Source organism: Cynocephalus volans, chromosome 10 (assembly GCF_027409185.1).
Source record: "Cynocephalus volans isolate mCynVol1 chromosome 10, mCynVol1.pri, whole genome shotgun sequence".
In the NCBI taxonomy this organism is placed as follows: domain Eukaryota; kingdom Metazoa; phylum Chordata; class Mammalia; order Dermoptera; family Cynocephalidae; genus Cynocephalus; species Cynocephalus volans.
In genome coordinates this window covers 101702122-101774210 of record NC_084469.1, presented here as the reverse complement: position 1 = coordinate 101774210, position 72089 = coordinate 101702122, and the positions used below count along the sequence as shown (strand labels likewise).

The 72089-nt window shown below is 38.8% G+C and overlaps 2 protein-coding genes and 2 pseudogenes across 2 annotated transcripts; 1 reads left to right on the top strand and 3 right to left on the bottom strand.

Moving 5' to 3' along the window:
• The first annotated feature begins 13289 nt into the window (after positions 1–13289).
• On the top strand, positions 13290–14267 carry LOC134388817 (olfactory receptor 7E178-like). Its single transcript, XM_063112126.1, has one exon. The coding sequence runs from the start codon at positions 13341–13343 to the stop codon at positions 14265–14267; it is 927 nt and encodes a 308-aa protein (XP_062968196.1). The 5' UTR covers positions 13290–13340.
• A 29762-nt stretch (positions 14268–44029) lies between these two features.
• Positions 44030–45093, bottom strand: LOC134387567 (olfactory receptor 7D4-like; annotated as a pseudogene).
• A 10540-nt stretch (positions 45094–55633) lies between these two features.
• Positions 55634–64341, bottom strand: LOC134387566 (olfactory receptor 7D4-like). The gene is made up of 2 exons (XM_063110006.1): positions 64286–64341; positions 55634–56585 (listed from the first exon to the last, which is right to left on the bottom strand). The coding sequence occupies exons 1-2, from the start codon at positions 64339–64341 to the stop codon at positions 55634–55636; spliced, it is 1008 nt and encodes a 335-aa protein (XP_062966076.1).
• A 3709-nt stretch (positions 64342–68050) lies between these two features.
• LOC134387565 (olfactory receptor 7D4-like) lies at positions 68051–70330 on the bottom strand (annotated as a pseudogene).
• Positions 70331–72089: the final 1759 nt, after the last annotated feature.

Below are 72089 nucleotides of genomic sequence, written 5' to 3'. Positions count from 1 at the left end.
TTATTTATTTATTTATTATTTAAACTTATCAATATACATTGTAGGTGATTTTCATGTCCCTTTACCCATTCGTCTTTCACCCCTCCCTCTCTCCACTCCCCCCACACCCGCTACATCATATCTGCTCACTTGTCTTAACAAGTTCAAGTAATTGTGAGTGTTGTGTATTCTTCACCCCCTACCCTTTATATGTTTGTATATTTATTTATTTTTGGCTCCCACAAATAATTGAGAACATGTGGTATTTCTCTTTTGGTGCCTGACTTGTTTCACTTAATACAATTTTCTCTAAGTCCATCCGTGTTGTCGCGAATGCTAGTATTTCATTCTTTTTTATAGCACAGTAGTATTCCATTGTGTGGATATACCAGTTTCCTTATCCATTTATCTGATAATGAACATTTGTGCTGGTTCCAACTCTTGGCTAATGTAATTAGTGCTGCAATACACACGGGAGTAGGGGTATCCCTTTGGCATGATGATTTCCTTTCCTCTGGGTATATTTCCAGTAGAGGAATCATTGGGTCTTATGGTAGATCTATCTGTAATTGTTTCATGAAATTCCATACCATTTTCCATAAAGGATGTGCCATTTTAAAGACCCTCCAACCGTGTATGAGAGTTCCTTTCTCTCTGCAACCTCACCAGCATTTATCATTCTCAGTCTTTTGGATATTAGCCATCCTAACTGGAATGAGATGGTGTCTCAAAGTGGTTTTGATCTGCATTTCCCAAATGCTGGGTGATCTTGAGCCTTTTTTCATTTGTCTTTTGGCCATTTGTATATCTTCACTTGAGAAATGCCTCTCCAGTTCCTTTGCCCATTGTTTAATTGGGTTATTTGTTTATTTGCTGTAAAGTTGTTTGAGTTCCTTGTATATTGTGGATATTAATACTTTGTCAGATGTATATTTTGCAAATATTTTCTCCCTCTTGGTTGTCTTTTCACTCTGTTGATTGTTTCTTTTGCTGTGAAGAAGGATTTTTAGTCTGATATAATCCCATTTGTTTATTTTTCCTTTAGTTGCCTGTGCTTTTGGGGTCATATTCATGAAGTCTGTAACTACTCCTACTTCCTGGAGTTTTTCCCCTATGTTTTCTTTAAGGGGTTTTAATGTTTCAGGATGTATATTTAATTCTTTAATCCATTTTGTGTTGATTTTGGGATATAGTGAGAGATACAGGTCTAGTTTCATTCTCCTACATATGAATATCCAGTTTCCCCAGCACCATTTGCTGAAGAGGAAGTCTCTTCCCCAGTGAGGAGACTTTGTGCCTTTGTCAAAAATCGAATGTCTGTAGGTGTATGAGTTGATTTCAGCGTTCTCCATTCCATTCCATTGATCTGTGTGTCTCTTTTTATGCCAGTATCATGTTGTTTTGGTTATTATAGCTTTGTAGTATAGTAAAAATCAGGTAGTGTTATGCCTCCAGCTTTATTTTTTTTGCTCAGGATTGCTTTGGGTATGCATGGTCTTTTGTTTTTCTATACAACTGTCTGGATAGTTTTTCCCATTTCTGATAAAAATGTCATTGGAAGTTTGATGGAGATTGCATTGAATCTGTAGATCACTTTGTGTAGTACGGACATTTTCACAATGTTAATTCTTCTGTTCCAAGAGCATGGGATATCTTTCCATCTTTTTGTATTCTCTTTAGTTTCTCTCAACAGTGGTTTGCAGTTCTCTTCATAGAGTTTATTCACATCCTTGGTTAACTTTATTCCTAAATATTTTATTTTTTTGGTGGCTATTGTAAATGGGCTAGATTTCTTGATTTGTTTTTCTGCATGTTCACTGTTGGAGTATAGAAATGCTGTTGATTTTTTGTGTTGATTTTGTAACCTGCAAGTTTGCTGAAGTCATTTATCAACTCTAAGAGTTTATTGGTAGAGGCTTTAGCCTGTTCAATACATAGGAACATACCATCTGCAAACATTGACAGTTTGAGTTTATCTTTTCCAATCTGGATGCCCTTTGTTTCCTTCTCTTCTCTGATTGCTCTGGCTAATACTTCCAACACTATGTTGAATAGGAGTGGTGAGAGTGAGTATTCTTGTCTAGTTCCTGTTCTTAAGGGAAACACTTACAGCTTTTCCCCATTCAGGATGATATTGGAAGTAGGCTTATCATTTATGGCTTAAATTGATTTGAGATACTTTTCATCCATACCTAAGTTGTAGAGAGTCTTTATCATGAAGGAATGTTGAATTTTGTCAGATGCTTTTTCAGTGTCTATAGAGATGATCATATGGTTTTTGTCTTTGCTTTTATTGATGTGCTTTACCACACTCATTGATTTGCATATGTTGAACCAAGCTTACATCACTGGGACGAATCCCACTTTATTTTGGTGTATAATTTTGTGTTTGTTGTTGTATTCTGTTAACTAGTATTTTATTGATTATTTTTGGGTCTATATTCATCAACGATATTGGCCTGTAGTTTTCTTTTAATATATCTTTGTCTGGTTTTGGTATCCGCGTGTTGTTTGCCTCATATAATGAGTTTGAGAGAGTGGCCTCTATTTCAATCTTTTGGAGTATTTTTTAGAGAATTGGTATCTATTCCTCTTTGAAGGTTTGGTGGAACTCTGCAGTGAATCCATCTGTTCCAGGGCTTTTCATTGTTGGGAGACTTCTGATAACAGCTTCAATTTATTTTACTGTTATTGGCCTGTTCAGATTTTTTACATCATCTTGATTCAGTTTTGGTAGTTTGTATGTTTCCAGAAATTTGTCCTCTTCCTCCAGATTTACAGATTTGTTGCCATATAGTTGTTTATAGTAGTTTCTAATGGCTCATTGTATTTCTGAGGTATCAGTTGTAATATCACCTTTTTCATTTCTAATTTTTGTTATTTGGGTCTTCTCTTCTTAGTTAGAGTTGCTAATGGTTTCTCAATTTTATTTATCTTTTCTAAAAACCAATTTTTTCTTTCATTGATCTTTTGCACCATTTTTTTGGTTTCTATTTCATTTAGTTCTGCTGTTATCTTAATTACTTCTTTTTGCCTACTAACTTTGTGTTAGGATTGTTCTTGCTTTTCTAAGTCTTTAAAATGAAATGTTAGGTTGTTTACTTGCCATCTTTCCATTCCTCTGAAGTAAGCATTTAATATGATAAATTTCCCCCTTAGTGCTGCTTTTGCAGTACCCCACATGGTTTGGTATGATGTGTCATTATTTTCATTAGTTTCAAGAAATTTTTTGATCTCCTGTTTAATTTCTTCTTGGGTTCATATGTAATTAAGTAGAAAGTTATTTTATTTCCATGTGTTTGCATAGTTTCCAGAGTTTCATTTGTTATTGATTTCTAAATTTAATCCATTGTGATCTGAAAAAATGTATGGAATAATTCCAATATTTTTGAATTTGTAGAGACTTGATTTGTGACCTAACATGTAGTCTATCCTGGAGAATGTTCCATGTGCTGATGAGAAGAATGAGTATTCTGAGGTTGTTGGATGGAATGTTCTGTAGATATCTGCTAAGTCTAATTGTTCTAAAGGGTTGTTAGGTCTTGTGTTTCTCTATTGACTTTTTGCCTAGATAATGTGTTCAATTTTGAGAGTGAAGTGTTCAGGTCCCCCACTATTATGGTGTTATGTTTATCTTATTCTTTAGATCTAATAGTGTTTGCTTTATAAATCTGGCTTCTCCAACTTTGGGTGCATATATGTTTATGATTGTTATGTCTTCTTGATGGATGGATCCTTTTATCATTATATAGTGGCCTTCTTTATCTCTTTTTATAGAATTTAGTTTAAAGCCTATTTTATCTGATATAAGAATAGCTAATCCAGCTCATTTTTCATTACTATTTGCATGGTATATCCTTTTCCATCCTTTCCCTCTTAGTCTATGTGTGTCCTGAAGGTGGCATATTGTTGTGTCCATGTTTTTAATCCAGTCAGTCACTCTGTGTCTTTTGATTGGGGAATTTAATCCCTCCCTTTACATTCAGAGTTATTATTGAAAGGTGTTGATTTACTCCTAGCATTTTATCAATTTTTGTTTAGATGTCTTAAGTAACTTTTGTTCCTTTCTTTTTGACTTTCCATTTGTCTTCTGTGTTTCTTTCTTTCTTGGGTAGGTAGATAAACTATTTTTTTCTCTTTATTGTTAGCATTTTTGTTTTACTGTTAGATTTTGTTCTTTCTTGAATATTCATGACAGCGATGGTTGTTTTTCAGGTATCCAACCTAGTACTTCCTTGAGAATTTCTTATAAGGTTGGTCGTTTGGTAGGAACTCCCACAGGTTTTGTTTGTCTGAGAAATATACTATTTGCCCTTCATTTCAGAAGGATAGCCTTGCTAGGTAAAGTTTTCTTGGCTGGCAATTTCTGTCCTTTAGTATTTTGAATATATCATCCCACCTTTTTCTGTCCTTTAGGGTATCTGATTAAAAGTGTGGTGTTAGTCTCATCAGTGCTCCTTTATAGGTCACTTTCCACTTCTCTCTTGCAGATTTTAAGATTCTCTCTTTGTCTTGGGTTTTGCCAGTTTGACTATGACATGTCTTGGAAAGGACCTTTTTGGGTTGAATATGTCTGGGGATCTTTGGGCTTCCTGAATCTGAAGATCTGTGACTTTCCTTATACCTTGGAAGTTTTCTGGTATTATTTCAAAGAATATGTTTTCAATGCCATTTCCTTTTCCTCCCCTTCTGGAATACCCAATATTCACATATTTGAGTGCTTAAGGTTGTGTGTTATCTCTTTTAGCTTTTCTTCAATTTTTAAAATTCTTTTTCTTTTTTCTGGTTTGCCTGTGTTAATTCAAAAAGCCTGTTTTCAAGGTCAGAAATTCTCTCTTCTGCTTCTTCTAGCCTCCTGGTTAGACTCTGTGTTGTGATCTTTATTTTGTTGTATGAATCCTTCAGCTCCATAATCACTGCTGCATTCTTTTTCAGGGCATTGATTTCTTTGTGCATTTCTTCTTTCAGAACCTGTATATTTTTTTCTCAATTCATGGGGTTGTCCAACTGTGTTTTCTTGTATCTCATTTAGTTTCCTTCGAACTGTTGTTAGAAATTCCTTGTCAGTCATTTCAAGGACTTTCTGTTCTATACGATCTAGAGCTTAAGATTTATTATTTTCCTTTGGTGGTGAGGTAATTTCTTGATTTTTCATATTTCTTGTATCTTTCCTTTGGTGTTTAGTCATTGTTGCAGGGGATATCATGGTTCAGTTGTTCCACCGAGATGTCTGGTGTGGATCCTGAAGGGACTACCAATTCTGGGCAACAGGGACCAGCCTGGGCTGGGGTTCCCACGGCACCTGCCTTTTCTGGCATGGCTGACTCAGGGTTTGTGTGGCCAGTGGTCCTAAAGACCTAAAGTTAAGAACCAAAACTGTGAAATTACTAGAAGAAAACATAGGGGAAATGCTATATGAAACTGGACTGGGCAATGTTTTTTTGAACAAGAGTACAAAGAAAGACAACAAAAGCAAAAAATAGATAAATAGGACTTCATCAAGCCAAAAAGGTTTTGCACAACAAAGGACACAATCAACAAAGTGAAGAAAGAACCAACAGCATGGGAGAAAGTATTTGCCCACTATGCATCTGACAAGGGACTAATGTTCAGAATATGTAGGAACTCAAACAACTCAACATCAAAGAAGCAAATAACCCAATTTAAAAATAAGCAAAGGAATTTAACAGACATTTCTCAAAAGAAGTCATACAAATGGCCAACAGGCACATGAGAAAATACTCACCATCATTAATCAGTAAGGAATATCAAATTAAAACTACAATTAAAAAATGGGCAAAAGAGCTAAATAGGCATTTCTCAAAGGAAGATACACGAATGGCTAACAGACACATGAAAAAATGCTCAACATCACTCAGCATTCGGGAAATGAAAATCAAAACTACACTGAGATACCATCTCACCCCAGATTGGATTGCTAATATCCAAAAGACTGTGAATGATAAATGCTGGTGAGATCGCAGAGAAAAAGGAACTCTCATACATTGCTGGTGGGACTGCAAAACAGTGCAGCCTCTATGGAAAATGGTATGGAGGTTCCTCAAACAATTGCAGATAGATCTACCATATGACCCAGATATCCCACTGCTGGGAATATACCCAGAGGAATGGAAATCATCAAATCAAAGGTATACCTGTTCTCCAATGTTCATAGCAGCACTATTTACAATAGCTAAGAGTTGGACCCAGCCCAAATGTCCATCATCAGATGGGTGGACATGGCAACTGTGGTATATCTATACAATGGAATACTACTCAGCTGTAAAAAAGAATGAAATACTGCCATTTGCAATGACATGGATGGACCTAGAGAGAATCATGTTAAGTGAAACAAGTCAGGCACAGAAAGAGAAATATCACTTTCTCACTTATTTGTGGGAGCTAAAAATAAATGTATAAATACACAAACAAACTGGGCGGTGAGGGAAGAAGACACAATAATTACAATTCCTTGAAATTGATATGATAAGCAAACAGATATGAGGTTATTGGGAGGGATGTTTCAGTAATGGGCCACAATAATCAACCACATTGTATATTGACAAAATAAAATAAAATTAAAAAAATAAAAAATTATAAACAAAAATAAATAAAAATAAAAAAGAAAACAAATATACATCAATTTGACAGAATTAGACTATCATTCAAAACAGCAGAAAACATACATCTACAACACATTAAAGTCCAAAACCCCCAACAGTACTATAGAGAGAAAAATGGAAGTTCTCCTTAGAGACATGAGCCTTAACTGAGATAATAGATATTGTCTCAGAGTCTTCATTTATAAGACCTAATTGTCCACAAATTAAATAATAATTCTATGGACTGGCAGATATAAAATTCCCACATTGCTTTGTTTAATTAAAAAATATGTATCTGAATTTTATAACATACCTGAAATATGGACGTCAGAAATGAGAAGTAAAAACAAAAAGTGGTTCTCATGAAACAGAGATTAGGATAATCGTTACCAGAGGGGAGAAGTGGTGGGAGGGGGCGAGAAATCGTGGACTAACAGGTACTATGCTGTCTACTCAAGTGAATCATTGTGCAGTATATGCGTGAATCATTGTGCAGTATATGCGTGTGTTGAAACAACACATTGTATCCCGCAAATATGTACAAGTAAATGTTAACAACAACAACTAAAAAGGTGAGCACAGGGAAGGCTTTTCCTGATGAGAGGAAAACCCCAGACCCTTTTCAGTACGTTTACTTTTCTTCTTTTCCTTCTCTATTAGTATTAACAAGTCTTCGGAGATTGGAATCACGTGGACCAATTTGATTAATGATGAGCTCTGTGCATTGAGCTCCCAAACTCATACAATTATAAATATCCACCCATGTCTTCCAGTCCTTCAGATACCTGTGTCTCCTCCTCCTAGATTCATCATCTGCGTCAGGAGGCTCATGTCTGACTCTGTCTTCTTGTCATTCCTGAGGACGGCGCCTGAGCCATCATCACACACCAAGCAGGGAAGGGGATGTTGATCCATGCTCCGTGGTTGTGTCCTGGCAGAGAGACAGTGCAGTCCAGTAAGTGCTGGGGAGACACTGCATGCAAAAGAGACTGGAGAAATTTGCCCAATTTTGCTTTCTTCCCACATTGATTCTTGCTTCTGTAGCCATCTGTCCCACAAGACTAGGAAATCGGTTTCTTTAAACCATTCCCTAATAATGGAAATAACAAAAGTAGCCTCAATATGAGGAACCTACACCTAGGGTTTCCAAGTGCCAGTCTATGAGATAAGATTTTTTTAACACTTAAAAAATTAATTTTAATTTTTATCAAGGTGACACAAACCCATGCTTAACCTAAAATTCAGCACCACAAATAATCTTATGATGACACACAGTGGTCTCTTTCCCTGGACCCCCTTTTCCACCCTTCACACTCCAAAAGCAGTATCTTTCTGTTCTTTTAACTATTTTTTCTGGCATGTATTTCTACATTTCTGCAAAACATTTTATATTGATATTTCTGGATTTACCAATTTTAGACCCTATTACTAACTTCCTGTGATGACAAATGAGACTTAGGTTTTTGTGTTGCTTATTGCCTTTCATCTGCATGACTACCATGACACCTCCAAAAAAAAAAGCAATGCAGATTGTGATCATTTTACATCTGAGGATAAGAGCACAGTATTTTAATGTAATTTTTACTAGATCCTAGGGTAGAAAGGGAGTGAAGTCAGGTCTGAATTCAGATGGTGAGACTCTATTCACCATGCACCTAGACCCAGTGCAGGATCAGCTACAGGGAGAACAGCTGTGGTCACAGGGGGGAATCACAGAAAGTGTTGGTACATCATAATTCAGGGCCAATCTCTCTCTTGCTTCTGCTCCTAGAGTTTGCCTCATCTGTTCACTTCCTCCTTCATTTTTGTAGTTTATCCCCTCTTGATCTCTAGGGAAGACATTAAGTAAGTGTCTTGAGTTCCATTCTTGGTTATCACACAGCTGAGTCTCACACATTTCTAATTCACCAGAGCCTGTACCTTGCTTGGCACAGAGCAGACTACAGAAACAACAATCTCTTTTGAATATTGAATAGACCCTTCCTTCATTCACAAAAACAGAGCATGGGCAACAGGGCTTCCACACACTGGGTGGACGCCTGTTTGTGTTATCATTACTTCCATTTCTGTCTCTAGACCAAAGACAAAACACTGCTTTTGTGTATGTGTGTCACGGATTTTATTTTTTTTGTGGGTGGCCAGTGCAAGGATCCGAACCTGTGACCTTCCTTAGCATTGCAAGGCTTTGCTCTAACCAACAGAGCTAACTGGCCAGCCTACGCCATGGATTTTCTATGGGACATACCATTTCCCATTTAATAGAATCTACAATAATCAATTATAAAATAAATTATGGAGTTTTACATAAAAATGAAGAGAAAATAGAAAGGGGGAGAGAGGAAAGGAAGTAAATCTTATTGTGTGGATCGAGACACATTTTGGGATTTTCATTCATTCCATGAACAAGTTCCCTTGGATGTGATAGGCTTCTATTTCTCTGCCTAATAATAGAACAAAAGCCCTTTAAACCACCCCTGGGATTGTATTTCCTCTAGAAACCTGCTGCTCCAAAAGTGGTTCTACTTCTAATTTAAAAAATATCAACTGAATATTAAGTGGAAAACTTCTATTAAGTGACACACAGATCCTAGAGATAGTTGTTACTCTCTCATTTTCAGGTAAGGGCTACCAGCCCAGACAGGTTGAGAGAATTACACACACTCTACGTCTAGTGAGTAAGGGATATGGACTCAGACAAAGGACTCCTGACTCTTATCCCAGGGCTATATCCCCTCTACAAACATAACGATTGTTTTGCTTCCAAACCTGTTTTAGTCCCAGATGAGCAAAAGGAGGTAGAAACATCCTTTTCTTTTTTTTTAACTTTAATTTATCAATATACAACGTAGTTGATTTTCATGTCTCTTACGGATTCCTTCCTCCCCCCTTCTTCCCACCCATCACCATCATATCTGTTTACTTGTCTTAACAAGTTCAAGGGATTGTGATTGTTGTGTATCCTTCCCCACCCCCACATTTGTTTGTATATTTATTTATTTATTTAGCGCTCCCACAAATAAGTGAGAACATGTGGAATTTCTCATTCTGTACAATGGAATTTTACTCTGTTATAAAAATGAATGAAATATTACCATTCACAGCAACATGGATGGACTTAGAAAAAAGTTATATTAATTGAAAGAAACATCCGTTTCTTCTCATGGGATTTGGTGAGTTTACCTGTGAATTAGGGGAATGAGTCAGGTGGTTTACAGGGACCTTATCAAGTGAGTATTGTGGATCATAGGGGTTTTTATTAATAGTGATGCATTTTTGAGCTCATTGTGAAAATCTGAGATATGTAAATAATATTCCCCATAGAAAATGGAATTTTTCATGTTCATCTCCTATGGAAAGACCATGGTAGGCAGAGTTCAGGGATTTTCCTGATTCTGTGTCTTAAAAATAAGAGCATTAAAAATTTTGCCCAACTTTCTATTGGGAAAACAAATGTAGGTAGTTAATATTAAAATGTAACATGTATTAATTTTTACAATGCAAACCTCTATCTTTTATGAATATAACTTATAGAAATTTTCAATTGTGTGACATGGAGAGAGGAACAAAAATTTTTTGAGCATTTTTGTAATAAAAAATTGAAAAATAATTTGAAGTTTATCCCCAGGTAATATTATGCATCATTTAAAGTGTTTGAAATGGATGTATGGATGTCACAGAGAGACTTAAAACACAGTTTTGTGGTAAACGAGAACTTCTAAGAAAACAATATGTGTAGTGTGATAGCATTTAGATAAGTTATAAAGACAACTGTTTATAGATAAACAAATCAATTTTAATAGTATGGAAACATTGAAAGGAAACTACATCCAATGAATTCACAACAGTATTTGCTTCTGGGCACCTGGAGTGCAAAGGAATGGGATCAGGAAAGGATAGCAAAAAGCCATTTTTTTATTGGTAAAAAATATAAGTTCTGAAACAAGTTTTATTAAATATTGATATTCCAATATGAGAGTGGGAAATAATGGTAGTAATAATAATAGGTAACATAAACGGAACATTTACAGAGTGCTTGTCAATTGTTCTCTACTCTAGCTGGTATGTTAGTATTACCAAAGGACTTACATGCGGTGATTCTGGTTTAAATCTTTCTAGATTGTGGTCAAAGCATCAGTAAATTTTGTAACATTGACAGGTAGTTATAATGATCAATCAGCATTGAGAACCACTGTCTAAGCCCTTTTAAATTATTACTTAATTTAATTTCAAAAAGCAATCTTATACAATAGGTCCGTTTAATATACCCATTTTAAAGATGAGCATATTACACCAAGGTCAAGAATTTTGATTCCCATACTGGCCAGTCACTAAAAACAAACAAACAAACAAACCAAAACCCCAACAAACAAACAAAACCAAAAACCAAAAACCAACCAAACAACAACAAAAAACCCCACCAATCTACCTGGGTATTTGTAATACTATTTTCTGTCCTTTTTCCTTTTGAGCTTTCCTGAGATTATATCATGTTTTGACCTGCTGTGAGAATTGAAGACCTGCGTTACCTTCACTTAGTAGGTAAATTAAGGAGAAATGCAATCCCTTTATAAGAACGAATTGACTTGCAAAGCTCTTAAGCTGGGATAAAAAGGCCAGTTTAAGGTTTTGACCTTGCCTTGGTCCTACATTTCTCAATCGTACATGGGAAGTTTGGATTGGAAGAGAGAACACTTCACAAATGTTTAGGATTAGAAATATTTTTGAGAAATTTTACCAAACCACCACAAACAAAAATCAAACCGAGCTTCTGATATTTCCCTGAGATTATGTAGAATTAACAGAAAATAACCCTGCAAAAAATAAAAAATAGGTACACAGTATTCATTAATCACTAACTATTGTTTAATCATTGGTGCATTATAAATTAATACCATCTTCAGAATCACTGTTGCCATTATGATTTTGTGCATTTAAGAAAAACAAATTCATCACAATGTGAAGTCTATATACATCCACTTTGGAAATGCTGGTCCACCAAGAACAAATATTTAGATATTTGAATTATGTATGAAAAGACTTTTACCAGATAGCCCACACGTTTGAGTGAGCACTTATCTCCATGGAAGGGGGGTGGCATAAAATTGAATAATGGTAAAACTCATAAAGATAACTGGCATAAAAAGTGCTATGTAAACATCTGAATTTGGTTTAGAATCTAGTTCATGTGGTTTTAGTTCTTCTAGGAATACATTCCAAATCAAGGGAATTTCTTCCTTTTTTAAACCTTTTTGTTCTTTTTTTCTTTCTTTTTATAGCAATTTTAGTTTTACATAGAACAGAAAGTACAGATAATTCCCATACCCTTGGTCAACCCACATAGACAGTTTCTCCTATTATTGGTGTGTTACATTAGTGTGGTCCATTTGTTATAATTATGAATCAATTTTGATATATTATAAATTTAATTTTACACTAGGATTTACTCTTTGTCTTGTACAGTGCTATGGGTTTTGACAAATGCATAATGTCATGTATTCACCATTACATTATCATACAGAATAGTACTGCTGCCCCCCAAATCCCCTGTGCTCCACCAATTCATCCCTCCCTTTCTCCATCTCTTCCTCATCACTCAAATCAAGAGGATTTCTTATACTGAATTTATGTACGATAAAGTGCTACTGACTGCATGTGGGGAAAATAGGATAATTTAGTCAGGCTCCCTTGGCTCAGATCTGGTTGGGGTAGAGCAGCACATTCTTAATTCTTTGTAAACAAGTTGTGTGGGTGGAGTTAATGCGTATATGCACCAATGTATCTTTTTAGTTTCATAGCTATTGTGTGTTCTTCAGGTTGTGAAGCTGGCTGGACAGCAGCCAGCTCGCATCTAAAAATGGAACATGTTTACTCTGCTGGCAGCTGCTGAGTTTTTCTTTGGACTTTGCCAGTAGCAGTTGATTTTCTGAGTTTCTCTGCAGACTGCTTTGATCATAGTGTTGTGTGTGCTGAATAAAGACTAATTCCTTCAACCAAGGCACCAAGGACCTTTTTGCCAGTTACCTAGCACATAGATATGCATGTGAATTGTTTGTGAATGGGCTCGAGGGGTCTGTGAGCTCCAGACCCGAGCCCTAGCTCTACACTGCATCTCAGTGTCCTATAATAACAATAATTTTTTTCTTGAAGAGAGAAGCATATTTTGTATTTTGAAAGTAGGGGCCTGATACTTTACTGTGTTAATGAACTTCTTACCTCAAATTGTCCTTCCTCCTCTGCCTTTCTGGGTTCAGTCTCTCCAAACTGGGTGTATGTAGGAACATGTGAACAGCACAGACACTAATAAAGAAATAATTCTCAGCCATCTATCTTTTCGTTGTGGTGAGAACATTCGAAAGCCTCCATTCTTGCTATTTTGAAATGTACGGTATATTATTGTTAACTGTATTCTCGCTACTGTGTAATGGAACACTAGGACTTATTCTTCCTACCTAACTGTGATTTTGTACCTGTTGACTGACCTCTCCCCATCCTACTCTCTCCCTCCCCTTCCCAAAGGTACCCACTACTCTACTTTCTATGACCCCATATTTATGTAGAATTATTATATGTCAGTTAAAAATGAGTGAACACATTTTAAAAAAGTTTTAGGAAGAGTTTGCACCTGAGAAATATTGTTAAAATTACTCAGGTGTATGATTCTCAAGTGTGAATACTTTTCTTGTAAATTGCTTAGTTAGGTGCCTCTATACTTTTGTGTATTCCAACAGTCTCTTCTTTGTCATAAGGTGTCCCAGCAGCATGGAATCACAGAATCTAACAACTGTCTCAAAATTCCTTCTCCTGGGAATTTCAGATGATCCCGAACTGCAGCCCATCCTCTTTGGGCTGTTCCTGCACATGTACCTGGTCACGGTGCTGGGGAACCTGCTCATCGTCCTGGCCATCACCTCTGACTCCCACCTCCACACCCCCATGTACTTCTTCCTCTCCAACCTGTCCTTGGCTGACATGGGTTTCAGCACCACTACAATCCCCAAGATGCTGGTGAACATCCAGGCACACAGCAAATCCATCAGCTATGCAGGCTGCCTCACTCAAGTGTCCTTTTTTTATCTTTTTGGATGTTTGGACAATCTAATTCTTGCTGTGATGGCCTATGACAGGTTGGTGGCCATTTGCTACCCCCTACAATACCCAGTCATCATGAGCCCCCGCCTCTGTGGCTTGTTGGTCCTCGTGTCTTTTCTCATCAGTCTTTTTGACTCCCAGATGCACCGCATGATAGTGTCACAAGTTACCTTCTGCTCAGATGTGGAAATTCCTCATGTCTTCTGTGACCCTCCTCAACTCCTCCACTTTGCCTGTTCTGACACCTCCACTAATTACATATTAATGTATTTTATTGCTGCCATCTTTGGTGGTGTTCCAGTCTCAGGGATCCTTTACTCTTATGCTAGAATTGTTTCCTCCATCCTGAGAGTCTCATCAGCAGGTGGGAAATATAAAGCCTTCTCCACCTGTGGCTCTCACCTGTCAGTTGTTTGCTTATTTTATGGAACCGGCATTGGCATATACCTCAGTTCAGTTGTTCATTCTCCCACGAAGAGTGTGGTGGCCTCAGTGATGTACACGATGGTCACCCCCATGCTGAACCCCTTCATCTATAGCCTGAGGAACAGGGACATCAAACGGGCCCTGTGGAGGATTATTAACAGAACCGCCTAATCTCAATACCTGTGCTCTCCATTTTGATTCATAGGATTAGAAAAGGCAGAAAAATCAACCCAGGTCAAGAAGGAACCTGAATGTGCCCTTGTGTATATGCACCCACATGACTCTGATTTCTGTTTGCACAATTGTTTCTGTTAGAATAAGTTGGATCTTCCACTTAAGTGACAGTCACTCCTGGATTATACATAGTACCTCAGTACATCTGTCTCACTTTCCTTTTCCATTACTCGGGTCTTGTAGCCATGAGCAGTCTTGTTTTCTACCACTGCAAAACAATCAGACCTCTTTCATTCTTTTTATTTCTTATCTCTATACTTTTCCTATTATTTTTTTTCTATTTGTTAGGAGGATCTAAAACTCTACTTGTAGGACCAAGACATCTACTTAACTCTTCCTCCTTAATGATTTTGAGTAGATTTTTGAGCAGGTATGGTGACTAATTTTCTCTCCAAAATGAGGTATTTTGAGATTTAAGTGGGCACTGTGAATGTTTAGTTTGAATAAATAGTTATTTACTAGGACTTTCCTACTTGACATAGAATTACCATGGAAAAGATGGGAGAGGACATGTCACAACAGATGATTTTTCACAATTTTTTTGATAGTGACCCAATGTCTCACCAATCGTAAATATATGTAATTAAATGTATACCCCCACATGCATACACATATATAGACATATATTATTCTGTGTATATATAGTAATACAATGCAACTAATGTATTCATATATCAATATTTTATCTAATGAAATATCTATAAGTTATAGCATTGTTTTTCTTTAGAAAAAAGGCTTAAAAGTAAATTAACCAACGATGAAATCTAAAAAGTGAGAAAAATGACACCATAACCAATCCAAAAAGGTAGAAGAAAATAATGAATATAAGGACAAATAGTATTGTAATACAAAAAAACTACAGTAGCAAGCATTAATGTGTCCAAAATTTGATTTCTAGAGAGGGTTCACAAAACTCCTAAATCTTTTTCAAGAATGACCCACAGAATAAGAAAAGATGCAGCAAATACTGTAAAAGAAAACTGGGACATAAGTATAGAGTAGGATAGAAAACAAGGGAATGTTATGAACATGTTAATATTTACAACTTAAATGAAATGTACCTATTCCTAGAAAATTATAAACAATTGTGACTGGTTCAAGAAGATATTGTAAGCCAACCTTTATGTATTTTATTTTATTTTATTTCTAATTTATTTTATTTATTGAAAGAAAATCGATTATACATATTTTGCGGGTTGAACATTGAGATATGTTGATTAAATCAATATTACTAGCATATATATTGTTACAAATTGTAATTATTCTTTATGCCCCTTGTCCAGCCTCTCCCCTTTCCCCATTCCCTCCTCCTCCCCCCTCTAATTACCCTAGATTTCTTCTCTCCTTCTGAAAGAATAATGGTTATTCTGTTAACTTGTTGCCTGGATGATCTGTCCAATGCTGAGAGATGTGACCAGGTCCCCCAATATTATCATAGAGCAGATGCTTCTTCTGTCACTTTGAAATGGGCTTTGTGGAAAGAGACATCCTCTTCTTTTCTTTGTCTCTGCTGGTGACACTTCTTGTGTGAATGCACTCCAGTGGTTGGCGGACCATCTGCGTGGTGGCTGTGGTGACTAGTCGCTTTTGCAGCAGTCATGGTTATTGTGGTGGCTGTGGTGGGCCACCCACGTGGAGGTACTGTTTTTGGCATGCTCCTTGGCACTGGCGGTATGCCTGGTTGTGGAGCATGTTTGGTCCCCTTCTCCATACCTCTGGTCCCTGGGCAGGCCCCGAGGCACTGGCGCCATGTGCCTGGTTGTGGGAGAGGGGTCCAGTACCCTTCTCCTTGCCTTGGGTCCCTGGGTGGGCCCCAAGGTCCTGGAGTGGTGTCCCTTGTTTTGGGAGGAGGGTCTGGTTTCTGGCTCCTTGCCTTGGGTCCCTGGGTGGGCCCCAAGGTGCTGGCTTGATGTGCCTGGTAGTGGGAGAGAGGTCCGGTCCCCTTCTCCATGTCCAGGGTCCCTGGGTGAGCTCTAAGGTGCTGGCATGGTGTGCCTGGTTGTGGGAGAGAGGTCCACTCTCCTTCTCCATGCCCCAGGTTCCTGGGTGGGCCCCAAGACACTGGCTCAGTGTGCTTGGTTGTGGGAGTGTGGTCTGGTCCCCTTCTCCATGCCTCAGGTCCCAGGGTGGGCCCTGAAGCACTGGCTCAGTGTGCCTGGTTGTGGAAAGTTGGTCTGGTGGCTGACTCCATACCTCGGGTCCCTGGGCAGGCCCCAAGGTGCTGGCTTGGTGTGCCTGGCTGTGGGAGAGAGGTCCAGTCCCCTTCTCCATAACTCGGGTCTCCAGGTGGGCCCTGAAGCACTGGCACGGTGTGCCTGGTGGTGGGAGAGAGGGCCATTCCCCTTCTCCTTGGCCTGGGTCCCTGGGTGGGCTCCGAGTTGCTGGCATGTTGTGCCTGGTTGTGGGAGAGAAGTCCAGTCCCCAACTCCATACCCCGGGTCCCTGGGCAGTGCCTGGTTGTGGGAGAGAGGTCTGGTCCCCTTCTCCTTGCCCTGGGTCCCTGGGTGGGCTCCGAGGTGCTAGCATGTTGTGCCTGGTTGTGGGAGGGTGGTCCAGTCCCCTTCTCCATACCCCAGGACCATGGGCGGGCCCTGAGGCGCTGGTAAGCCAACCTTTAATAAGTAAACATCTGTAGTTCTTTCATGCATAAAGCATGTCACTCAGTGCTTAAAAATACACACACTAGAATAAAATGTTTTTATGTGAAATTTCACCAGTCATTTAAAGTACAGATCCTTCCTGGCTGTGAAGGGGCCTGGGGCATCAGCCACGCCCCCCCACATCCATAACCAGCCCGGCAAGGACCACCCAGTCGCTTCAGGAAGGTCTTGGTTTCTCCTACCAAAATGCGGGGGGGGATACCACGGGCCATGACCACAGCTCCCTCCTTCCTCCTCATCCCACCCTGTTTCACTCCCCCTTACCCTCTCCCCCTCCACCTCAACTGCGCTGCAACACCTAAGAATGTAAAAAAAGGAATAATATAAATTAATTAATTAATTAGAAAAAATAAATCTAATGTTAAAAGAAAAAAGAAGCACAGATCCTTCCAATCTTGTATAAATTTTTACAAGGAACAGAAAAAGGGGAAATGTTCATTTTATGAATTTAATTGGAACCTGATACCAAAACTCAAGACATGCCGTGCACACTAATGAGTAACTGGGAGGTAAGAATACTTAAAAGTATTAGGAGAATTAGGAGGGCACTTCACTACCTTGACACATTAAACAAGAGATTATGTGATTATTTCATTATATACAAAACTATGATAAATTTCAACATTCAATAATAGAATCCATTATTTGTCTCCATTAACCTGTTTCTTGCTAACCCTCCTCCCCCTTTCCCGCCATTAGTAACCACAGTTCTGTTCTCTCTATTGCATTTTGTAATTATCAATATGCTAATTATCCCAATCTGAGCCTCACATACTGTATACAAATATTGACAGTCAGCTCTTTACACCACAAATATGTACAATCAATTGTTTCAATTAAAAAATAATAAAAAATATTAAAGACCTTGGAGAACATTAAGACTAGAAGAAACATGCTTTATGCTGATAAAAAATGTGCAGCAACACCCTTTAGCAATTACAATTAATAAAAGAATATTAGAAGCATTACACTTTCAAGGGTAAAAAACAAGAATGTTTACCATATTTAATTCTGAGTTTTGTAGTTGGAGGTAGGGTAGATGAACACATGAAGTGTAAGGACCAGAATAGGAGAAATAAAATTGTAGACATTCTCAGATGATATTGTTGATGATAAAGAACAGAATAATTTATAGACAAATTGTTAGGTTTAATACTAGAGTATATGAAGATGTTTGCATGGTTTTTACACAAAAATAAAATCTATTTCTGTACACTAAAAGCAGAATTATAATTTAATTTTAAGGTACCACTTACAACAGACACCAAAATTTAACAAACTACTTTTACTAAAGTTATATGAAGGTACTTAGAAAAGTTTGTGGAAAAATGAATGAAAAGATAATACAAATCTCTCCATGAACTTTTTGAAGAACCCTCATAGGTTTAATTGGAAAACATTAAAAATGATGTAAATAATTGGGTTATACCATGTCTAGGAATAGAAAAACCTAACATTCTAAGAATGTCACCTTTTCTCAGCTTAACCTATTCTCCAATGAAATTACAGCCAATTCTCCAATAAGATTTTGTGGCATTTGGCAAAGAGGTTCCAAAATATGTCTGGAACAACAGTGACTGTACAGTGAAATAGAGGGTTTTGCCCTAAGAGGCATCAAGTGTTATTATAAAACTATTTGATTTCAGAGGATGCGAATTGTCTCAGGAATAGAAAAGGTGAACAGTGGGCCAGAATGGAGTCCAGAGATGGACCAAAACATGTATGTAAACTTGATGGCACAGCTGACACCCTGTATGATTCCAGAAATAATGTACTATTCAATACAAGTTTCTGAAGAAATTGATTACACAAAATCAAGCTCTAACGAGAAGAGAAAATAGCCTATTGGAAATGGAAAAGCATATGCTTTGGTGCTATTTCATAAATTTGAGTCATGCCCTCCTAGTTCTTGGATAAGTCATTAAAGGTAACGTAAACCATAGTTGGTAATTTAAAATTCTTAAGTGGATGGAAGTTCAGTTACGTGTTCATATGCTGTGGGGAAAATCATAGTGTTATGTAGTGGAGATGGGTGTGAAGACGCTGCTTTAGAAAGATCAGTCATTAAATACTTAAGATGAGACTTGAATGTGAGAAGGAACAAGTCATATGATGTGTTGAAGAAATATGTTTGTATCATAATCACAGTCATATTTTGAATGCATGGACTCTCCAAAGACGATGTGCTGGGAAGCTGTCCTCGAGTGGTGGTGCTGACTGTTTATCTGCTGAAAGAAGGAACCTCCATTATCACTTCACCATGCTCACCTTGGAGGTGAAATGGACCTCTCCCTTGTAAAAACCAAGATTCCCCAATACATAGTGATTCTTTTGATGTGTGTTTCTTTTGATGGTGGCAATGAGTTCAATATTTTCTTTTTCCTTTAGGGGAGAGTCCTCTCCACAATATCCTATTGTTCTACATCTGTTATTATTAAATTGCACTCCCTCTAAAAAATATCAAACAATACAGTTCCTTAAATCAATCAATTGATTTCTACCTAATTGCTATCTTTGGGGTCCCTCATTCTAGATCTGCACTGTTCCATATGCCGGCACAGGTGGCTATTGAGCACTCGAAATGTGGTAATGCAACAGATACTGAATGTTAATTTTATAATCCTAATTAATATAAATGTGAATGGTAAAGCTGAAACAGCATAAAAATTTTTATACTGCTTACATGTTAAAAAATTTTGGTATCCATGGGGGATTGTTATCAGGACCCCCAGTGGATACCAAAATCCATGGATGCAGCCCCACAGTTGGCCCTGTGGAGCCCATGGATATAAAAAGTGGACCTACTCTATATTGGATGATTTGGTTTGAATAATCCACACAATTAAAATTAATATCGTTTGTTTTTCCTTATGTTTTTAATGTGGCTACCAGAAAACTTAAAATTACGTATATGTTTTATATAATATTTCTGTTGGACAGAATTATTTTAGACAATAAGAGAGTCTCTGTGAAGGGGATGACATATAAAATCCAGAATAAAAGACTTAGTGTGACTTTTTAAATAAAAAAGTCACACTAAGTGACGTTTATAATATTTGCTCCCACTTAAAAAAAAAGAAACACCAAGATCCCAGTAACAACTGATAGTCATTAAAATGAAACACACTTAGGAACATTTTCTGTTCACCAAAGAACAGTATGTACATCAATCCCTTTTGACTTGAGAAGACTTCTCAGGTGTAACCTCTGCAAGAAACTCATTGAAAATTGATTTTAGCAGCCTATAGAATGACAGAAAGTATTTGCAAATAACACATGTGATAAGGTGTTAATATCCAAAATACATGTGGAGCTCAAACAACTCAAAAGTAAAAAACCAACCTGATTTTTAAAAAAGTGCCAAGAATCTGAATAGACATTTCTCAGAAGAAGAAATGCAAATAGGCAATTGGTTTATGATAAATGCTCATCACCACTAATCATCAGAGAAATTCAAATGAAATCCACAATGAGATAGCATCACACACCTGTTAGAATGGGCATTATCAAAAAGACAAAGGATAACACTTATGGAAGAGAATGTGAAGAAAAGTGAACCCTGCACACTGTTGGTGGGAATTCAGGTTTATACAGTCATTATGGAAAACAGTGTGGAGGTCCCTCAAAAAGTTAAAAATAGTACTATGAGGTGATTCCACACCCTTCCTTCTGGGCGTATATTCAAAGAAAATAAAATCAGTATGTTGAAGAGGTATCTGCACTCTCATGTTCATTGCAGCAGTATTCACAATAGCCAAGATATGAGATCAACGTAAGTATCCGTCAATGGATGAATTGATAACAAAAATATGGGATAATAATACAATGGAATAATATTAATTCTCAAAATGGAAGAAAATACTGTCATCTTTGACATGGTGGATGAACCTGGAGGACATTATGTTAAATAATCTAAGCCAGGCATGGGAAGAAAAATACTGCATGATCTCACTTACATATGTGGAATGTAATCATTTGAAGTCACCAAATAGTGAATAAAATTGTGGTTACCTGAGGCTGGGAGTTGGGAGTTTAGGGGATATTGAACAAAGGATTCAGAATTTCAATTAGATAGAAGAAGTAAGTTCAAGAGATCTATTGTACAACGTGGTGAGAATGGTTAATAACAATATATTGTATTCTTGAAAATTGAAAGCCGATTTAAGAGTTCTCTCTTCCCCTTCCCCAACAAACTTTATAGTTGGTGTATATTTGCCACCTGTATTTCCTCAATACTCACTCTTCAATCCTCTCCACCTGGACTATTTCTGCTTCTGCCCTTCTATTTGGAGGTAATAAAACAAATAGACACCTTCTGAACAGCCACAAAAGCCTCCATGTCACCAGCAAATGTCAAGGAGTATGTATCAGTCCTCTTTTTGTGAGTTCTTTCAACAGAAAACAAACTGTGAATATATTTACTTTTCTTCAGAAAGGACCTCATTGGAGTAGGACAGTGGTTGTGCTTGGCTTGAAGGAGAGGAGAAATGGAAGTTGATGGTCAAAAGGTAGAAAGTTTCAGTTATGCAAGAAAATAACTTCTGGAGATCTAGTATGCATCATAATGCCTCTAATTAACAGTACTGCTTTGTGTACATTAAATTTGCTAAGGGGTATATCTTACGTTATGTGTTTGCCACACACATGAAAATAAGAAGGGGGTGAAAGGAAACTTTGGGTATGAGTATGTCTATGACCTTGATGGTAGTGATGGTTTCACAGATGTATAGTTATCAAGTATATTCATATATTCACCAAGTTGTATAAATTAAATATGTACAGTGTTTGACATGTCAATCTTCTCTCAATAAAGCCATTAAAAATTGAGAAAAGTAATTTTATAGAGATAAGACCTCCTTACATCCATAAAATTTATTTTTATTTTATTTTTTTACTGGTTATGAATATTCATGGGGTAAAAAGCAAATTGCCACCACTCATGCCTCAGGTGTGATGGTGAGATCTATACTGGCAGCATGTCCATTACCACAAGTTGTGATTATACCCTGAATCCCCACCCAATTATCCTCTCAATTATCCTCAACCTCACTCCCAATCCCCCTTTCTGCACTCCCACTTGTATCATCCCTAGGTATGTTCTCTCCCTCTGCTAGTTGAACGCAACACTGTGGTCTTCCTTTCCTTTCTTCTTCATCTCTTACCTCCCACTTATGAGAGGGTACATATGGTATTGATCCCTCTGTGTTTTGCTTATTTCACTCAACATTAGTTTCTCCAAGCTCATCCATGTTGTTGCAAATGGGAGAGTTTCATTCTCTTTTATGGTAGAGTAATATTCCGTTGTGTATATTTACCACAGTTTCCTTATCCAATCATTCATCTATGGACATTTAGGTTGGTTCCATATCTTGGCTATTGTAAGCAGAGCTGCAATGAATGTTGGAGTGCAGGTATCCCTTTGACATGATGATTTCCATTCTTCTGGGAATATACCCAGAAGTGGGGCTGCTGGATCATATGGAAGATCTATCTGTAGTTGTTTGAGAAACCTCCATACTGTTTTCCACAGTGGTTGCATTTATTTACAGTCCCACCAATGCTGTAGGAGTGTTCCTTTCTCTCCACACTCTTGCCAGCATTTGTTATTCACCATCTTTTTGATTATAGCCAGTCTGACTGGAGTGAGGTGGAATCTCATTGTAGTTTTAATTTGCATTTTCTTGATGACTAGTGATGTTGAGCATTTTTCATGTACCTGTTGTCCATTTGTATGTCTTTCTTTGAAAAATGTCTATTCAGCTTCTTTGCCCATTTTTTAATTGGGTTATTTGTTTATTTTTACTGTATAAATTGCTTGAGTTCCTTGTATATTGTTGATTTTAATCCCTTGTGAGATGCATAGTTAGCAAAAATTTTCTCCCGTGGTGTAGGTTGTTGTTTAACTCTGTTGATTGCTTCCTTTGCCATGCAGAAGAATGTGTTTATTTTTCCTCCTTGAAAAGCCCAATACCAGTATCATTCTGAATAGGGAAAAACTGAAGGTTTTTCCCTTAAGAGGAACCAGACAGGGATGCTTACTCTCACCACTTCTATTTAACATAGTACTGGAGGTACTAGCCAGAGCAATCATGCAAGAGAAAGAAATAAAGGGCATCCAGATTGGAAAAGATGAAGTCAAACTGTCCCTATTTGCCAATGAGATGATATTATATATAAAAACACCTAAAGACTCTATCAAAAAACTCCTAGAGCTTTTTAATAATTTCAGTAACATTGTAGGATACAAAATAAATGCCCCCAAATCAGTTGCATTTATATTTTCCAATAATGATCTAACAGAAAGAGAAATCAAAAAAGAAAGCCCATTTACAACAGTCACACAAAAAGAAAATGAAATACCTAGGAATCAATTTAACCAAAGAGGTGAAAGATCTCTACAATGAGAATTACAAACCACTATTGAAAGAAATTAAGTAGACACAAAATGCTGGAAAGACATTCTGTGCTTTTGCATTGGAAGAATTAACATTGTGAAAATGTCTATACTTCCCAAAGTCATCTACAGATTCAATGCACTCCTCATCAAAATACCAATGACATTCTTCACAGAAATAGAAAAAACAATCTCACCATTCATATGGAACAACAAAAGACCCCAAATAGCCAAAGCAATCCTGAGCAAAAAACATAAAGCCAGAGGCATAAAACTCCCCAACTTGAAATTATACTACAAAGTTATAGTAACCAAACCAGCACGGTACTGGCATAAAAATAGAGAGTAGGACCTGTGCAGCAGAAGAGAGAACCCAGAAATCACCCCTCAGGCTTACAGCCATCTGATATTTGACAAAGGGAACAAAAACATACATTGGGGAAAAGACTGCCTCTTCAATACATGGTGCTGGGAAACTAGGATATCCATATGCAGAAGAATGAAACTAGACATGCACCTCTCACCATATACTAAAATCAACTCAAAATGGATTGAGGACTTAAGTAAAAGACCTGAAATTGTAAAATTACTAAGGGATAATATAAGTGAAACACTTCAGGAACTCGGCCTGGGCACAAACTTGGTGACCATGAGCCCGAAAGCACAAGCTACTACGTCCATAAGGTTGTAGTGATCCAGAAAACCTCCAAAGATTCTCAAAGAGAGCACATAAAAGAAAGTTAGTTCCTGGATTTAGTTCCTTGTGGAAATGAGATTTTCTTTAGGGGACAAATTGTAACTTTTAAATCGGACCAAAGGAAATAAAAGTATCTCCTTGGAGGAAATAAATCCATTTTCTCCTACCACTGCCTACATGGACACAAAATTGACTGAAAACTTTCATTCTGATATCTTTTTTTGTACCCCAAGGGCACGGAATTGTTTGGAGATTGGGGGTAAAGAGCACAATTTATTTAATGAAGAGCTCATGGAATTCAACCTTTGAGAAGCTGGAAACTTTAAAAGGCCCTTCTTGCCCCTCACCTGTAATTCTCTGATCCCAGCCTCTGTGAAAACCCACGTGGATTTAACAGGAACAGATCACAGAAAAGAGAAAACTTCAGCGATAACCTTCAAAGAGCGTCAGTGTTTTCCAGTGAGGGCTGGAGGGATAGGAAGGATCGGAGGAGAAAAAGTGAGTACTGGGCTTTACCTCTAGAATGATGAGAGTTGGACAGTCCCATATTTACTCAGTCTATGAAGGTAAATCCCACAAACCATTTTCTCTCTTCTTTTCCTTCTTATTTCACTGCACTGGGAAGGCACTTTAGTATCCAGTGAAACTAGTCTTTTCCAGCTCTTGATCTATTTCCTTCTCTCCCTCTTCGGAATCTAGAGCCTCCATTAAGAGTTATTTTCTGGAGAGTCTCCAGCTCCTCTCCATTCTTTTCTTTTCTTTTTTCAAAAAATTTTATTTTGTCGATATACAATGTGGTTGATTATTGTGGCCCATCACCGAAAACCCCCTCCCTCCTCCCTCTCCTCCCTCCCACCCAACAATGTCCTTTCTGTTTGCTTGTCGTATCAACTTCAAGGAATTGTGGTTGTTATGTCTTCTTCCCCCACCCCCTGGTTTTTTTTTTATGTGTGTGTGTGAATTTATTTATTTATTTTTAGCTCCCACCAATAAGTGAGAACATGTGGTATTTCTCTTTCAGTGCCTGACTTGTTTCACTTAATATAATTCACTCAAGGTCCATCCACGTTGTTGCAAATGGCAGTATTTCATTCGTTTTTATAGCTGAGTAGTATTCCATTGTGTAGATGTACCACATTTTCCGTATCCACTCACCTGATGATGGACATTTGGACTGGTTCCAACTCTTGGCTATTGTAAAGAGTGCTGCGATGAACATTGGGGAACAGGTATAATTTCGACTTGATGATTTCCATTCCTCTGGGTATATTCCCAGCAGTGGGATAGCTGGGTCATATGGCAGATCTATCTGCAATTGTTTGAGGAACCTCCATACCATTTTCCATAGAGGCTGCACCATTTTGCAGTCCCACCAGCAATGTATGAGAGTTCCTTTTTCTCTGCAACCTCGCCAGCATTTATCACTCACAGTCTTTTGGATATTAGGCATCATAACTGGGGTGAGATGGTATCTCAGTATACATGGATATAAATATGCAGGAGAATGAAACTAGACCCATACCTCTCACCATATACTCAAATCAACTCAAAATGGATTAAACAATTAAATATACACCCTGAAACAATGAAACGTCTTAAAGAAAACATTGGAGAAACACTTCAGGAAGTAGGACTGGGCATAGACTTCCTGAATATGACCCCAAATGCACAGGCAACCAAAGGAAAAATAAACAAATGGGATTATATCAAAATAAAAAGCTTCTGCACAGTAAAAGAAACAATTAACAGGGTTAAAAGACCACCGACAAAGTGGTGGTCTTTATTTGCAAAATATACATCTGACAAAGGATTAATATCCAGAATATACAAGGAACTCAAACAACTTTACAACAAAAAACAAGTAACCCAATTAAAAAATGGGCAAAAAAGCTAAAGAGACATTTTTCAAAGGAAGATATACGAATGGCCAACAGACACATGAAAAAATACTGAACATCACTCAGCATTTGGTATATCATTAATTTTTTAAATTGTCAAATAAAAATTGTATATTTTCATTGTGTACAACATTATGTTTAGATATATCAGATCATTTTATAGAGCTATCTGCACATGGCAGCGTATGAACGTGTGTGTGTGTGTGTGTGTGTGTGTCAGGAAGAGAGATGCAGACTCTCAAACTGGAAAAATGAGGCTATATCTTTAAATGGATAAATACTCTGATTTTCAAATGAGAGATAAGATTGAATTGAACATGGAATCACTAAGAAATGACAATTAATGATCATGCAGAGGATTGTTGCCAAGAACTATTCTAAGAAATATATAAAATGTAAAAATAGGAGACATAAGCATTTTGAAATATGAAACAAATGTATCATTATTTGACTGTATATACCACATAGTAGAACCCTACTCAGCCATAAAAAAGAACGACACTCTGCCACTCACAGCAGCATGGATGAACTTAGAGAAAATTTTATTAAAAGAAATAAGCCAGGCACAGAAAGAGAAATATCATTTGTCCTTACTCATAAGTGGAGCTTAAAAAGTGAAGAAATAAGGAAAGAACAGATAAAAAGTGAAAAAAAGTGAGCTGAAATGCCGGGTACTAATGAAGCTTTATTAAAGGAAAAAAAGCCTGACATGCTGAACTCAAAAGGGAGAGCAGCAGCAGGCCTTGGGGTGGAAGAACTTATATAGGCTGTAGAGAAGGCTGACATAATCAGGGAGGGGGGGTGGAGCTGGAGTGGAAGGTAAGGCTGGCAGATGCCATCAGGTGGAAGGCTGCACCCATGTAGAAGTAGAGGAGTTTCTATTTCTCAGAAACCGTGAGGTTTCTTGTAAGGAAAAGCCTGGCAGCTATTTAGTGCTTATTGTGTGTAAAATGGTGCTGGTGACATCCAAGATCCATCATTCCCACCTTTTAAGTATAGGGAGAAGGGAAAAGGGGTGAAGGTCTCATTCTGCTGATGCTACTTCCTGCTGGAGATGGGTGAAGATATGAAAAAAATAAAAGATTTATGTTGGTAGGTAAAACAATTAGGTGGCGGGGTATTGGTTTCGTGTGAGGAGGCTGTATTCTTCCAGGGAAGGGTGGCTGATGCTGAGGGGGTTGATATTCTCCTCCCATGAAGAATTCAGTGACTTTTTGATTGGTGAAGGCCTGCATATGTTCCCTTAAGAAACTAGAGAAACACCAAAAGAGGCAGGGACCAAGAAGAAGGATGAGTCCCATCTCGGTCAGGGGTCTGACGTGTTTTGTCCTGAAGTCCTCCCCCATTGCTACAGCCTAGGTGGGTGGTTTGGGTGAAGCAGAAATGTTTTGTCGGTGGGGGGGGGGGCTCTGGACTCCAGCAAAATCCCCTTTGGAAAGAGCCATCCAGTAGTTTTTGTTCCCATAAGAGTCTAATGTGGCAGTGGTCTGGTCATAGCATGTTGTGGGAACATAGGTCAGAGATGTGAATGTGTCCTGTAGGGTTCCCCCGAGGATTCTGGCTAACAGACCCAGGAGGTTGGAAAGTGTCCTTCCATCCACCCAGACCTTGGTTATACATTGTGAACAGGGTGTGGCATATGTCTCTGTTAGGAAAAGAAGCAGGAGGATGAGAAAAGGCAAGTGTTCAGGGGCTGGGAGGTTGAGGGGGTGCATAGTAGGAAAAAGGAGTAGAGGATAACCTTGTTGGGGGTATAATCCCAGAGGGTGCCCTGCCAGGCTAATTCAGTTACCCACTCAAGGATGTCTCCAACACTGGAGGTGGCGGGTGGGGACCAGTCTTGGAGCAGCTCTTGTGTGAAGGACATGAAGTGAGACTGCAAGAGTGAGAGGATAATCACTGGGGGGAAGATCAACCTTCTGGGATTGGGGAAAGAGTAGAGGTCATGGAGATTTTCAATTTTGTGGGCCATAAAATGGACAAAGTGTAAGGCGATGTTGGGTTGGGGGTTGAGCAGAGGGACCCCTCTGGCTTTGTGTTAACAGATTCTTTGAGTAAAGTCTCAGGTGCTAGTTTTACCAAGAATAAGTGATACCAAGGGGCCTTTCCTAGTACCTTTACTGCCATGGGGATGGTGAGAAGTACTGTATAAGGCCCTTCCCAACATGGTGAGAAAGGCTTTGGGATTCGAGTTTTAATATACACTTGCTGTCCTGGGCTCAGTTTAAAGTCTGAGGGGTTGGTGAGGAAAGGATGAGGTGATAGAAGGTTGGCCTGTTCCCGAAGAAGATCCCTAATGAGTGAAAGCGTAGGGAGATATTGGCCTAAAGGCGATGAGCTGGAACAGAAGTGTGAGAGTGAAGGGTCTACCATACATAAGTTCAGAGGGGTGCTGAGGAAAGTGGGTTTGTTGGGTGCAGCCTCAATAGTTTGTGTTATATTTACACATATGGCATAACCACCCAGGGGGCAGGCATGGAGGTGGCGCTCCCATCTATGAACCATGTATGTTGGGGCTGTATAATGGGATGCAGGGAGATGTATGGAAAGGGATTGAGAAAGAGGTCTAAAGCCTCCCTGCAATTAGGTTCTAAGGGTTGTGAGTATTTTGGGATGAGAATGGCTGGATTTCAGGGACAGCCAGGTCTAAAGGAGCAATGGGAATTCTCAATGAAGGTAAGATGGATAAGTCGTAGGCTGGAAGGGGAGAGAATTGACTTGGCCTTATGGCTGGAAAGGTCTTGAAGATGATGGGGAGAACAAATGACTGTTTATTGTCCAAAATTAGTTTAGAGCTTTCTTGTGCTAAAAGGGTAGCTGCTGCCAAGGCCCATAAACAGGGAGCCCATCCCTGGGCTGTGGTGTCTAGTTGTTTAGAAAGGTATGCAACAGGGGAGAAAATATCTCCTGCTTCTTATCCCAAAACCCTGACTGCCAATCCTTGGGTTTCAGAGATGTATAGGATAAAAGGATGAAATGGGTCTGGGAGGGATAAAGCTGGGGTTTTTATCACCGGAAGGGAGCATGAATGGGCTTTGTGGGATCTAAGGGCATGGCAGGATCCCCTTAGGCTGCCTCATAAAGTGGTTTTGCTAGCACGTTAACATTAGGAATCCATAGACGAAGATACCCTACAAGTCCCAAGAAAGAAAGAATTTCACACATTGTGGTAGGAGTAGGGAGTTCAGAAATTAGACTCTTCTGATCCACCATTATTTCTCTGGTGTTGGGGGTGAGGTGGACTCCCAAATAGGTGACTGAAGGAGAAGAAATTTGGGCTTTGCTAGGGGACACTCAATATCCCCTGGAGGCCAGGAAATTAAGGAGAGCAACAGTGTGGGCCTGTAAATCCTTATAGGAAGGGTTACACAGGAGGAGGTCATTTGTATATTGTATTCAAGTGCTAGAGGTTGGAGGAAGTTTAGATAAGTCTTGAGTTAAGGCCTGGCCAAAGAAGTGGCAGCTATCCTGAAACCCCTGAGGTAGTACATCTAGGTAAGTTGTTGGGAATGACGTGTATCAGGATCAGTCCAAGTGAAGGCAAACAGATTATGTAAGAAAGGGTGTAAAGGGATAGAAATAAGGCATCTTTGAGGTCAAGTACAGAGAAGGAATATCTTGTTGTTGGGATTGTGGATAGAAGAATATAGGGGTTAGAAATTATTGGGGTTATGGGTAAAATGGCCACATTAATGGCCATGAGATCTTGAACTAAATGGTATGAGCCATTAGGCTTTATAACTGGAAGGATGCGTGTATTGAAAGGCGAGTGGGTAGGCTGTAAGAGATGAGAAGAAAGGAGTTTGTATATAATGGGTTTTAAGTCTATTACGTGTTTGTTAGTGATGGGGTACTGTGGGACATTAGGGAACAAAGAGGGGTTCTGCAACTTAACAAGGATAGGGGAATGGTGCATAGCAATGGAGGGAGAAGAAGTGTCTCATACTATGGGATTAACCTTGTCTGAGGGGAAGGGGAAGGTGGAAGCCTCAGGAGCCAGGTCTGGGTGTGGCCTGTAACAGGAGTATTGTAGCTGGAGTTCAAGTGTTTAGAGTAATAGTAGCTTAGAATTTGAAAAGAATGTCCCATCCCAGTAAGGGGGCTGGGCATTGAGGAATTATTAAAAATTTGTGTGTGAATTGGGTGTGATGTAGGGTGCAGGAAAGGGGTTGAGTGATCTGTGGGTAGTATTCTGATCCCATGACCCTTACTATTGTGTTAGAGGATGGGGTTGTTGATTCTGCATATTCAGGAAGGGTAGAGTAAGTGGCCCCTGTATCAATGAGATAAAAAGAGGTCAGCTTACCTGCTATGAGGAGAGTTACCCTGGACTCATGCGTGGTGATCTCTGTGGGGGCTTCAGGCCCTGGGCATCATCAATCCTCCTCTTGGGTGAGTCCAAGAAGTTCCAGTAAGGATGGCCATGAGGCCAAAGGCTGTAGGTTGGGGACTGGGCCACTCCCTCTCTGGTGAGTAGAATGGTTAACCTCCCAGTGACCTGGCTGTTTGCAACGAGGACAGGGTTCAGGAGAGGGCCAGGGGTTAGAACAGTCCCATCCCCAGTGGCTCAGTTAACCACATTTGAAGAAGTTCCCAGGTGGCTTGCCCCTAGAGGCAGCTGGCTTTGGAGTTTGTGAACATCGCACAGCATTAGCCAGGAGCACCATTTGGCATGATCTCTTTTGTAATGATCTTTCTTCTCCTCCTCCCAGTTGTTAAAAACCTTGAAAGCTGTGTTGAGGAGGTCTCATTGGGTCATATTTGGACAATCCTCGAGGTTTTTAAAAGCTTTTTTCAAATATCAGGGGTTGATTGGGTAATGAAATGAGAGCGTAAGAGGGCCATGCCTGCAGGGGACTTTTGGTCTATATTTGTGTATTTATGTAAAGCCTCAGAGAGGTGGGGTAGGAACTCGCTCGGATTTTTGGTGGATCTCTGTGTGATTTCTCTAAGTTTTTCATAATTGACTGACTTGTGAGTAGCCTTTTGGAGGCTGTAAATCAATGTGTGATCAGGTTATTCCTGGGATCCTGATCCCCATGGCCAGCATGATAGTACCAATTTGAGTCCGTGTGAGGGATGGGAATGGCTCCCACAGGCCACCTATTATTTTCAGCATGTACCTCATCTGCCTGCTGTTGGGCTGTTATCCAGACCTGCTCCCTGTCTTCAGGGGACAAAGTAGCAGTGAGAGTCATAAAAATATCATGCCAGGTGAGATCATAAGACTGGGTGAGATATGTGAATTCCTTAAGATATGCGTCTGTGTTGGACTGGACGGATCCCAGTTGTTTTCTGATTTGGGAGAGATTGGAAAGAGAGAAGGGGATATGGACCCGGACAATTCCCTCCATCCCAGCCACTTAATGGAGGAGGTATAAAGGAGCCAGAGTTGAGGGGTGGTTGTCACCTGACAAAGGGGGAGAAGGGGTGGGGTTGGGTGGCTGAGGATGAGCATCTCAAGACTAGGTGTGGGGAAGAGAGGGAAAAGGGGGAGGGGCTGGTGGAGGATCTGGCACTTAAGGAGGTGATCAGGGAGCAGAGTGGTCTGACAGATCAAAAGATTGATTCGAGTCTGGAAGGGGATGTCAGGCATGAGCTAGGAGAATTTGAGACATAGGACAGTTTTGACAGAGAGTAGGACACGTTTGAAGATAGAAGAAGGCTTGAACATAAGGAATATCTCCAACTTTGCCTTTTTGGAGACAAAAGTTGTCTAAATCTCTAAGAGTATCTAAATCAAGAGTTTCATCTTCTGGCCACTGGGATCCATTGTCTAGTTTGTATTTAGGCCAAACCTGGTTGCAATAGAAAATGAGGCATTTGGGTTTAATATCTCCCTGGAGGCCAAGAGATAAATTGACCAGGAGACAGCCCAGAGGCATAGAATGTGGTGGTTTGGATTGTGAGGATCTCATTTAGAGGGTGGGAAAGGAAACGGGCAGTCCTAGTAGAAGAGCATCCTCATTGTTGTACACCTTCTTTTGCATGTAGAGAGGAGCCACCGACCAGCTAGAAGAGCATCCTCCAATAGCTGGGGGGCATGGGAGGGGTTCCCTCAACCAGGCACCTGGGCTTCATAGCAAGTAGACAGTAGTCATAGAGAGTAGTCGGGGGAACCCATAGAAGTAGGACAGACCCACTGACTCACCCTGAATTGAGGCTGATGGTGGATGCGTTGGTCTGAAAGAGCAAAAGGAGAGAGTCCCTGAGGCACCTGGTTTGGCAGATCTGGGAAGGGTGGCAGGGAGGGCCAATCAGCCCAAGAGAGGGGATTGTCCAAAGGTCCTAGCCAGGACCCTTCCTGGGTTTCAGCACCAAAATGAAAGAAAGTGAGCCAAAACGCTGGGTACCGATCAAGCTTTATTAAAGGAAGGAAAGTCTGCTGCGCTGCACTCAAAATGGAGGGCAGCACCAGGCCTCAGGGTGGGAGGGCTCATATAGATTGTAGAGAAGGCCGACATAATCAGGGAGTGGGGTTGGTGCTGGAGTGGAAGATAAGGCTGGAGGATGCAATCAGGCGGAAGTTTGCACCCATATGGAAGCAGAGGAGTTTTTATTCCCCAGAAACCATGAGGTTTCTCATAAGGGAAAGGCTGGCAGTTATTTTGTACTTATTGTGTGTAAAATGGTGCTGGCCATGTACAAAATCCATCAAAAAGAAAGAAACAATCGCAATAATACCTTGAACCTTTGAAAAGAGGAAAGAGTACTTATGTTATTAGTGGTAGGAAGGGGGGGGAGGGGAGTTATCGTGAAATTAGTTGTGTCACAAAGATTTATTACAGTTTGTAAACATGAGTATATTAATTATCCTGATTTGATCACCACATGTTGTACAGAGGTATTGATAGTCAAATCTATACACCACAAATACATATAATCATTTCAATAAAAAAATAAGTAAAAACATCATTATTTGTAGAAAAGCTTCTGAAGGTGCAGAGCCTTCAAATCCCTGAAGATGCAGCCCTGGGTGGGTCCTTTGTCATCTATTTCAACAAATCCTGTGGGGAAGTTCTCAAATTTTAGCCATGTATAAAATTTCCCTGGAGGGCTTATTAAGCACAAAAGGCTGGACCTGACCCCTAGAGGTTCTGACTTAGTAGATCTGGGATAGAGGCCAAGAATGTGCATGTTTAACAAGCTCCCAAGTGATGCTGGTCCTGCTAATCTGGAGACAACAATCTGAGAACCATTGCTCTTGTTTGTGTTCATAGTACTGAGTCTAATAAAAGTTTTCACTCCACATGACCCACCCCACTCCCAGCCCTCATAGGATGCTCCACTCTTTCAAATGGCATCACAGAAACCGCTGGTTGTCCTGGCTCTTTCTCCTACAATGACTTTCCCCAAGAAAGTACAAGAAGATACTCCAGGCAGGGAATTTCTAAACTGTATCTCCAGGAGACCCAAATGATTTGCCTTAGAAACACTGGGAGCTCATTTCAACTTTCCAGGACCTTCGGCACTGAATTCACAGAGCACCTCATTAAGTAAATTGTTCTTTCATTCTACTCTTTAAACAGTTACACTTCCTTAGGCTAGAAAGAGAATAATAGAAAGAAACTTTCTGCCACTCTTGTCTCCCAGGTGTGAAAGATGAATTTATTTCCTCCAATTATTCCTTCTTTATCTGGTATGTCCAAGCATTTGCAGTCATGCAGTCAACAAGATTATTCTCCTGGAGATTAAAACAGTAACTTCACCTTTAAAAAAAAAAATGTCTCTCAAGACTCTTTAAGGTACTGCCTTAATTGTTATCTTTCCTTCACAGGGTTTAATTTCAAAGGTAGGAGTTCCTCCCTGACAGATGTGTTAAGGACCCCCAATAGACTTGACTCTCAGAATCCCATTCTAATAAAAATGAAATGCATGAGAAAGCTCCCTATTTCAAGGAAAAGAACACAGTCATTAGTGATTTTGCTAATAAGAAATCAAGTACTTAGAAGAATGGAAATGTCTGTTATAGTTTGGGTGGTATGTAAGGTCACTGCAGACCTCAGAGGGAGCAATTGTGATGGAGGTGGAATGAATCCATGTAACTTAGGTTGAGGAGATAGTGAACAGTGTAGAAGCACTAAGAACAGATGATTTTTCTAAAAATTTGGAGAAATCCCCAAAGGGAAAAATGGGGCTATGAGTGAGTTTCACTTTTATTGAAGGATATGGGAATGCATTTTATTACATCAGAAATGCGTGTTTAACTATAGTGTGCAGACATTGGAATATACAGGGTAAAGAAGGGATAGTCATAGTGTCAGGTCCCTGAAAAGCCAAGGAAGTATGAGATCCAAAGCTCAGGGGATGTTTTCAAAGAGATAATCACTAATAAAATTATTATACAAATAGGTGTTTAATTGCAAGGGTGGTTAATGTTGCGTGGTTATAGAGCCCAGTGAAAGCAATGAGGACTTTCACTGAGAGTAATGAGAGTCAATGACTGGGATGAGCATCATATAAATAAAAATAAAAGGATAATGGGTAGCATTCAGCCAAGCATCATCTTGTCTTTCTAACTCCTGACTCTCTAAGCAGGAAATTCTCTTTCCATCTGTACAATTAATTGATTTTTACTGCCATCCATGCAGACCTATGAAGGCCATATCAATCTATTTGACCTCTGAGATAATAGCATCAATGGGATGTTCTCTGAGCTCCCCAACTCAGAATTTCCAAGATTAACCTGATGTTTTATTCTCCCTACAATATTACCTTTCCTACTATTCCTGTATCTTTGAAAGCTGACACCATCAGCTCTGGCACCCATGGGATTGTTCCACTCCACTGGCTCTCAACTGAGCTGATCTGATCCCCTATGGAACAGCTGGCAATGTCTAGAGTCATTTCTGTTTGTCACTACTCAGCGCTGGTGTCTAGTGAGTAGAGACCAGGCATGCATGCTGGTAAACATCTTACAATACTCAGGACACCCCCCACAACAAATAACTAACCAGCTCAAATTGTCAATATTGTTGAGATTGAGAAACCTTTGTTTAGATTATTGAGGAATCTTGTTAAATTAATTATTTTAGAAGATCCTAGCCATTTGCTATTATTTTATAATAATGTTGGAAATATCTGAAATAAATCTCACAATCTTTCTCCATTATTTTCTGCAACTTCAACTCAAAATTTTTTTATAGTATTAATTGTACATATTTATGGGTACAGAGTTATATTTCAACACATGAATACACATGAATATAATGTGTGATGATCAAAGCAGGGTAATTAGCATATTAATCCTTGAAAAAATTTATCATTTCTATGTGATGAGAGCATTTGAACTCCTCTTTTCTAACCATTTATAACGTACAATAAATAGTTAATTATAGATGCCTAGCACTACAAAAATGAGAAGTTAGACTTATAGAAAAGTAGAGACTGGAACTGTGGTTACTATAGGCTGTGAAGAGGAGGGATTGGGGTGATAGGGAGAGGTTGGTTAATGAATTCAAAATTACAAGCTAGATAAGAAAATAAGTTTTATTAGTCTACTTCAACTTTTTGTTGTGGTTAAATATACATAACATAAATTTTACCATTTTAAACAGTTTTAAAGTGTACAGTTCTGTATACTTGGCATAAAACATATTCACACTGTTGTGCAGCCATCACCCCATCCATCTCCAGAACTTTCTCATCTTCCCAAACCGAAACCCTGTCCCCATTAAACACTCACTCCGCATCTGCGTCCCCATTCCCTGGCACCTGCCATTGCACTTTTTGTCTATGTAGGTTTGACTACTCTATGTACCTCATATGACTGAAAGCATACAATATTTGTCCTTTTGGGACTGTCACATTTTACTTAGCATAATGTCTTCAAGGTTCATCTTCAAGGTGTCAGAATTTCCTTCCTTTTTAATGGTTGAATAATATTCCACTGCACGGATCGACCACATTTTGTCTATCCATTCATTCACTGGTGAACACTTGCTATGCTTTGACACTTTGTCTATTGTGAATAATACTGCTGCAAGCATATGTGTAAAAATGTCTGTTTAAGTGCCTGCTTTGCGCTACTTTATTGTTTTTTTCCAAAACACATTCCACAATCAAAATGTTTTTATTGGTTCACCTCTTTTTTTTTTTTTTCTCCCCCACTGGAATATAAGCGACATGAATATAAGGTTTACTTCTTCACAACCATGCCCCAACCACAAACAACACAGCATTTCCTCCATAAATTCTTCTTCTACAAAATGAACTGGTATATCAGTTTTTTGGAAGGCTAAGATTTAAAGAGATTGGAAATGAATAAATAGAACAGTCCATCTTCTCAGCCCAATTAAATGTTTGCAATTACACTGCTTCTTTTCCATTCTCCTCAGAACACCATTAGGAAGGAGCCTCCATGCTCAGTAAATTTTAGGTAACTAGTCGTCTTAAGGGATCAATTCAGAAAACCTGGGGGCTTTTAAATAATCATTCCATACAAAAGAAGATAAGAAACAAGGACAGAGAGAGCAAGGGCTTTCCCCTTATGATCCTGTTTCCTACATTTTATGGAAATATGGTGGTTACTGGAGGAGATAAGGAAAATTATCTAAAACTTTGCTTATGTTATCCTCATGCAAGCTTTCAATGAGACCCGAAACACTGTCCAACTCCCATGGCATTGGAGATACACGTGTCCAACATAATCTGATTTTCCTCTGATCAATCTCTGTTTTTCCAGTTCACATCTCTGGGTCTATCTGGGGAGGATACACCCCTCCTAAGGGGCCATATCTCTTCCTCTTGAGGAGAACTGGTCTCTCCCATCTTTGGGTGATAAAGAATGCAAGGTCCCCTAGTTTTCTGCTACATCGCTGGTTTCTCCTACTCAGTCTCTTTTGCAGGTTACTCCTCTTCTTTCTGAACAGCCCAATTCTCTGTCTTTAGTTCTTCTCCCTATTCATCTGGTCTTTTGGTGAAATCAACCAGCTTTAAATACTGCCTATATATGTATGCCCCTCTCTTCCCAATTGATTTCTGTAGTGGAGACCTGTCTCCCAAATTTCAGAGTCCACTGGGATGTCAAAAAAAAAAAAAAATCTCAGTTTGTTTTACTGTGGTAAAAATAGCATAAATTTTACCACTTTAACAATTTCCACATGTACAGTCCATTGGCATTAAGCACATTCATTTTGTGTGCAACCATCACACCACCCATGTCCAGAACTTTTTCATCATCACAAACTGAAACTTTGCACCCATTAAACAATAACTCTACCATTCCCTCTTCCCCAGCGCTTGGTAGCTGCAACCCTACTTTCTGTTTCTATGAATTAAAATTCTTTAGGCACTTCATATGAGCAGAATCATATGATGTTTGTGCATTTAGAATACGTCAATTTTATCTAGATGGCTGGTGAGCTCAGTTGGTTAGAGCACAGCCTTATAACACCAAGGTCACAGGTTTGGGTCCCTGTATCAAGCAGCCACTCTCTCACCCCTCCAAAAAGAATATCTCAATTTTGATATTTTAAAACCTGACCTTTTGATGTCCCCTTTCCCTTCCAAACTGGCTTCGCCCACAGCTCTCCTTGTCTCAGTGGGTGCAATTCCCTTCTTCAAGAGCTTCAGGTGCAAGACTCTGGAGTCATCCTGGGTTCCTCTCTCTTTTCACACCCATATCCTACCTGATAACCAATTCTGTTGGATTTTCCTTGAAAATAGTACAAACTGACCACTTCTCAATTCTTTCCCTGCAGTTTCTGCTCTGGTCTTAGCTACATATATTCACCTGGATCAGTGCAGTCAGTTCCAGGCAGCTCACTTTCGACAATTCATCCTCAACCCATTCGACAGAACAATCTTTTATTTTGTTTTGTTTGTTTTCAGCTGCTGGCCATTATGGGGATCTGAGCCATTGACCTTGGCATTATAACATCGTGTTATAGATAATATATATACACATCGTGGCATATAACATTTAACCAACTGAGCTAACTGGCCAGCCCCGGATCAATCTTTTAAAATCCTATATTAGATCATGCCATGTGTCTTCTCTAAACCCTGCAATAACTCCTTACATAACTTGGAGTTAAAATCCTTCAACAGTAGAGAAAACCTCACACTATCAGACTGTGATACCCATTACAGCACCAATAGGAAACTAATACATCTCTTTTCCAAAATGTACCCATATCAGTGACATTGGATTAGGTCAGGTCAACATCTAATCTGCCCTAGACTACATCAACAACATCTTAATTGTTCTCTCTAATTTTTCCCTCTTGTGGTGTTCCTAAAATTCTGATATTATATCTTTGATTATAGCCTGACTCTGGTCCTCCATTGCTTATGAAATTCTTAGTATGTCAGGTTAGGCTATCAATGGTCTGGCCTCTCTCTACATTGCCAGCCGTGTTTCCAGCAACTCAGCTACAACTTTCATCTGTCTTCTGGATTTGCTTCTCTCCTGAAGGCCTATCACATGCCATCCATCCCTATTCTCCAGTTAAATTTTGCTCAGTATTTGTTTTCAACCCTCAAGTATCTCATCCTATTAGAAGTTCTTCCTGAATCCCAGGTGTGGTAAAGATGTGAAAAACTGAAACCTTCATTCATTACTGGTGGGAATGTAAAATGATGTAGCCACTTTGAAAAAATGGTCTGGCAGAATCTTAAAAATTAAGCATAAGTCAACCATAAGACCCAACATTTGCACTCTGGGTTATTTACCTAAGACCAATGAAAATACATGTCAACACAAAGACTATATTCATAGCAGAGTTGTTCAAAACAATTCCAAACCGGAATTATCCAAATGTTCCTTGACTGGTAAATGAATAAACAAAATGCAGTATATCTATACAATACAATGGTATTTGGCAATTAAAAGGAGCAAAATACTGATTCATGTGTCCACATGGTAGCCCTCAAAACTATTATGCTAAGTGAAAGAAGCCAGATACAAAAGACCACTATTGTATGATTCCACACATTGTATGACTGTATGATATCAAGAAAAGGCACATTTATAGAAATAGAAAGCAGATAAGTCAGTGGCTAGGGATGGAGTGAGAGTGCGTATTAACTGCAAATGAGAACAAGGGAAATTTTGTGGATATAGAAATATTCTAAAACTGGATTATTGGGCACAGGTGCTGCTGGTTGGCTCTGTGCCCTGTGAATATGCATAATCATTTTTAAAAATTGTATTTAAAAAAAACACAACCAAAAAACCCCAAGCAAAAAAAACTGGTTTGTGGTTGTGATCACATAATTCTATAAATTTACTAAAATAATTGAATTTATACTTTTAATGGGTGGTTTCCATAAAGCATAAATTTATGTGCCAATAAAACTGTTAAAAATAAACTTAAAAAATTAGATAGAATAACTCAAACTGAGCGGTACATGTTTTCCTTTGTTTTCAACAGGACCTACTGCATACCGATGTTATTATTCTTACCCCACTGTATCACATTCATTTTTTTTCCTCTCTGGCTCCTTCCTCAATTTGTACACAGTGTACCATAAATGCACGCTGGACTATACATTTAATCCAGTGGAATTAAAGTGATTTTAAGCCACACCAAATAATATTGATAACAAATTATCATTTTCTTATATAGCCTCACTAACGTATTAGCAAATAATTTGAGGACCTTACATGCCCCCATAATAAATTAGTTTTTCCTTATAAACTCCCTAATTCCTTTTAGAATATGGTCTTCATACCCCTCACAGTCTTTATCACCTGTGGTTGTTGTGGGTTTCACAGAACAGATGCTGAGCCAAGGATTCATGTGCAAACACTTTATTGAAAGGAGCAAAAACCACAGCTAGAAGAGAGAAGTGAATACAGGGAAGAAAATACATCAAATAAAGCTTGCATTAAGTCAGCTGTCACAGTGTATGAGCAGAGATATCAATCATATGGGGGAAATCTGGGAAAATGGTATACGGCTCACATTTTAGAATTTTCCCAGCTAAGGGGTGAAAGAGACGGTATACCCCACATCTCTCCATCAAGGGAGGACCTGATGCAGCTTAACTCCATGTCACTTCTGCCACCATGCATTTGGCACAGTAGGTTCCAGCTGGTGCTGACCACTGGCCACAGGATGGTGTGAAAGAAGATGATGAGAGGATCCCAGGGAATGGGGGTTGAACCCTGACAGCATCTACTCACCTGCCATTCACTGCAGGCCCAACTCTATCAACATTATTCTCATAAAGCAAACTAGATCGTATACAAAAGAATTTTCAGAGACAGAAGTAGGTTAGAGGTTACAGGAAACAGATGCAAGGAATAATAAGTTATTGCTTAATGGGTACAGAGTTTATGTTTAGGATGGCAAGAAACTTTCGGAAGTAGAGATTATACAGCATTGTGAATATAATTAATTGCATGCAATTGTATGTTAAAAATGCTAAAATGGAAATTCTTATGTTATATAGTTTACCAGAATAAAAAACGTGAACTGCATTCTGAAAACATTCCACAATCATTAAACTATCATTCCTGTAGAAGCCTTCAGAAAGTCTTGCAAATCTGGCTGCTCCAACATTGGGTGCGTACATATTTATGATTGTTATGTCTTCTTGATGGATCAGTCCTTTTATCATTAAGTAGTGTCCCTCATTGTCTCTTTTTATGGTTTTTAGTTTAAAGTCTATTTTGTCAGATATAAGAATAGCTACTCCAGCTTGTTTTTCTTTTCTGTTTGCATGGTAAATCTTTTTCCATCCTTTCACTCTTAGTCTGTGTGAATCTTTATGGGTGAGGTGGGTGTCTTGTAGGCAGCATATAGTTGGGTCCTCCTTTTTGATCCAGTCAGCCAGTCTGTGTCTTTTTATTGGGGAATATAAGCCTTTTACATTAAGAGTTGTTATTGAAAGGTGTTGATTTATCCTAGCATTTTATTGGTTGTTTGGTTGTCTTAGGTGTCTTTTGTTCCTTGCTTTCTGATTTACTGTTTGGTTTCTGTGTTTGTTGGTTCCTTAGGTTGTAGATAGCGTTTTTGTTTGCTTGTTTTCTCTTCATGAATGCCATTTTTATTATACTAGTGGGTATTGATTTTTCTTGGGTTTTTATGGCAGTGGTAGTTATTTTTCAGGAACCAAACTCAGTACTCCCTTGAGGATTTCTTGTAAGGGTGGTCGTGTGGTAGTGAACTCCCGCAGTTTTTGTTTGTCTGAGAAATATACTATTTGCCCTTCATTTCGGAAAGATAGCCTTGCAGGGTAGAGTATTCTTGGCTGGCAATCTTTGTCTTTTAGTATTTTGAAAATATCATCCCATTCCTTTCTAGCTTTTAGGGTTTGTGATGAAAAGTCTGATGTTAGCCTGATTGGGGCTCCCTTATAGGTGATTTGACACTTCTCTCTTGCAGCTTTTAAGATTCTCTCTTTGTCTCTGAGTTTTGCCAATTTGACTATGAAATGTCTTGGAGAAGGCCTTTTTGGGTTGAATACATTTGGAGATCGTTGAGTTTCCTGGATCTGAAGAATGTCCATACTACCCAAAGTGATATACAAAGTCAATGCAATCCCCATCAAAATTCCAAAGACATTTTTCTCAGAAATGGAAAAAACTATCCAGTCATTTATGTGGAACAATAAAAGACCACGCATAGCCAAAGCAATGCTGAGCAAAAAAAATAAAGCTGGAGGCATAACACTACCTGACTTTAAGCTATACTACAAAGCTATAATAACCAAAACAGTATGGTACTGGCATAAAAACAGACATACTGATCAATGGAATAGAATAGAGAATCCAGAAATCAACCCACACACTTACTGCCATCTGATCTTTGACAAAGGCACCAAGCCTATTCACTGGGGAAGGGACTGCCTCTTCAGCAAATGGTGCTGGGATAACTGGATATCCATATGCAGGAGAATGAAACTAGATCCATGCCTCTCACCGTATACTAAAATCAACTCAAAATGGATTAAGGATTTAAATATACACCCTGAAACAATAAAACTTCTTAAAGAAAACATTGGAGAAACACTCCAGGAAATAGGACTGGGCACAGACTTCATGAATACGACCCCAAAAGCAAGGGCAACCAAAGGAAAAATAAACAAATGGGATTATATCAAACTAAAAAGCTTCTGTACAGCAAAAGAAACAATTAAAAGAGTTAAAAGACAACCAACAGAGTGGGAGAAAATATTTGCAAAATATACATCTGACAAAGGATTAATATCCAGAATATATAAGGAACTCAAACAACTTTACAAGAAGAAAACAAGCAACCCAATTAAAAAATGGGCAAAAGAGCTAAGTAGGCATTTCTCTAAGGAAGATATACAAATGGCCAACAGACATATGAAAAAATGCTCAACATCACTCAGCATCCGGGAAATGCAAATCAAAACCACATTGAGACACCATCCAACCCCAGTTAGGATGGCTAAAATCCAAAAGACTCTGAATGATAAATGCTGGCGAGGTTGTGGAGAAAAAGGAACTCTCATACATTGTTGGTGGGACTGCAAAATGGTGCAGCCTCTATGGAAAATGGTATGGAGGTTCCTCAAACAATTGCAGATAGATCTACCATACGACCCAGCTATCCCACTGTTGGGAATATACCCAGAGGAATGGAAATCATCAAATCGAAGGTATACCTGTTCCCCAATGTTCATCGCAGCACTCTTTACAATAGCCAAGAGTTGGAACCAGCCCAAATGTCCATCATCAGATGAGTGGATACGGAAAATGTGGTACATCTACACAATGGAATACTACTCAGCTATAAAAACGAATGAAATACTGCCATTTGCAACAACATGGATGGACCTCGAGAGAATTATATTAAGTGAAACAAGTCAGGCACAGAAAGAGAAATACCACATGTTCTCACTTATTGGTGGGAGCTAAAAATTAATATATAAATTCACACACACACACACACACACACACACACACACACACACACACACACACACACACATAAAACCGGGGGGGGGGGGAAGAAGATATAACAACCACAACTACTTGAAGATGATATGACAAGCAAACAGAAAGGACATTGTTGGGGGGAAGGGGGGGAGGGAGAAGGGAGGGAGGTTTTGGTGATGGGGAGCAATAATCAGCCAAAATGTATATCGACAAAATAAAATTAAAAAAAAAAAAAAAGAAAGTCTTGCAAAAAAATTAAACCATATATGAGAACAATGCTTATTTTATTCTATTAATTATTATGCATTTAGGATCTTGGTATACATCTTAAAACTCCCATCTTGAGAAATAAAGGGCAAATAGAAGGAGGAAAGGAAAGAAGGAAGGAAGGAAGGAAGGAGAGAATGTGGGAAGGTCAAAAGGAGGGAATGAAGGAACATAGGGAACTGAGGATCACAAAGAATGAAGAAACACCTCAGAGATATTCTAGGTGGTCTATTACTATAAATCATCTGACCAAAGCACCTTACAGACCTAGATTGCCATTGTGAAGTTGAAAATCCCATTACTATTTTCAGGAAAAAAATAGCATGGCAAAATGAGAAATGTGCACTCACTGCCAGGTTGCCAAGAACAGCCACAGCATAGATAAATATGGTCCATATCCATCTCAGTTCCCTCCTTTATAAAACCTTTAGAAGGATTGAAAACATTTCAAAAAATGTTTCCAGGATTAAGTACAGTCATATGTGTAAAGCAACAAGGACAGTGCTGATAGGATAAGCACTTTGACTTAAGTATCATCTAATTTTTATTTCATTTTCCAGGGAAAAACAAGATCACAAACTAAAGCAAATAATACTAACAATGCAGAGGATGACTAGGGGAGACCATGACAGCACTTGGTTTGAAAAGGGCTTTAAATCTACAGTTAGAATTCTTTGACAAGGCTATAAGAAAAGTTACCAAGACTGGAGATTTTAGGACAGTGCATAGCATTAATTACATGGAAAGGAATTACCGAGGGAGTCGTTGAGGATGAAGTAATAGAAAAACAAAGAGCAGAGTTAGGGGTACTTAAAACAAAAATGTGGCATGTGTTTTAGGAGAGAATACCAGCCAGAAAATTTAAATACATAACATTTTCTTCTGGGGCCCACAATGACAACTTAGTTCTGAGGCTAGTGATCCTTCACAGACAAGAGGCTGCTCTGCTGAGGAGTCGTCCCAAGGCTCCCTTCTCGTCCTTGTTCCTCAGGCTGTAGATGAAGGGGTTCAGAATAGGGGTGACCACAGTGTACATCGCCAAGGCAATTAAGCTACTCTGGAAAAAATTGGTTATGACAGAAGTTAGGAAGACTCCATGTCCAGTTCCATAAAACAAGGAGACCACGGAGAGGTGAGACTCACAGGTGGAAAACTTTATACTTGCCTGCAGTGGAGCACATCTTCATTAAGGATGAGACAATCTGATAGTAAGAAAAGAGGATCCCTGTGATGGGAAACACACCCAGCAGTGCAGTTGCTACATACATGAAGATGTAATTGATGAGGGTATCAGAGTGGGTCACCTTGAGAAGCTGAGCAAAGTCACAGAAGAAATGTGGACTCTCAGTGCCTGCAGAGAAGGTCAGCCTCTTCATCAGTAGAATGTGAGCCAGGGCGACCCAGAACATGATGAAACAAGCCATCAGAACGAACAGAAAACAGAGGTGGGGGTTCATGATGACTGTGTAGTTCAGGGGGTGGCAGATGGCGATGTGCCAGTCATAGGCCATCACAGTCAGAAGGAAATTATCCAGTCCAGAAAACATCATAATAAAACACGTCTGAGTGAGGCTCCCTATGTAGGAGATGTCTTTGTTCAGTACCTGGATGTTCATCAGCATTTTTGGGACCATGGTAGAGATGAAACAGATGTCAACAAAGGACAGGATGGGGAGGAAGAAGTACATGGGGGTGTGGAGGTGGGAGTCAGAGCTGATGGCCAGGATGATGAGCAGGTTTCTTTGCACCGTGACCAGGTACGTGGTCAGGAACAGTTGAAAGAGAAGAGGCTGAAGTTCAGGATCATTCGAGAGTCTGTAGAAGGAGAATTCTGATAGTTCTGTGTGGTTTTCTGCTTCCCTGTAGCTGGGGTGTCTGCTGGGGAAGGAGGAAAAAGAAACATTCAATGAACAGGCAACTGGCTCCTCAGCTAGTCAGCACTTTACCATGTCACCCTTGGATGAACGTACTTCACCCTCTATGAGTCATTCCATTGATGGTAATTTGGTCAGTCTGATTGATTCCTATTTTCACTTTAAAAGTGTATAATCATTCAGAATTTATTTAATTTAAAGGAAATCTCTCTCTTTTCTTCATCTACTCACTAGTCTTAATTGTCCTGTTTGACTCTACAGACATAAATAAATTTCTTCTTTGATATGACCTTTCCAAAATACTTGAAGACACTTCATGTCTTTTCCTTGATAATTCCCATACTTTCTCTGTTCTACTAGCTCTAAAGTAGTAGAAAGAAAAGGATTTTCAAATCAGACAACATTTGTTCTGTGACCTGTTCCTTCCTAGGGATGGGAAATTTAACTCTCAGGGTCTTATTTTTTTCTTTCTAAATGTGTAAGCTTTTGTGAGATTCAGCAATGCCTTTGTGCACACTTGGAGTCTCAGCAAATGAAAGCTGTCATTATTACTGTTTTTAAATTTAAACTTTTATGATAATTACTTTGGATATATAACTCTTCCAAGGTACAGTCTAGGGCTATGATTTAGAAAACAGTTTCTTGGGTCAGACTTCCCAGAATAGAATTTTGATCCAACACCTTCTGCTGCGTGACCATGTGAAAATTATTTAAACTCTATTAGTAGAGAAGTCAAATGAGCTGAGCCATGTGATTTTTCTACTGTGGTTCCTGTGACATATAATGGACATATCATAAATTGTGTTCTTAACACAATGAAATTTTTGTTCATATCTCAATAGATATGTCTTGCATGGCTATTATTTATTGATATCCCTTATAAATGGGGCAGCCATCAAGGGTGGAATTCTGATCATTATAAATACAACAGATCTGTTAACTCCTTGGAGTGCCATATAGCACTGCAAATTTAAAAAGATCCCTATGGCTCCTTCTTTCTCAGAATGCCTGCTGGGTGAATCCTTCCAAGAAGAGAAAAAAGCATGTGGACTTCATGCATGAGAAGAAGAAACAAAAATACCCCACAATTAAAAACAACAGGTATGTGAGAGTGTGTGCTCTTGGATTCATAGTGTCAAGTGGAAATGTATTGTCCTAAAATCAATAAATAGCTAATGATCAAAATAGTTGTGATGGATTTGTTTTTTTTTTTTTTTATTTTTTTTATTTTTTATTTTTTATTTTTTATTTATTTATTTTTTTTTTATTTTAAATTTTATTTTGTCGATATACATTGTAGCTGATTAATGCTCCCCATCACCAAAACCTCCCTCCCTTCTCCCTCCCCCCCTCCCCCCCAACCATGTCCTTTCTGTTTGTTTGTTGTATCAACTTCAAATAATTGTGGTTGTTATATCTTCTTCCCCCCCCCCCCGGTTTGTGTGTGTATGTGTGTATGTGTGTGTGTGAATTTATATATTAATTTTTAGCTCCCACCAATAAGTGAGAACATGTGGTATTTCTCTTTCTGTGCCTGACTTGTTTCACTTAATATAATTCTCTCGAGGTCCATCCATGTTGTTGCAAATGGCAGTATTTCATTCGTTTTTACAGCTGAGTAGTATTCCATTGTGTAGATGTACCACATTTTCCGTATCCACTCATCTGATGATGGGCATTTGGGCTGGTTCCAACTCTTGGCTATTGTAAAGAGTGCTGCGATGAACATTGGGGAACAGGTATACCTTCGACTTGATGATTTCCATTCCTCTGGGTATATTCCCAACAGTGGGATGGCTGGGTCGTATGGTAGATCTATCTGCAATTGTTTAAGGAACCTCCATACCATTTTCCATAGAGGCTGCACCATTTTGCAGTCCCACCAACAATGTATGAGAGTTCCTTTTTCTCCGCAGCCTCGCCAGCATTTATCGTTCATAGTCTTTTGGATTTTAGCCATCCTAACTGGGGTTAGATGGTATCTCAATGTGGTTTTGATTTGCATTTCCCGGATGCTGAGTGATGTTGAGCATTTTTTCATATGTCTGTTGGCCATTTGGATATCTTCCTTAGAGAAATGCCTACTTAGCTCTTTTGCCCATTTTTTAATTGGGTTGCTTGTTTTCTTCTTGTAAAGTTGTTTGAGTTCCTTATATATTCTGGATATTAATCCTTTGTCAGATGTATATTTTGCAAATATTTTCTCCCACTCTGTTGGTTGTCTTTTAACTCTTTTAATTGTTTCTTTTGCTGTGCAGAAGCTTTTTAGTTTGATATAATCCCATTTGTTTATTTTTCCTTTGGTTACCCGTGCTTTTGGGGTCGTATTCATGAAGTCTGTGCCCAGTCCTATTTCCTGAAGTGTTTCCCCTATGTTTTCTTTAAGAAGTTTTATTGTCTCAGGGTGTATATTTAAATCCTTAATCCATTTTGAGTTGATTTTAGTATACGGTGAGAGGTATGGATCTAGTTTCATTCTCCTGCATATCGATATCCAGTTATCCCAGCACCACTTGCTGAAGAGGCAGTCCCTTCCCCAGTGAATAGGCTTGGTGCCTTTGTCAAAGATCAGATGGCAGTAAGTGTGTGGGTTGATTTCTGGATTCTCTATTCTATTCCATTGGTCAGTGTGTCTGTTTTTATGCCAGTACCATACTGTTTTGGTTATTATAGCTTTGTAGTATAGCTTAAAGTCAGGTAGTGTTATGCCTCCAGCTTTATTTTTTTTGCTCAGCATTGCTTTGGCTATTCGTGGTCTTTTATTGTTCCATATAAATGTCTGAATAGTTTTTTCCATTTCTGAGAAAAATGTCTTTGGAATTTTGATGGGGATTGCATTGAATTTGTATATCACTTTGGGTAGTATGGACATTTTCACTATGTTGATTCTTCCAATCCAAGAGCATGGAATATCTTTCCATCTTCTTGTATCCTCTCTAATTTCTCTCAGCAGTGGTTTGTAGTTCTCATTATAGAGATTTTTCACCTCCTTGGTTAACTCAATTCCTAAGTATTTTATTTTTTTGGTGGCTATTGTAAATGGGCAGGCTTTCTTGATTTCTCGTTCTGCATGTTCACTATTGGAGAAAAGAAATGCTACTGATTTTTGTGTGTTGATTTTGTATCCTGCTACTGTGCTGAAATCATTTATCAATTCCAACAGTTTTTTTGTAGAGGTTTTAGGCTGTTCGATATATAGGATCATGTCATCTGCAAACAGGGACAGTTTGACTTCATCTTTTCCAATCTGGATGCCCTTTATTTCCTTCTCTTCTCTGATTGCTCTGGCTAGTACTTCCAACACTATGTTGAATAGGAGTGGTGAGAGTGGGCATCCTTGTCTAGTTCCTGTTCTTAAAGGAAAAGCTTTCAGCTTTTCCCCATTCAGGATGATATTGGCAGTGGGTTTGGCATATATGGCTTTAATTATGTTGAGATACTTTCCCTCTATACCTAACTTATAGAGGGTCTTTGTCATGAATGAGTGCTGAACTTTATCAAATGCTTTTTCAGCATCTATAGAGATGATCATATGGTCCTTGTGTTTGAGTTTATTAATATGGTGTATCACATTTATTGATTTGCGTATGTTGAACCAACCTTGCATCCCTGGGATGAATCCCACTTGATCGTGATGAATAATTTTTCGTATGTGTTGCTGTATTCTGTTTGCTAGTATTTTAGTGAGGATTTTTGCATCTATATTCATCAAGGATATCGGCCTGTAGTTTTCTTTTTTGGTTATATCTTTACCTGGTTTTGGTATCAGGATGATGTTTGCTTCATAGAATGAGTTTGGGAGATTTGCGTCCGTTTCAATCTTTTGGAATAGTTTGTAAAGAATTGGTGTCAATTCCTCTTTGAATGTTTGGTAAAATTCTGCTGTGAATCCATCTGGTCCTGGGCTTTTCTTTGTTGGGAGCCTTCTGATAACAGCTTCAATCTCCTTTATTGTTATTGGTCTATTCAAATTTTCTACGTCTTCACGGTTCAGTTTTGGGAGCTTGTGTGTGTCCAGAAATTTATCCATTTCCTCCAGATTTTCAAATTTGTTGGCGTATAGTTGTTTATAGTAGTCTCGAATGATTCCTTGTATTTCAGATGAATCAGTTGTAATATCGCCTTTTTCATTTCTAATTTTTGTTATTTGAGTCTTCTCTCTTCTTTTTTTTGTTAGCCATGCTAATGGTTTGTCAATTTTATTTATCTTTTCAAAAAACCAACTTTTTGATTCGTTGATCTTTTGAATTGTTTTTTGGTTTTCAATTTCATTCAGTTCTGCTCTGATCTTAATGATTTCTTTCCGTCTGCTAACTTTAGGATTGGATTGTTCTTCTTTTTCTAGTTCTTTAAGGTGAAGTGTTAGGTTGTTCACTTGCCATCTTTCCATTCTTCTGAAGTGAGCATTTAATGCAATAAATTTTCCCCTCAATACTGCTTTTGCAGTATCCCACAGGTTTTGGTATGATGTATCATTGTTTTCATTAGTTTCAATAAACTTTTTGATTTCCTGCTTGATTTCTTCTTGGACCCATATGTCATTAAGTAGAATGCTGTTTAATTTCCATGTGTTTGTATAGTTTCCAGAGTTTTGTTTGTTATTAATTTCTAGTTTTAATCCATTGTGGTCTGAGAAGATACATGGGATAATTCCAATTTTTTTGAATTTATTGAGACTTGATTTGTGACCTAATATGTGATCTATCTTGGAGAATGATCCATGTGCTGATGAGAAGAATGAATATTCTGAGGTTGTTGGGTGGAATGTTCTGTAGATATCTGCCAATTCCAATTGGTCTAGAGTCTTGTTTAGATCTTGTGTTTCTCTACTGATTCTTTGCCTAGATGATCTGTCTAATATTGACAGTGGAGTGTTCAGGTCCCCTGCTATTATGGTATTAGTGTCTATTTCCTTCTTTAGTTCTAATAGAGTTTGTTTTATAAATCTGGCTGCTCCAACATTGGGTGCGTACATATTTATGATTGTTATGTCTTCTTGATGGATCAGTCCTTTTATCATTAAGTAGTGTCCCTCATTGTCTTTTTTTATGGTTTTTAGTTTAAAGTCTATTTTGTCAGATATAAGAATAGCCACTCCAGCTCGTTTTTCTTTTCTGTTTGCATGGTAAATCTTTTTCCATCCTTTCACTCTTAGTCTGTGTGAATCTTTATGGGTGAGGTGGGTCTCTTGTAGGCAGCATATAGTTGGGTCCTGCTTTTTGATCCAGTCAGCCAGTCTGTGTCTTTTAATTGGGGAATTTAAGCCTTTAACATTAAGAGTTGTTATTGAAAGGTGTTGATTTATTCTTAGCATTTTATTGGTTGTTTGGTTGTCTTAGGTGTCTTTTGTTCCTTGCTTTCTGATTTATTGTTTGGTTTCTTTGTTTGTTGGTTCCTTAGGTTGTAGATAGTGTTTTTGTTAGCTTGTTTTCTCTTCATGAATGCCATTTTTATTGTACTAGCGGGTTTAGATTTTTCTTAGGTTTTTATGGCAGTGGTAGTTATTTTTCAGAAACCAAACCCAGTACTCCCTTGAGGATTTCTTGTAAGGGTGGTCTTGTGGTAGTGAACTCCCGCAGTTTTTGTTTGTCTGAGAAATATACTATTTGCCCCTCATTTCGGAAGGATAGCCTTGCAGGGTAGAGTATTCTTGGTTGGCAATCTTTGTCTTTTAGTATTTTGAAAATATCATCCCATTCCTTTCTAGCTTTTAGGGTTTGTGATGAAAAGTCTGATGTTAACCTGATTGGGGCTCCCTTATAGGTGATTTGACGCTTCTCTCTTGCAGCTTTTAAGATTCTCTCTTTGTCTCTGAGTTTTGCCAATTTGACTATGACATGTCTTGGAGAAGGCCTTTTTGGGTTGAATATGTTTGGAGATCGTTGAGCTTCCTGGATCTGAAGATCTGTGATTTTTCCTATACCTGGGAAGTTTTCTGCCACTATTTTGTTGAATATGTTTTCAATGGAATCTCCATTTTCCTCCCCTTCTGGAATACCAATGACTCGGATATTTGAGCGCTTGAGGTTGTCTGATATATCTCTCAGATTTTCTTCCATGTCCTTGATTCTTTTTTCTTTCTTTTTGTCTGCTTGTGTTATTTCAAACAGCCCATCTTCAAGTTCAGAAGTTCTCTCTTCAACTTCGACAAGCCTGCTGGTTAAACTCTCCGTTGTGTTTTTTATTTCGCTGAATAACTTCTTCAGTTCAGCAAGTTCTGCTACATTTTTTTTCAGGATATTGATTTCCTTGTATATTTCCTCTTTCAGATCCTGTATACTTTTCCTCATTTCATCATGATGTCTAGCTGAGTTTTCTTGTATCTCATTCAGTTTCTTTAGAATTATCACTCGAAATTCCTTGTCAGTTATTTCAAGGGCTTCTTGTTCTATAGGATCTAGAGTATGAGATTTATTAACTTTTGGTGGTGTACTTTCTTGATTTTTTGTATTTCTGGTGTCTTTTTTTTGGTGTTTATTCATTGTGGCAGGGGGTTTCACAGTCCACCGGTTTAAGACTAATGACTAACTAGGATGTTGCTGTTGTTGCCAATTTGGTATGGCTCCCGCCGTGACTGCTCAGTTGGCCTCTAGTGTCTTGTGTGTGTGGTTGCCTCGGGTCTTGGGCTTCTCCGGGGATCCACCTTTCTGGTCAGCTTGTACTCTGCTGGGCTGGTGGATCACGTACCACAGGGTGTGTGATCTCTGTTGAGCTTTCACTTTCTGTACAGGACTTCTCCCCGTTCCGTGTGCTCTGGCCCAGGCTGTTAAATCGTGCAGTGGTGACCCCACCGGGTGTGTGGTTTCTGTCGAGTCTCTGCCGCCCTGGCCGCACGTCTCCCCCCTCTGTGCACACTGTGCTGGGTTGGGGCGTGTCTTCTGCACCCCTGTCTATCAGCTGGGCCTTCAAGACCCTGCTCAGCACCGCCTCGCCCAGGAAGTCTACCAGGTTTCTGCTAGGCACAGACGACCGGTCTCTCTGGGTGCCTTTGTAACACTGTGTAAATCTTTCTCGGGTCTTGTTCACCTTTGTATCCCCCCGGTATAAACCGAGTCTAGTGCCCGCCTGCAGCCTGCTCTCCGGCAGGTTCAAGCGGACCTGGGAACTCTCCTACCACACTATTCCCAACCAGAAATTCGTTAGGCTTTTTTCCAAACTGGTGGTCGCAGAGATGGTATCTGCCTCCCAGTAACAGGAAGTTTACCGGGGCGGAGTCCAGGGTGTGGTGGAGTGACAGTCGGCCCGCCCGTACTTCCTAGCCCTCCCAAAACTGGTCGGGACGCCCCACACCCCCAGCCCTGCCAGAGAACCGTGGAGGGAGTGGGAGAGGAGGCCGGCCCGCAGGGTCCGGAAAGCCCCGCGCCAGGCCAAGCAAATGGGCTCAGTGATGGCCGAGCAGGGCGGAGCTGCCCGCACCTGGGAAAATGGAGGCAGCACCGGGGCAATGAGTGGCCTGGTGGTGCAGGCGGGGAGCCGCGTGGTCATCCACCCCCCGAACAGAGCTGTGCCAGGGATCACTCACAGTGCTGTGCCAGGTCGGGCGCTCGCTCTGTCTCTGGTTTGTTGCCTTCCGTGTTCTCGGCGCTGCCGCCTCGGGCTGTTCAGTCGCGGCGCCGCTCGGGCGCTCCCAGGAGTCTTCTTTAATGCCGGCCTGAAACCTCGAATCCTGAATAGGGCAGCTGGCCGCCTTCAGTGCGGCCCCAGCCTCCGGGATCCTGGCTGCATCCACAGCAGCCCTGGCGCCGTGTTCCCTGTTTCAAGACTCACTTTTGCAGCTAAGAATCAGTTCTTTTCCTGCTCCACACTTCAAAGCTGTTGCCTGTAAATGAGGCAGCCTCTCCTGCCGGGGGCAAAGTGGCGTTGAGCCCCCACGACCGGCCAGCAGCAGCAGTCCTCCCTTAAGAGATGGCCAGAGGAAGGTCCACAAGTTTCCCGGCTGCCTGAGGCCCAGTGGCCACCTTTTCCACCTCAGCTACTCCGCGCCAGCCGCCGCAGCCGCCGCCATCTTGAAACTCGGATTTGTTTAAAAATATTCAGAATTTATCTAAATGAAATCATCCTAGAAAAGTGATGAAACAGATTTTAAAATCAATGTTTACATTCTCTGTGATAGAAAGAGGATCAGTATGATTAATACTAGAGAAGTTAATTAATTAAAGAAACAATGTAATCATAGAGAAGCAATTTAATGTTTTAATATAAATATTTGAGTTGAGACAGGAAGAAAGGGTCATTGTTAATCAGGGGAAGTAAAAAATGTATAAACATTCTAGACTGAGAGAACAGAATGCTAATCTGCATATGGCTCAGTGAACTTGGTGATGGAGAGGACTAGAGAGGGCAGAGATGGAGGGTCAGGAGGGACAGAGTGGGTGAGCCCCACAGTAGAACATGTTGTACTCTTTCTTGTTGTGACCTTTATGTTCATAAATTTATGTTTAGGTATGGATCTGAGATTGTGACTGTTTTGTCTCATCACTTTTCTTTGCATGGACTTACAGGGTATATGCCACAGAAAAGGTGCTCAACTAATACAAATGTTTGGTGCAAAAGCAAGTTTATGGTGACAAGTGACAACTAGAACATGAAAGAGAAATTTTCAAGCTCATCACCTGCCAGAATAGAGACACTCAACTGGATAGTAAAGTAAAATAAAATACACTTATATCTGTTTTTAAAATAATAATATGTGATGAACTAGTAATACTGATATTAGGAATCAGAAGATGGTTTAATATTAGGATATATGTTAACACAGTTCATCACAAGAGGTCAATGAATAGGAATCATAACCACAATCGCAATACAACAAAATGCACTTGAAAATATTTAAGAGCAATGACTGTGATTAGCAGACTCAGAAAAGATTCTTGGGGCATGTAGGAACCAGCGGTACCTTCTTAACCCCATAAAGAATTGTTGCGTGGAAACCACAGAAAGCGGGATATCTTACATTAAAATATGACAACATTTGTGTACAATTCATGAAGAGGCCAAGGCAGTCCACTCCAACATTAGTCTTTTGATATTCTCCTGAACATGCAAATAGGTTACTCAGATGAGAAAAGGACATTGGCTTGCATACAAAACATCAGAAATACTGTTATAATAGTTGTATTCCAGTAACCTTCAATGGTTGGGAGAGAGTGAAGAAAATACGGAGAAGACATTCCAAAAAATAATACATTCCATTTATGGCCATTTCTAAATCTTATTATAGAGAGATATCCCAGAAAGAAAATGAAAGAAAGAAAGAAAGAAAGAAAGAAAGAAAGAAAGAAAGAAAGAAAGAAAGAAAGAAAGAAAGAGAAAGAAAGACAATGAGATCTGGGAAAGATTCATTTTAGCAGAAACTAAAATCCCTTCTAGGTACAGGGACTCCACCTTCATAGGCTAAATAAATAAATATAGGACTGACCCAAGCTCATTATTCTAGAGGTTAAGGCCAGTACCCACTGTCCTCTTTTTGTCTTACCCCACCAGACCTCACTGGGACACACTGACACTGTGTGACTGTTATCACAGAAGGTTTGTCTTCTTCATGAACTGTCTCTGATAAACCCGTTAGGTTTTCAACAAGGTTGGACCAGAGAATATTAGGTAGGGGCAACGGGGGCCTCTTTGAAGTCTGTAGTACCTGGAGGGCTGAATTCTCAAAGCTCCCTTATTGGAAATTTTTCTAGTGTCTTTCCAATCTCCAAACTATTTGGCTTCATGTGGTACAAAGAAAATATCAGAATGGATTTTTTTTAGTACACTTTGTGTCTATATAGGTAGTCATAGCCATAATAAGAAATGGATCAAGTTAATATTAACCTGTAAAACAGCCAAAAGGAAAAAAGAAACAGTGCAAAGAAGGAATGAAGGAAGTAAACAGGAAAGAAAGGGGGAAGTAAGAAAGGAAAAAAGAAAAGAAGAAAAGAATGCAGGGCAGGAGGGAGGAAGGAAGGAAGGAACACGAATAACGAAACAACATCTAGAGTTATCCTTGGCAGTATATTACAATGAAACATACAAATCAACCAGCTTTAAAATTCAGATTCCATTTTTAATACAAAACCACATCACATTCTTATGAAAGTTAGGTGTGAGCTCACTGCCCGGTTACTAGGTTACAGTCCACATCAATGTGAGTCTCTTCCTTTGTAAAATGGGCTGATTCAGAGAAAATATTTCAAAGAAATTGTTACAGGATTAAATAAATTCGTATATGTAAAGCAACAAGCCCAGCCGTGATATGGTAAGCATCCCTTGATTTTTGTATAAATTTAATTCCAGTTATTCCAGAGAAAAAGAAAACCACAACTAAACTAAGGTGAAGGAAATTAATGTTCAAGCGGATAATTTGGGGAGAGACCATGTCAGCACTTGACATAAAAAGTGCATTCAATCTCGTTTGAATTTTTAGGGATGGCGTTAAAAGAACTTAAGAAGGTGGAACTTAAGGAGAGTGTATGCGATATACACTCAAAAAGCAATTACTGAGGGAACTTTTTGGATAACTAATACAAAAATAAATCAAAGCAAAGTCACACATGATTTGTGAATAGAAATGAAGCATGTCTTATGGGGGAGAACAGGAGCCAGAATTTTAAAATGCACATGAATGGCCTTAGGGGTCCATATGTGCATCTAGTTCTGAGGCCAGTGATGCTTCACAGACAAGAGTCTGCTCTGCTGAGGAGTCTTCCCAGGGCCCCCTTCACATCCTTGTTCCTCAGGCTGTAGATGAAGGGGTTCAGCATGGGGGTGACCACAGTGTACATCACCGAGGCAATTGAGCTTCTCTGGGAAGAATGGGTCATAGCAGAACTGAGATAGACCCCAAGTCCAGTTCCATAAAACAAGGAGACCACAGAGAGGTGAGAGCCACAGGTGGAAAATGCTTTATACTTGCCTGCAGTGGAGGACATTTGCATTAAGGATGAGACAATCCTAGAGTAAGAGAAGAGGATCCCTGTGACGGGAAACACACCCAGCAGTGCAGTTGCTACGTACAAGAAGATGTAATTGATGAGGGTATCAGAGTGGGCCACCTTGAGAAGCTGAACAAAGTCACAGAAGAAATGTGGAATCTCAGTGCCTATAGAGAAGGTCAGCCTAATCATCAGTAGAATGTGAACCAGGGTGACCCAGAAAACGATGAACCAAGACATCAGAACCAACAGCATGCAGAGGCTGGGGTTCATGATGACCATGTAGTGCAGTGGGTGGCAGATGGCCACGTACCGGTCATAGGCCATCACAGTCAGAAGTAAATTATCCAGTCCAGATAAGATCATAATAAAATACATCTGAGTAAGGCACCCTGTGTAGGAGATGCCTTTGTTGTGTGCCTGGATGTTCACCAGCATCCTGGGGACTATGCTGGTGGTGAAACAAATGTCAACAAAGGACAGTTTGGAGAGGAAGAAGTACATGGGGGTGTGGAGGTGGGAGTCAGAGCTGACAACCAGGATTATGAGTAGGTTCCCAAGCACAGTGACCAGGTACATGGACAGGAACAGTCCAAAGAGAAGTGGCTGAAGTTCAGGATCCTCTGAGAGGCCCAGGAGGAGGAATTCTGATAGTTCTGTGTGGTTTTCTGCTTCTACGTAACTGGTGTGTCTGTTGGGGAATGAGGGAAAATCAGTGTTCAATGAACAGCCACCTGACTTCTCAGCTAGTCATCACTTTACAATGTCTCCCTTGGATAAACGTCCTTCAACCTCTATTGAGTCCTTCCATTGACAGCGACTCACTCAGCCAGCTGGTTTCCTGTTTCCATTTTAAATGTGTATGATTGCTCAGACTTTTAAAATTTAATGGAAATATATATTATTTTATCACCTATGCATTAGTTTTAATAACCCTATTTGAATCTATGGACAGAAACCAATTTCTTCTTTGATATGACACTTCCAAAATATCTGATTACATTTTATGTGTTTTCCTTGATAATTCCAATTTTTTTTTTCTTTCTAGAAGCTCTACAGTAGTGATTAAAACATGGATTTTCAACTCATACATCCTTTATTGTGTGACCTGATGCTTCCTGGTGATGTGACAATTAGCTCTCAGTCCATTATTTTTTTCCCCTAAATTTGTGGTTAACCAAAGTAAGAGTGTTACATTGCTGTGAGGTTCAAAAATTCCTTTTTCACACATGAAGTCTCAATAATAATAGATGTCATTATCATTATTATTAAACTCTTACATTTATGATAGTTACTTTGAACATATAGCTCTCCGAAGGACCAGTACAGAGCTCTGATTTAGAACATGGGTTCTGTGTAACCTGGAGAAAGTGTTTTAAACTCTGTTACCTACAGACCTTTCACTTTAACATCCCATGCATGGTAGAATTGAAGAGTGAAATTAAGTGAGATTGTGCATAGGATTTTTCTACTGTGTTTCCCATGACATACAATGGGTATTTAATAAACATCGACTCTTGTTCGTACATCACAATAAATTTGTATGACATGACTATCATTTAGCAATATCCCCCTTAAATGGGGGGAGCCATGAAGGGTGGAATTAAGCTTATTGTAAATATAACAGGTTTGTTACCTCTTTGGACCTCCATACAGCACTTCTTTCACAGAATGCTTGCCAGGTGAATTCCTCCAAGAAGAGGAAAAAGCATGTGGAGTACATACATAAGAGAAGAAAAAAAAAAGCACACAATTTTTAAGATCAAATTCATGGGGTATTTGAAAATGTGTCCTCATGTGTGCATGCTCTTGAGTGCGGATATGTTGTATTCACACCAGCAGAGTTAATTGCCAGAATATATAATGGATCAATCTGATTAAAATTTTTGAAAGTTTATATAAATCAAATCATCCAAGAATGATTAAACGGCAAATTTCAGATTTGAAAATACATCTTTACAATCTCCATGCTAGAAGAAATGTCAGTATTATTAATGCCTACAGAATGTTAATTAATTAAAGAGGAACGATTGAGTTAGGGAAGCTGGGTAGGTGAGATTTTTCTAAAATGCCGCTAGGAAGGAAGGATAGGTCATTGTTAGAGTAAGTGAGGAAAGAATAAACATTCTAGGCTGAGAAACAGAATGCTAATTTGCATATGGTTCAGTGAGCTCGGTAATGAAGAGGGTTTGAGAGACAATTGTGATGGAGAGAAGGGATTGAGGATCCAGAGTGACAGAGGGTGTGATCCCTGCAGTAGAGCATCATGTACTCCTCATTGATGTGTCTTTCATGTTAGTATCTTTATGTTTATTTGTGGGTCCAAGGTTGTGACTGCATTGTCCCATCATATTTCTATCCTGGGACTTAAATAGTACCTGTCACATAGTAGGTGCTCAATTAATACAAATGTTAGAGGTGTAATTAAGTTTGAGACCAAAAGTGACAACTACAGCACAAAAACCAAAATTGTCAAGCTCGTGAGATGCCTAAATACAGACATGAAATTGAATGGCGAGGTTAAATAAAATGCATTCATATGTTTTAAAAGAATAATACATGATGAACAAGTAATACCTATTCTAGTTATGAAAGATGGTTTAATATTAAGGTGTTTATTAGTCTAATTTTTCATAAGAATAGGTTGATAAAAAGAAATCATAACCACAATTACAATACCAAAAATGCGTTTTGAAAATTTAACAGTGATTACTGTGGTTAGCAGCCAGGGCAGAGACTCTGAGGCATTAGGGAAACAAGGATAATGTCTTTATCCAATGAAGAACGGTTGCTTGATAACCACAGCCAACAAGTTACTCTGCATAAAAATTCTACGACATTCACGTTAATTCATAAACAGGCCAAGGCTTTCTACTCTAACTGCAATCATTTGATATTCTCCTGAACATTTAAAGAGATTGCTAAAATAAGAAATGGAAATTGGCCTGAGTACAAAGCTTCAGAAATTATTATATTATTTTTATTACATTGTGGATATTGAGGTGAAAAAATAAATAACAGCAACAATACAGAACTATTCAGTGATATCAGTAAGTCAGATTTGCCAGCAAAAATAGTTTGGTGCATTATAAAAGAAAATCCAATGACATTAAGAAGAAACTAGACAATACCTCATGCATAGTTGATCTCAGTGAATAGTTTGTGGAGAAATGATTGGACACAGGAAATCTAACAGGAACCTGCATTTTATGGGAGAGAGTGGAGAAAATATGGAGACTTTCCAGAAAATAATACATTCCAGGAATGGTCATTTCTAACTCCGACTGGAGAGAGATTCTAGGTTCCAGCAAGGAAGAAAAGTAAACAGTATGAGAGCTGAAAAAGATTGGCTTCAGTGAAAATTAAATTACCTTATAAGTACATGGACCTCACCTTCAGAGACTAAATCGATGTAAGAATGTCTTGGATTCATTACTCTGAACGTAAAGCCCAGTGCACACGTTCCTCTTTTCTGTCTCACTCTACCAGCCCACATGGAGCACACTGACTCTCTCTAATGGTTATGGCTGAAGCTTTCTCTCCTCCATGTGCTGTACCCAATAAACACAACTGGGTTTTCATCTAGGCTGGAGCACAGCATTACAGGTGAGGGGCAACAGGGGCATGTTTAAGTTTCTAGTGTCTCGAGGGTTGAATTCTCAGAGCTCCTCATTAAAGACATTATTCTATTGTCTTTTCACTCTAACAATTCAGTGCACTTGGGGTACAAAGAAGGTAGCAAAATGGAAAAGTTTCAGTCCAATTTGTGTCTGTGTTGGCAGCAGTAGGGGAAGATGGATTTATATCCACTAAGGAGAAACTCTCCTTCATTTGGTTTGATTTAAAAGTCCCAGAGTTCCCCTGAGGAAAGTTTAATTTCTGCAATGAAGCAAACCAGCAACTAACTCCCTATGATGTGTTTCTGTGACAAATATTTGGAGATCGTTGAATCACTTGTTGTCTACACCGTTATGAAGACAAAGATATTTTTTCATTTAAAAAATTTTAATCTTAATTTATTAACCAGTTTACTGAGGAGTAGTTAAAATGTAAAAAGCTGTACATAGTTAATGGATACAATTTGATGAGTTTGTAGATAAGTATACATCCACGAAACCATCACCACCATCAAGGTCATGGACATATACGTCACCTCCCAAAGTTTCCTTCTACCCTCTCAATTATTTTTCGTGTGTGATAAAAACACTTAGCGTAAGATCTTACCCTCTTAGGAAAAATTTTTAATTAACTAATTTATTTTCAATTGACATATACTAATTATAGATATTAGTGGGGTGACTTTTCAATACATGTATACAATATGTAATAATCAAAGTAAGGTAATTTGCTTACCCACCACCTTAGATAAGTATAATTTTTTTGTGGTAAGAACATTCAAAATCCTCTCTTCTTGTCATTTTGAAGTGTACAACTTATTAATGTTAACTACAGTCATCTTATTGTGAAATGGAACACTAGAACTTACTCCTCTGCTCTAATTGTCACTTTGTACTAATTTACCATCCTCTCCTCCAACCTCCCCTTGCCAGCCTCTCATAACCACTATTCTGCTCTCTACTTTTATAAGATCAGCTTTTTAACATTTTACGTATGAGTGAGATCAGGTGGTATTTGTCTTTCTGTGACTGGCTTGTTTCCCCTAACATAGTATTATCTCGGCTCATCTATGTTGCTGCAAATGACAGGATTTCATTGTTTACAGCTGAATAGTATTTCATTGCATAAATATACCATTATTATTTATCCATTCTTTCTTTGACACTGAGATTATTACATCCTTGCAATTCTGAATAGTACTGCAATAAATGTGGGTGTGCGGATATCACTTTGACATACTGATTTCATTTTCTTTAGATGTAAACACAACAGGGAGATTGCTGGATCAATATGGTATTCCTATTTTTAATTTTTTTGAGGAAGCTCTGTACTGTTTCCCATAGTGGTTGTACTAATCTACGTTCCCATCAGCAATGGATGTGTTCCCTTTTCTTCACGTCCTCCTGAGCATTTGTTATTTTTTGTCTTTTTTATACTAGCCATTCTAAGTAGGATGAGATGATATCTCATTGTGACTTTGATTTGCATTTATCTGATGATTAGTGCTGTCAAGCATTTTTTCATGTACCTGTTGGTCACTTGTATGTCTTCTTTTGAGAAATGTCTATTCAGCTCCTGTGCTCACTTTATATTTGGATTATTTGGTTTTTAATTAATATTTTTACTGTTGAGTTGAGTTTCTTATATATTCTGGATATTAATCCTTTGTCAGACGCATAGTTTGCAAATATTTTTTCTCATTCAGTAGGTTGTCTGTTCACTGTGTTTCAGAAGAATTGATTTTAGTTTTTGTTTTTTCTTTCTTCCTTTAAAATGTTTGGTAGAATTCAGCACTGAAGTCATCAGGTTCTGGGCCTTTCCTTGATGTTAGACTTTATTAGTGATTTAGTCTTGTTACTCATTATCTGTCTGTTTAGGTATTAAATTTATTCATGTTTCAATCTTGGTAGCTTTTACATGTCCAAGAATTTGATCATTTCTTTTAAGTTTTCCAATTTGTTGTTAGTTTTTCATAATAGTCTCTAATGATTTTTGGCATTTCTGTGGAATGCATTCTAACTGATTTTTTTTATTTGACCCTTCTCTCCTTTTTTATGTTAGTTTGTTGGTTTTGTTTATATTTTCAAAAGATCAACTCTTTATTGTGTTGATTATTTGCCTTATTTTTTTTTTGGTTTCTGTTTTATTCATTTCTGCTCTGATTTTTATTACTTCTTTCATTGTATTAATTTTGCAAACAGTTTATTCTTACTTCACTAGTTCATTAAGGAGCAATGTTAGCTTTTTTAATTGATCTCTTTCTATTTTTTTGATGTAGGTGTTTATTGATATAAACTTTTCTCTTAAGATAGGTATGCCGTGTTCTATAGACTTCAATATATTTTGTTTCCATTTTCATTTGTCTCATGAAATTTTAAAATTTCTTTCTTAATTTCTTCATTGACCCATTGTCAGCACCACGCTCTCCCAAGTGAGCTAACCAGCCATCCCTACATAGGGATCCGAACCTGTGGCCTTGGTGCTATCAGCACCACACTCTCCCGAGTAAGCCACAGGCCGGCCCTTTCATTGACCCATTGGTTGTTAGGTGTATATTATTTAATTTTCATGTATTTTTACAGTTTCCAAGGTTTCTCTTGTCATTGATTTCTAGCTTTATTCCATTACGGTCAGAAAAGACACTTCATATAATGTAGATTTTAAAAAATCTTTTGAGACTTGTTTTGTGGCCAACATATGGCCTATCCTGGAGAATGTTCCATATGCTTTGGAGAAAAAAGTGCATTCTGCAAATGTTGTATGCAATGTTCTGTAAATGTCTGTTTAGTTCATTTTGTCTAGAGTGCAGTTTAACTTCAATCTTTATTTGTAGATTTTCTGCTTGGATTATCTATTGAGAGTGGAGTATTCATGACCCCTACCATTATTGTATTGTGGTGTATAGCTCCTTTTATATCTATTAATATTTGCTTTATATTTTCAGCTTCTTCACTGTTGGGTACAGATATATTTACATGTTATATCCTTTTGCTAAATTGACCACTTTATCATAATATAGCAACCTTCTTTTCCCCCTTTTGCTGTTTTGACTTAAAGTCTATTTCATATGATATTAATATAGGTACATTGCTCATTTTTTGTTTTCATTTGGATGGAATATCTTTTTCCATCCCTTCACTTTTAGTTTATGTGCATTCTTACAGGTGAACTGATTTTCCTGTAGACCACATACAGTTGGGTCTTGTTAATTTTAACTACTCAGCCATTCATGTCTTTTAATTAGAAAATTTAGTACATTTGCATTCAAGGTACTTATTGATAGGTAAAAATTTTCTCCTGTCATTATGTTACTTGTGTCTAGTTGTTTTGTAGATACTCTTATTTCCTTCTGTTACTTTGTGTGTGTCTGTGTTTGTGTGTGTGTGTTTAAGTGGTTTTCTCTGTTAGTACATTTTGATTTTTTGCTTTTTATTTCTAGTGTATTTATTATATGTTTTTGCTTCATGGTTGCCATAAAGCTTACAAAAAACATCTTATAACAAGCTGTTTAAAACTGATAACTATTTAACTTTGATCTCAAACAGAACATAAACAATAAAATTTCTGCACATTGACTCCATTCCCTCCTCCCATATTATAATTTTTGCTGTCACAATTACATCTTTTTATATTACCTGTCCATTAAACATTAACGTAGTTACTGAGATTGTGGGAAGGTGGCAAACTAGAGGAACCCAGGATATATTCCTCCTGAAGAAGACCAGAAGAGGCCCACTGCTACCACCACCAGAATTGCTGGTGACATTGTCAGGACCTAGAACCATTGCCTGCATTTCCATAGTGAGTTTCACTACACCCCATTCAGTTGCCACCTGCAGTGTGACGCCAGCCACTGAAGTGCTGCCCAGACCAGCTGTGCACAGGATCCTTGCCCACTCCATCACACCAGCCAGCCTGGCCAAGTGCATGATCCCGGCTGTAGACATGTGCAGTGTGGCTGCTGCACCAGTCAGATCAGCTGGGCATAAGAACTCCTGCTGCTGCCACCTTCAGCACCCTCCTGTAGCTACCCACACCACCACCACACCAGTCAGACTACTCATAAACAGGATCCCTGCCCCTGCTACTGTACCAGCCAGCCATGGTTGCACATGGGATCTCCTGCCAAAGCTGCCACATGAGCCAGCATGGCTGTGCATGGGACCCCTCCTCCCATAGCCACCTGCAGCCAGACCATCTTTGTGTGGCATCCTTGCCCATGCTGCCATATCAGCCAGACCAGCCATGGGTAGGACCCTCTCCTGGTGCTGAAGCAGTAGCCAGCCTAGCTGGGTGTGGGACCCTGGTTGCTACGCCCTGCAGTGTTTCGCCTGCTGCCTCTGGCAACCATACACACCATCACTATTGCCACTGTGCCAGTCAGATTGGCCATGGGCAGGAACCACGACTGCCACCATGCACTGACACAAGATAGGTCACAAACAGCCACCAGAAAGAGGTAAGCCAGCATCCCAGTGACCCAAACTGCAGGGAGAATTGCACACCCTGTGCAGGATGCATGACTGCCTTGACCCAGGGAAAGACATACACAGAGATCCCAGAGAGCACAGAAATCCAGAATAGCCAAATAGTGTATAGAAGAAAATTCCCAGCCACCACCAATCTGCTCTGTGACCACATATCTGAAACTTCCCATTATAACTCTGGTTCTATTGGACATCCTAAGTCATGAAATCAAAAAGGTTTACAACCAGTCCATGGTGAAATGGTGCATTTGGGATCAAACCTGAATTGAGCCATAGGTATGAGTACGCTGCACGAGCAGACAGCCCAGACCCAAGAGGTAGTACAGACTGTGAGGCCTCCATTATCGCACCAACATCACTTCCTCAGTTTGCACCTGTGGCCTATTGTGGGGGAGAAGATGTCCCATACTACTAGCTGAACTAGGAGAAAAATACCTCGGTTTACAGATGGGTTGGCTTGGTATGTGAGTGCAAGCAAAAAATAGATCATCGCTTTATTATAGCCAAGTTCAGGAGTATCTTTGAAAATGAGTGCACAGAGAAAATCCTCACAGTGGGTGGAGCTGCAAGCAGCACATCTGGTTATCTATTTTCTTGTGCAGAAAGAGTGATTTGAGGTGCTGTAACCATGTAGTTCTGAGATTGGAAGGGAAATGCCTGGAATTCTGGAGACAGGCATGTTGATGGACATAAAGGGGTGGGCATTACATGAAAATTTTTGTGTCATATGTCACAGAAAAGGCATTGAGAAACCACATAGGCACTCATTTGAACATGGAACATTTGCCAGCCTTTTTCATTGGCCACCCTATGGCATGATGAGCTATGAACAGAGTGGCAGAAACATCCATTTATAAATATTGATCTAGCTGCCTCTGCCTCTTATTGTCCAAACTGTCAGCAACAAGAGACCACAGCTGAGCCCCCAAGATGGCACTAGTTTTTGAGGGGACCAACCAGTCAGGCGGTGGCAACTTGACTATGTAGGGCTCCTCCGATTCTTGAAAAACACACAGTTGCTCATGCTTTTGGAGTCATATGTAAGAATTCATTGCCAATCCAAGGCGATGTTATCTTCTTCATGTTGTCTTCTAAGAGATACATGCTCTGAGCTATTATATTTTAGCAATTAAACTGTTTTTTGAGTTAATTTTTTAATGTGGTGTGAGTATGCCTGTGAAGAGAATGGTCAGTAGTGAGGGAAAGGCTTCAGACTACAATGCAGATCTGATATCTGTGAAATGACTGGGAGACAAAGGGAGGGTAGGGTCGAGAGAGTCTGTGATTGTAGTGCAGTGATACCAAAGGTTTAGCCAGGCTGATGGGTAGTCCTTGGATAAAGACACCCATGAGAAGAATTATACATCTTCCATGGCTGGGCCTGTACTAGTACCCATTCCATGTTTATTTCCTGGTGGGTACTGCCCAAAGGGAACATAGACACAACAGGGACATAGTGGTGGATCCAGTGAAATGCTAGTTATGGCAGACAGTCAACTCTGTCCCATGCAGCAGGATTTCTAAGAGGCCATTTTTCATGGTCACTACAGTCCACCCCTTGCATAAACAGATTTACTCTACGAGGTTGGGGGACTACCTCCTCCATGGTCCCCGTGGTCTTTCATTCTGAGGGAGATCTTAGAAGAAAGAAACTAATGAGACAAACTACAGCCTTCATTACTCAGTTAGTTTTGAGGTTACAACAGTCTCATCCTCTTCTTTCTCTACTATCCCTTCTAAATTCCCTTCACCCTCAGCTTTCATCTTAGCAGCACTTGATGAATTATTCAGTAGTATTACCCAAACCTTTATTCCTGAGAGGTCAGAGATCTTGGTAGTCATATCCTTCTCAATCTAAGGTTGTTGTGTGTGTTCATTCACAGTTATAATAGAGCCAGCAAGTACAGAGAGCCAACGACGTAGATCCTTGTCTTTTCATTCCATATGCATTCTTCCCAGGCACAACAGTGTAAAAGCAAATCTACATCCTTTTACTGATTTTTGTATAGGAGGAATAATTTCTAGTGTTCCATAGCAAAGTAAGGTGACTATAGTTGTTACCAAGAATTTATTTTATATTTCAAAAGAGCTAGAATAGAAGATTTGGAATGTTCCCAATGCAAAGAAATGATGTGTTGAGGTGATGGATATCTCAATTACTCTGATTTGATCATCACACATTGTAAATATATATCAATCTATCACATGTACCCCCCCCAAAATGTGCAATTCTTGTGCATCGATTAAAATAATTTAAATAATTAATTTTAAAACCTGCATATACACACAATGGAATACAATTAAGCCTCAAAACTTTGCCAACACATGGATAAACCTGGAGGATATAACGTTAGGTGAAATAAGCCAGGCACAGAAAGACAAATACCACAAGGTATCTCTTACATCTGGAACCTAAAAAAGTCAAGCTCATATGAGTAAAGAGTCATATGGTGGCTACCAGAGGCTGTAGCATGAGGAATTACATAGATTTTGGTCAAAATTTTCACTTAAAACAGAAGCAATAAGCTTGAGATTTATTATATACCATTATGAGTATAATTAATAAAAATAAATTATATAATTGAAGAAATGTAGAGGTAACATACAGAATGAGGGAAATATTTGCAAAATATATGTCAAATATGTGTCACATATTCAGAATATATAAAGAAGTCCTGCAGATCAGCAACAGAAGGACGACCTACAGGACAGCCGAATGAGCAAACATTTGAAAAGACATTTCTCCACAGCAGATATACGGATTGCAAACAAGCATATGAAAAAATGCTCATTAATCATTAGGAAAATGCATATCAAAAGCACAATGAGAACCACTTCATATCTACTAGGAGGCTTTAATTTTTTTAAAAAAGAATTATAAGTATTGGCGAAAATGTGATAATATTAGAAACCTCATACATTGTTGGAAACGCACCAGCTTCTATGAAACACAATTTGGTGAGCCCTCAAAGAGTTAAACATAGACTATATTACATTATATTACATTTATGCATATATCGTATTATATTATATTAAAGAATTATTATTACAAATATCAGCACTATTTACAATAGCCAAGAGATGGAAATAACCCAAATGTCCATTTATGGGTAAATGTATAAGCAATGTGTGGTGTATACACACAGTGAAATATTTTTCAACCCATAAAAAGGCATGGAGCAAGTTAACATTAACCAATAAAACAGCCAAAAGGAAAAAGCAAAGGAAGGAAGGGGGCAATGAGGGAAGGAAGAAAAAACAAGGAGGAAAAAGGAAAAGGAGGTGGACAGACAGAAGAAAGAAGGAAGGAAAAATCAAGGATCACAAAGAATGAAGCAACATTTCAGAGTTATCCTAGACAGAATATCACTATGAGTTTTATAAGCCAAGCAACATTCATACTAGATTCCACATTTTGTGTTTAAAATTAAGTCATCATTCTTACAAAAACTGGCATATCAAATTAGGAGTGTGATCTCCATGTCAGGCTGCCAGGGTGAGTTCATTTCAAATCAATCTCAGTCTTTTGCTTTGAGAAATGGGGTAAAAGAGAGGAAATATCTCAAATAACTATTTTCAGGATTAAAGTCATACATATAAATCAACACACACAGTCCTAATATTGTAAGCACTTTATGATGACAATTGTTTGGTTTTTATTCCATTTCCTCCAGGGATAACAAGAAAACAATCAAATTAAAGCAAAGAATGCCAACATTCAAGAGTATCATTTTTTGTGGTAATGATGTAGGTATGTGATATAACAAGTGCTTTAAACATCAAACCAGAAAGCTCAGGAATGGCTGTCAAAATGATTACCAGAGATGGAACTTTAAGGACAATGAAGAGGAAACAAAAACTTAAAAGAAATTACTGAGAAAGTTGTTGAGAAGAAACAAATGCAAAAACATATAAAACCAAATTCTTAGGTGCATTGGGAATAAGAAATTAAGCTTGTCTTATACAGGAGAACAAGAGGCAGAATATTTAAATTCACAAAATTTGTTTTAGGGGCTTAAAATGTCCACTTGTATCTGAGACCAGTGATCAATCACAGACAAATAGCTGCTCTGGTGAGGAGTCTTCCCAGGTCCCCCTTCACAGCCTTGTTCTTCAGGCTGTAGATGAAGGGGTGCAGCATGGGGGTGACCACAGTGTACATCACTGAGGCAACTGAGCTACTCTGGGAAGAATGGGTCACAGCAGAACTGAGGAATTCCACAAACCTTGTCCCATAAAACAAGACCACAGAGAGGTGAGAGTCACATGTGGAAAACTCTTTACACTTGCTTGTGGTACAGGACATATTCATTAAGGATGAGACAATCCTAGAGTACGAGAAGAGGATCCCTGTGATGGGAAACACACCCAGCAGTGCAGTCATCACATACACAAAGAGGTTATTGATAAGGGTATCACAGCAGGCCTCCTTGAGAAGCTGAGTGAGTTCACAGAACAAATGTGGAATCTCAGTGTCTGTAGAGATGGTCAGCTACATCATCAGTAGAATGTGAACCAGGGCGACCCAGAAAATGATGAACCAAGACCTCACAACCAACAGGGCGCAGAGGCGGGGGTTCCTGATGACGATGCAGTTCAGGGGGTGGCAGATGGCCACATATCAGTCATCAGGTATCACAGTCAAGCGGAAATTATCTATTCCAGCAAAAATATTAAAAACATACACCTGTGTGAGGCACCATGTTTAGGAGATGCCTTTGCTCTGTGTATGGATGTTCACCAGCATCTTTGGGACCATGGTGGAGATAACACAGATGTCAGTGAAGGACAGGTTGGAGAGGAAGAAGTACATGGGGGTGTGGAGGTGGGGGTCCGAGGTGATGGCCAGGATGATGAGCAGGTTCCTGAGTGCAGTGACCACGTACACGGACAGGAACAGTGCAAAGAGAAGGGGCTGGAGGTTAGAATGCTCTGAGAATCCCAATAGTAGGAATTCTGATATTTGTTTGGTTTTCTGCTCCCATGCAGCTGGGGTGTCTGCCTGGGAAGGAGGCAAAAGCAGCATTCAATGAACAGGCAACTGACACCTCAGCTAGTGGTCACTTCACAACGTCACCGTTGGCTGAGTGTCCTTCACTCTCTATTGAGTCCTTCCATTGACAGTAATTCACTCAGCCGTGTGGTAGTCCAATTACATTTTACATATGTAAACTCATTCTGACTTTCTTTAATTAAGGCTAGATCTCTTTTTGTTATCTGCTGGCTTCTTTTAATACTCTTGTTTGCGTACTGCCCAGTCCCTTCCCCTTCAACCAAATAAGTAAATGCTACTTGTATTAGAATCTATGGACATAAATTAATGTTTTCTTTGATATGAACCTCCCCAAATAATGTAAGATATTTTATGTTTTCCCCTTGATAATCGCTATGCTTCCATTATCATACAATAGTGATTAAGACATGGATTTTTAACTCAAACAACTTTTATTCTGTGACTGGATGTTTCCTAGTGATGTGAGAGTTAACTCTGTATGCTTTCTTTCTTTCTTTCTAAAAAGGTAGTTATTACTATTACCTCCTATTCAAGGTTTAAAAATGCCTTGGTGCACTGTAGACATTCCAATACATGATAGCTGTTCTTATTACGGTTATTATTATTAAACTTCAAAAATTATAAAATATTTTATGATAACTTTTTAGGATTATAATTTTTTCAAGCTACAGTATAGAGCCTTTATGTAGAAAATTGTTTCTTTTTTCTTTTTCTTTTCTTTTTCTCCTCAATATACATTGTAGTTGATTTTCATGCCCTTTACCCATTCCTGTCCACCCCCTACCCTCCCCCCATATCATATCTGTTCAGTAGACTTAAATAGTTCAAGGAATTTTTGTGGTTATTCTATCTTCTTCCCCTCCCCACCCTTGATTTGTTTGTGTGTTTATTTACTTATTTTTAGCTCCCACACGTAAGTAAGAACATATGGTATTTCCCTTTCTGTGCCTGACTTGTTTCTCTTAATAAAGTTTTCTCTAAGTCCATCCATGCTGTTGCAAATGGTAGTATTTAGTTCTTTTTTATAGCAGAGTAATATTCATTGTGTAGATACACCACAGTTTCCTTATCCAGTCATCAGATGATGGACATCTGGGCTGGTTCCAACTCTTGGCTAATGTAAATAGGGCTGCAATAAACATTGGAGTATAGACATCCAGAAGAGATTAACTAAGGAAATGGTTTCTTGAGTCAGACTTCCTGGAATAAAATTTTATTTTGCCAATATCCTGCTGTGTGTGACTGAGAAAGTTATTTAAACACTCTTACCTCCAGATCATTCACTTCCATTGTAGGAGTAGCAAATATTCCCTCCATGGTGGAATCAAAGAGTGAAATTCAATGAAATGATGCATGTCATTTTTCTACTGTGCTTTCTGAGACATTCAATGGGCCTTTCATAAATATAAACTTCTGTTCTTAATATCACAATGAGTGTCTTGAATAGATATCATTTACTGATATCCTCCTTAAAAGGGCCAGCCATCGAGATGACGTTCCCTGATTCTTACAAATACAACAGGTCAGTTACCTCTTTGGGCCACCAAACAACACTCCTAATTAATGAAGATCCATATGGCTGCTTCTTACACAGAAGACATGTAGGGTGAATTCTTCTAAGAAATGGCAAAAATATGAGGACTGCATACATAAGAGAAGGGGAAAGAAGAGCACAAATCAAATACAAGGTGTATGTGAGAGAGTGTGGTCATGTGCACATGCTGTTGAGTGGGGATGTAAAATCAGCAGAGTTAATTATCAAAACATAGAGTTGACAGATTTGGTAAACAATGTTCAGAGAACTATAAATGAAATCCATCTTAAAAATTAAAAGGCAAATCTGAGATTTGAAATAAATGTTTATAACATTTATGATAGAAAAAATAGTATTATTAATTCCCAGACAAAAAAATTAATTTTTCTTTAATTAACTTAGAAGCAACTTAGTCTTAGAAGATGGATCATAGAGGCTTCTCTGAAATAGTAATATTTGAGCTAACAGAAAAATGGGTTATTGTTGTTAATCATTGGAAATAAGAAAAGAGTTAACATTCTAGAATGAGAGAAAAGAATGCTTTCTTTCTGTCTGGGTGGGTGGTGAACTTGGTAATGAAGGGATTGGGGAAGCCAGTGTGACGGGGAGCAGAGGATGAGGGTGACGAGGGACAGATTGTATGACAACCAAAAGTAGAGCATCCCGTGAATTTTTTGATGTCCCTCTCACATTGGTAGATTTATGTTTAATGGAGGTCTGTGGTTTTTATTCTTTTGGCTCATGATTTGCCTTGAGGGACTTCCATGGTGCCTGTGACATTGCAGGTGTTCAACACATACAAAAAGTTGATGTATAATGAGGATAGAGACTAAAATATCAACCATCTCACAAAAGAGAAATCTCCTAGCACAACACATGCCTGAATATAGACACAAAATTGAATAGTAAAGGAAACTGCCTTTGTATCTATTTTAAAATGATAATATGAGGGATCTTCAAAAAGTTCATGGAAAGATTCACCTTATCTTATAATTCTATTTTCCATGAACTTTGTGAAGTACCTTTGTACATGATGAACAGTAGTTCCTATTCTACAAATGGAAGTAATTTTAATACAAGGATATTTGTCAACATAATTCACCACAAAAATAGGCCAATGAAGAGAAATTATAACCATAGTCACAATGCAAAAAAAAAAAAAAAAAAAAAAAAAAATTTGAAGAACTTTAACAGCCATTACTGTGGTTAGCAGCCAGGGCAGAATGCTTGGTAAATAAAGACATCAAGGACAATTTCTTAATAAAAATGATTTTTTACAGCCAACAATAAAAATGTTTTTTTATGACAATGAGCTATGTACCTTGAAATACTAAAGTTTTGCATTAAATTCATGAACACGCCAAGGCAGACTACTCCACCTTCAATCATGTGACATTTTCCTGAACATGGAAAGAGACTGGTAATATGGGAATGGGAAACTGGACTGAGAACTGAAGATCAGAAATAATCACATCATTTGCAGATGACATCGTGGACACTACAGTGAGACAATGACCACATCAGTATAGAACTAATAAGGGC

What these genes read in the sequence shown, in the direction of transcription:
- LOC134388817 (XM_063112126.1), top strand. Translation starts at nt 13,341, where the DNA reads ATGGAATCACAGAATCTAACAACTGTCTCAAAATTCCTTCTCCTGGGA.
- LOC134387566 (XM_063110006.1), bottom strand. Translation starts at nt 64,341, where the DNA reads ATGGAGGCCTCACAGTCTGTACTACCTCTTGGGTCTGGGCTGTCTGCT. An exon ending in GGGCTGTCTGCTCGTGCAGC is followed by an intron (nt 56,586 to 64,285) that starts GTACTCATACCT and finishes ATTCCCCAACAG; the next exon opens with ACACACCAGTTACGTAGAAG.